General features: G+C 49.5%; 2 protein-coding genes across 5 annotated transcripts; one reads left to right on the forward strand and one right to left on the reverse strand.

The window, feature by feature from the left end:
• The first annotated feature begins 787 nt into the window (after window positions 1-787).
• Window positions 788-38,457, forward strand: SHD (Src homology 2 domain containing transforming protein D). 4 transcript variants are annotated; one of them, XM_028713453.2, is made up of 8 exons: window positions 802-1,502; window positions 3,064-3,563; window positions 14,955-15,084; window positions 17,714-17,941; window positions 20,969-21,052; window positions 26,097-26,274; window positions 31,717-31,836; window positions 35,341-38,457. In XM_028713453.2, exons 2-8 carry the CDS (start codon window positions 3,222-3,224, stop codon window positions 35,525-35,527), a joined length of 1,269 nt encoding a protein of 422 aa, XP_028569286.2. In that variant the 5' UTR covers window positions 802-1,502; window positions 3,064-3,221; the 3' UTR covers window positions 35,528-38,457. The 4 variants fall into 4 exon arrangements, with proteins under 4 accessions (XP_077777880.1, XP_028569288.2, XP_028569286.2 ...); XM_028713455.2 differs by lacking the exon at window positions 31,717-31,836 and having other exon boundaries at window positions 796-1,502; XM_028713454.2 differs by lacking the exon at window positions 20,969-21,052 and having other exon boundaries at window positions 806-1,502.
• Window positions 38,458-60,374: 21,917 nt separating this feature from the next.
• S1PR4 (sphingosine-1-phosphate receptor 4) lies at window positions 60,375-66,464 on the reverse strand. Its single transcript, XM_028714059.2, has 2 exons — window positions 66,369-66,464; window positions 60,375-63,305 (listed from the first exon to the last, which is right to left on the reverse strand). Exon 2 carries the CDS (start codon window positions 62,947-62,949, stop codon window positions 61,708-61,710), a length of 1,242 nt encoding a protein of 413 aa, XP_028569892.2. The 5' UTR covers window positions 62,950-63,305; window positions 66,369-66,464; the 3' UTR covers window positions 60,375-61,707.
• Window positions 66,465-70,148: the final 3,684 nt, after the last annotated feature.

Raw genomic sequence — 70,148 nt, forward strand, 5'->3', positions numbered from 1 at the left:
CCTTTCCAAAGCGTTTTCTCAAAAAAAAAAAAAAAAAACCACACCAAAAAATACCAGCAACCTGTTACCCCCCCCTTTGAAGCCTGCAATTTCCCAAGAAAGAGAGAAAAATGGGAGGAAAGAGAAAAGATCCCTCCTTTTCTTTTCTTCTTTTCCTTTCATTCCTTTTTCTCTGCTGCTTTGAGATCTGAGCTGCTGCTGTTTACATCCGGTAGCTTTGACTGGACTTGTGTGTGTGTTCGATTAATAATAATAATAATAATAATAATAATAATAATAACAACAACAACAACAACAACAATATATTTAAACACACAAACAAGCGGGAAATATCTCTGAATCATCCCCAGATCTTTCATTTTTTAGCGATATTTTCCAATATAAACCCAAAGCAGCAAGACCCAAAAAGTGAAAAAGAAGTTTGTGTGTGTGTTTTCATCATCATCATTATATTTAGACACACACACACACACACACACACACACACACACACACACACAGCAGGAAGGTTTACTAAGAAAAAGGTAAATGCAGGGTGTGTCTTGGCTTCTTGTTATTTTAGGGCTGGTTGAGGGTGATGCAGAGCATCTCTGCATAACCCCCAGCCGAGGACCCCCCCCCCATCTGGATAATCCCCGGCGGAGTAAGGCTCCCCCCTCCCCTTTAGAAAAAAGGCATCTCGAAATATTGCAACCCCCTGAGCAGCCCCCCCCCCCCCAGAGCAGCTCGCTCAGCCGAAAGTTTCTCCTTCTCCAGACCATCTTTTGCAGATCTCCCTCGGAAAAGGGGGTGGGGGGAGCCGGGAGCCTGCAAAGGGGTTTGGTTGGCTGAGGAGCATTTTTTAATTTCTTTTTCTTCCTCCCTCCTCCCTCCCCATCTTTTCTTCTTTTCCAAAGAAAGATCCCTGCTCTCTCTCTCTCTCTCTCTCTCGCTTTGTGTGTTTTGTTTTGGGCTCTCTTTGCAACAGATCAATGGAAGCGCCACCAGCCACAGAGTAGCAAAATTATGGGATGGCGTGTGCCTTGGCCCGCCTCTCCGCAGAGTGGTGGGACAATGTGGCTTTTGATTTGCAGCAGGAGGGTCTGCCCGGATTAGGAGCGGGCTGGATCCGTCTTCCTTTTCTCCCTCGGTGTTATCTCCCCCCCAAAGAATATTGCTAGCAGGGGACATAAATCAGGAAAGGAAGGTTTTTGTTTGCATTTTATTTTGGGGTGGTGGTGGTATAAAACTAGGAGAGCCGGACAAAGAAGGGGAAAGGAGACGGTCGTTTTGATCTCCTCTACAAATTTATTTTTAAAATAATAAGAATAACTCCTCAACTTTGTGTGACTGGACTTGGAGGAGGTGCCTGGACCCGCAGGAATAGGACTGGCTGGTCCCGGAAGGGGTTTTGGACGAGTTCCTAAATGGTGCGGCGTTTGTTTTCATTTTCGAATTATAAATATGTTTTCACCCCAGAAAATCACCTTTGGCTGAATTTCCCCTCGGATCAAAAGAAACTGGTAAATTGTCTTATTTCTCCCTCTCTTTCCCCCCATTCATTCTGAACAAAGTAAATACTTAAAAATTAAGGCTACAATCCTACAGATCCTTACTTGGGAGTAAACCCCAATTGAAATCCGTGGGACTTGATTCTGAGTAGGTCAGAACGACCTTAGTAAGACCTTCGTATCCTAAACCCATTTTAGGGCTTAAAAAATGGAATTTTGATTAAGGCTACAGTTTACTTGGGAGTAAAAGCCCTGAGTTCAACTGGGCTTACCTCTGAGTAGACGCGTCTAGAATTCTGCCTCGTGAAGAAGGTCCTGCTCAGAGTCTCCCCGTTGAAATTATGGCACGTGCGGGTCTACTCTGAGTATAATCCTAAGACTCTTTGGGGGAGGGAGCTACCTTTTGACCCAAACGAGACTGTCTATGGAGGTGCTCATCAATCTAGCAGGTCTACTCTGAAGTAAGCCGCCCTCAGTTCTAGGAAGCTTGCTACCAGCCTGGTTCTCTTGCATGCTTACTCAGGAGTAAGCCCCAGTGAGCTCACTGGAGTTTCTCTTCTGGTGTGTCCATTACGAACTGTGGTGTTTGGAAGGTTGGTTTGTGTGTGTGTTGTGGCTGGTCTGATATACAGTATTTTCAGTTAGAATCGAATGCATCTCAACGCTCCCCCCCACTTCAAAGCCCCTTCCCCAAATATAAAACTCATTCTTTGGACATTTTTGAGGAGAGGAGAAAAAAAACTTTGGCTGAGACAGGCAGCATAGAGATGTAACTTTATATTTTGCACAGCTTGAGAATGTGGGTCTCTGGGGAGGGGGTGTGGGGGGGTGCCTAGTGATTAATTTCCCAACTAAATAACCATTTAGTGTGTCTCCTCTGCCTCCATTTGGGCACTGATAACTAAAAGCCCAGAGGTGAGATCCATCAGAATCATTTTCCTGTGCAAGAAACCTTGGCTTGAAATGGATAGTGGATCGCAAAACTTCTAGTTCAGAGTGATTTGCATGCATCAGGTTCTGTGTATTTATTTTGGTGATCCTTGCAACAACATGCAGCAGGTCTGATGGTCCTCATATTTCCAAGCCGGAGGTTGAGAGTTTGCTTAAGGCAGGCCAGACCTGGGCAGAGATGAGGTCTGGCACCTGGGCCACATTTTGGAGCACCCCCCCCAGGTTGTCCAGAGTGATTTATGTCAGTCATATCCCCACAGCAACCCAGTGAGGTAGGTCATATTTAGGAGTGGGGGAGGTGGTGAGATAATGACCTGCCCAAATCTGCAATGAACACACAGTCTCCTGATTTGTAGGTCAGCCTCTTAAGCCACTAACCTCAGTTATGCTCCAGATATCTTATTTCCCCCCAGGACAGGAGTAATTCCTCCCTGAGCTGATGGCATGTGGGTTGAGGTTGCTTTCAGCCCCCCCCCCTCCCCGCCCTCACAACACCATCAGACACGCTCGGATTACAGAGAACACAGGATTACAGAAAGCCAGAATGTCTTTTTCAACTGGGCATATTTCAGATTGTAATAACACCAGAATTGCTGCTCTTTTCCTCTCCCATCTCTTAAAGGCAGGTGCAGACAAGGCGGACGACTCCTGATTTGGATTATGAATCACGTTGACCCATGAAGGATTAGCTGGGTGCCGTTTGAGACTCCTTTCTCCTTCCAGGCTTGGCGTCTTCTGCCAAGAGGGATCAGCGGCTTTGTCGTTGGGCAAGGGGGACAAATGGCCAAGTGGTTTAAGGATTACTTGAGTTTTGGGAGCAGGAGGTCTCCCCCACAGCCCCCCAAACCAGATTACACCGAAAGTGAGATCTTGAAAGCCTACCGAGCTCAGAAGAGCTTGGATTTTGAGGATCCCTACGAAGATGGCAACGGGAAACCGGATCCGGACTCAGAAGGGTCCCCAAACAAAGGGGTTGCTGCTGTTGCTGCTGCTGCTGCAGGAATCAGTGTGGAAGGGAAGTATGGCTCCCCCAAGCACAGACTCATCAAAGTGGAAGCTTCTGACCTGAACAGGAGCAAAGCCCTCTTGGCGGCTGAGGATGTGACGCCCCAGCCAGATCAGGTATGTGAAACACAAGGCCCCTTTTGCAAGCAACGCCCCCCCCCCCCCCGATCTGTGCCATTTTGCAGCACGGTTCTTAAATGCAATCTTGCACATCCTAATTTTTGCAAGTCTCTCTCCCTCCCCTCCCCCACCCCGCAAAATACTAAGTTTCTAGTCCTCATAACTACGGATCTGATTGGGTGTAAGAAATGGTGTGTTTATGGGAATGCCAAAGGGTGGACTGAAATCTACAAAGTTAACTTTTCCAATTCAAAGGGTGGCTTTGAAGCATTCATTCAAACACAGACAAGTAATCTTACTTGGTTCCCAGGCATTTGATGATTGGCACTTAACTCTTTCATGTATTGAAGCATTTTTATACCGCCTTCCTTGCAGTTCCCCAAGGTGGTGGTCAATAAAAAAAACCCATAAAACCCCCCCAATAAAAACCTGGGAACTGTAGTTTACCCCAAGCTACAATTCCCAGCACCCTTAACCAGTGTAAAAAAACTCAGATATATAAGCTAGGTTTCAGTAAGGAAATTGAACGTCTAGTTGCCATTTGGGGGCAAGACAACTCTAAAATCTTATTTTTCAAATGATGGACTGACTGTGATTGATTCTCAGTTAAACATCTGGCTAGTGCAGATGACAACCTTGAGCTAGGATAAGAGCTTTGAGAAGAAAACTCACTTTATCCAGTTCACATATCTATTGGCCTATTCCAACCTCTTTTTCTTAATGGTGACACGGACCATTCATAACGCAGGAATATGCTTCACACCTCTGAGCTGGGCGGGGGGGGGGGGGGAGCAAGTGACAACAATGAACCACAATGCTCTTCGCTGCTCCTGCTCAGGCTGCACAGAAAAAGCATTTTGGTTCCTGAAATTCATTCCGATTGTGCAAATAAAATATAATGGATAGAATTCTACAGGATGGGGTTCTAGTGTGTGAAAACAGTCCCGATCCAGGGATCCCCAGATGGGGGAGGGGTCAGGCGCCATCTTCACTTGGTCAGAAGTGGTTGAAAACCAGGTGCAAAATGCACCTGGCGCCTGGCTAATTTCAAACACTGCAAAACTATATTTTCCAGGATCCTTGGATTGTCTGTGTGCAAAGCATCAGTAAAAATCTACTGGGCAATAAAATATGCAGTGGTGACCCAGGGCAAATTAATGATGGATCCTTGTATACATGTACAAGTCAACTTATTTTTTAAACAACAAAAAAGGTATTTTAGGAGATGTGAAAAAGTTATGTCTGTGAAATTTGATTTGCGGCAAGTTATTTAGACGTGCAGGTCAACAACGCAGATGCTCCGGTCATCAAGAGCTGAGGCAGCCAATCTTAGGATGAGCTGTTATGCTGGTGACTTGTTTATGATTCTAGTCCTCAAGGAAAGCTTGAACTGAAAAGGTGGTGTAGCATCGCAGCTGCAAATCAGGAGGAGCTGGGTTCAAATCTTGCTTCTGCCAGGTGCTGTGCTGACCTGCGGTTTATAGCAGATGCAAATGTGAACCTTGAATAGACCACTTTCTGCCAGTCTGGAACCTTTTGCATGCAAAGTGTGCCACTGAGTGATGGCCCTTCCCCTGAAAGTAAGATCCTAGTCCTCATGGCTTTAAACCCAGGGTTGATTTAAACAGGAGCATAGGAAGCTGGTTTATGCCATTGCTTCAAGCGTTCTCTGCAAGCTCTTGGCCTTCACAGGAAGCTACAATTCCTAGCATCCCTTTTGGCTTTGAAGCCACAAAAAGTTCTGTAGGTTTGCAGCTGATTCAAGGTTGAGGCATAAGTGTGTGATAAAAAATCCTGCCATTATCTAGAAATAGGTGGGCCATTTTCCTTTTTGGTTTTTACTTTTTGGAATAGGAAAGATATCTTTGCTCTGCTAATGATTCAGCAGGAGGGAATATGCCATTTCCTTGGGAGATCTTCCTAACTGTGGTTCAAGGGCAGCCAAAAACACTACTGCTGCCAGATGATGCCTCTTAGAATAAGAGAAATGGGATGGGACCCCCCAAGGGTCATCTTGGACAGATGGTCATCTAAGCTCTGCTTTAAAACCTCCAGCAAAGAAAAGTCCACTACCTTCTGACGGTGTCTGTCAACTGTCAAATGGCTCTTACCAGCAGGAAATTCTTCCTAATGTTGAGTTGGAAGCTCTTTCTTTGTCATTTGAATCCATGGTTTCCCCCCCCCCCCGCCCCGAAGAAAAATTGTTCCATCTTCTATGCCAGGGGTTGGCAATTTTTTTCAGCAGGGGGCCGGTCCACTGTCCCTCAAACCTTGTGGGGGGCCGGACTATATTTTTTTTGGGGGGGGGAATGAACGAGGGACAGTGAGCGGCATGCGAAGGGGCTCCTGAGAGGGGCTGCTTTATATGGTGGGGGCTCGAGAGGGGCGCTCAGCCAGCCATGGCTCCTGTGTCTTGCAAGCAGCAGGGATGGTGGCAGAGGAGGGATGATGAGTGGCTTGCAAAAGGGCTCTGGAGAGGGGCTGGCACCAACAAAGCCCAGCCCCCTTCCTCCTCTAGGCAGGGCAGGGATAATCCAGGAGGAGGGAGGGAAGAGGCACCACCACGGGGTGTGGGGGTGGGTGGGGGAATGGCACAACCCGACTGATCAGAATCAGATCCATGCCGAGCCACACGGTGATTCCCGGACCGTCTGCGGGCCAGACCCAGAAGGCAATTGGGCTAGATCTGGCCCCCGGGCCTTAGTTTGCTGACCCATGTTCAGATACTTGAAGATGGCTTGCATGTCACCTCTCAGTTTTCTCTTCCCCACGGCTAAACTTCTATCAAGTCCCCTCTTACTTGCCTTTTCTCATAAATGAATGAATGAATGGAGACTGAATGGCCACAAATGGTCTCTTTCTGTTTCCCCCTTGTCACATGCGGCTGATGAGAGAGTTCCCTCAGCAAGGCTAGATGCCAGATTTTATCATATCAGTCATTCAGATCCATATATATTATTTATTTTGTTATTTGTCACATTTGTGTCCCTCTCTCCTCCCTCCAAGGAGCTTAAGATGGCGGGAATGGCTCTCTTCCTCATTCTATCCTCATGACAACCCTAGACTGGGAGACGGTGACTGTGGCCCAAAGTCGGCCATATGACCAAGTTAGGGGATTTGAACCCAGGTCTCTCCCAGCCTGTCCAGCTCTCTAGCCACTCCTCCCAGCTGGCTCTGTGTGAGATCCTTCCAGAACTCTGCTGGTGCTGCAGGCATGCAATGAGCTTCCTTGCCAGAAATGCAACGAAGTGCCCTTTTCCCTGGTGAAGTCTCTTGACCACGTCCAGTAATCCCAGGAGAGCTGTGTGCATGGCAATGTGTGAGGCAGGGGAAATAGACAATTAAAGCAAAGTTCTGGTTTCTCTCTCTCTTTTCTGCCAAGTGAACATTTTCAGCTAAGCTGCTGTGGGTTTTTTCTTCCTTTCTCTTTTTGAACAGCAGTGATTCACAGGAGGTGTTAATTGCCCTGGAGGGATTTCCTTCACCCCTCCTTATATCTCTCAGATAGGCAGAGGCAGGTGTTTGACAAATAACTTTGCACCCTAGGAAGAAGATCACAGGCTCCTCTTTGTACCTTTCCCCTGTGGACTTTGTGTCCTCATTAGCCTCACTGTCTGCAGCTAATTAAATTTGACTCAGAGTAGACCCATCTAAAGGGCTGTCACAGGAAGATGGAGCAAGCTTATTTTCTGCTGCTCCAGAGGCTGGGGCCCGAACTAAGAGATTCAAAGGACAGGAAAGGAGATTCTGAGCGACCATTCAGAAGGACTTCCTGATGGTGGCAGCCGCCTGACAGTGGAACAGACAACCTTCGGAGGTGGTGGACTCTCCTTTGTTGGAGGTTTTCAGGCAGCGGTTGGGTGGCCATTGGTCATGGATGCTTCCGTTGACATTCCTGCCTTGTGGGGGTTGGAGTAGAGGACTCTCGGGGCATTTTCCAGTTCTATATGTCTATGATTCCATGAGGAGGAAGCACACAAGCAAATTATTATCGTTATTTTAAAAATGTGTATACAGTCCTATACAGTCATACCTCGGGTTACAGACACTAAAGGTTGTGCGTTTTCGGGTTGCGCACCGCGCTGAACCTGGAAGTACCAGAACAGGTTACTTCCAGGTTTTGGTGCTCACACATGCACAGAAGTACTAAATCGTGCTATGCACAGAAGCGCTGAATCACGACCCTTGGGTGCGCAGACGCGGCGCTGCGGATTGCAAACGTGCCTCCCACAGATCTCAGGGTGGTCCACAACATAAAATTACAATATGAAAAACACAAAGTATATAAGGAAAATATGAACCAAAACAAACCAATAATTCCCCCTTCCACATCACATTCAAAAGGGCATTTGTTGTCAATCAGCCAAAGGCGAACCTCCTTTGGGAGATCATTCCACAAATGGGGAGCCATTGTGGAAAAGGCCCTGTTCTCTCCAGACAATTTGTGGAGGAGGCACATGGAAAAGGGCCTCAGAGGATGATGGCAGGGTCAGTTCATATCGGGAGAGGTGGTCCTTGAGATTCAAATCAGCACTTCAAATTGGGCCCGGAAACTAATTGGCAGCCACCGCAGTTGGGCCAGGATTGGCGCCCGCTTTGATCACCTTCTCAAACACCGGCCTTCTTAACTTGCAAGGAACATTACTGGCCCTGCCCTCCACTTTTAATTAAAATGTCAGTGGGGGCCTTGGGCCCTTCACTCACAACAGTTCCTTCATTGGTGATAATGCATATAAATGGCATTGAACCCATTATTGTTAGCAAAGGCAGGCAAGCACATCGTGAGCTGGGGTGGGGAGAGGGGCGGCTAGACCTTCAGGACTGACCTGGAGGCTCCAGTTTTGCCTGGCCCCCTCCAGATAGTGGTGGTCTGAATCTCCACATGATTGAGATTATCATTGTTATCATCATCAAGAAGGATGTATGTGCAGTTTGCAAGCTTCAGCCCAATAGGAACTGGCTGCAAATTATTGCATAGACCTGAGCTTTCCAAACTGTGTGTCACAACACCTTAGTGTGTTGGCTGCAGTGTGTTAGGTGTGTTGCACAAACGCTCCCTGCACTCCTCCTGGGGCTAGAAAGGGGTAGGTTTAACCTCCAGTTTGCTAGTAAAACGGAATTACTGTGTCGTGAAATGATGCACATCTCAAAAGTGTGTGACCAACATGAAAAGTTTGGAAAGCTCTCTGGTGGGGGGAACTCTCTTGTGGGGGTAGGAGGAGTCATAATGAGCCTCCGTCTCTGGAGCTTAGTAGTGGGAGGGAGCACAGGAAAAGAACTGGGCTGGGCTCCAGAGGAGGAGAGGCTTGCAAAGTGTGTGTAGACCTTCCCCCATGACGCCACCAGCAGTCTCCCCAGAGTCCCAGGTTTTGGCCCTGAAATCTCAGGGTCCTGGATGCTCCTGACCTGGCGATTCGAGTCCAAAAGAGAGAGGAGTGAGTTTGCAAGGCCTTCTCTGTCCACGCAGCCTTTCACCTTTTCTAAAGAGGCATGGAGTATTCTGCGAATTCTTACTCTAGAGCAGGGATGGGGAAACTTGTGGCCTTCCAGATGTCTGACTTCTTCCTTCCAGGTGTGTTGGGGCTGATGGGAATTGGGGCTCAGTCTGCCAACATCTGGAGAGTCTCCATACCTGGTCTGCATCCACACCACATGTGGATCCTGGGAACTGTAGTTTACCCCTCCGAGAGCTGCGGTTCCCAGCACCCTTGACAAACCACAGTTCCAGTATTCTTTGGGGGAAACAGGTTGTGCAGGTTTTGGGAAACAACAACACAAAAGCCTGCTGAACCTGTTTCTCTCCCCCCCCCCCCCCGAGACAGGAAGTTGGGTAAGTGCCACAAGACCTTACTTTTCCAGCCCTCTAAGGAAGAAAATCAATCTAGCACCTTTAGGCTGTGATCTACTCTTCTCCCTATGGCAATGGCAGCTCCTATTTTAGAAGCTGTGGTGTAGCAAGGACTGCAGCGTTTAGCTGATTAATTTAACTGGTTCAAAATCTATTGATCAGTTTTTAAAAGGCGCTCCAATGAACCTGGCAGCAGTGTTTGTTTTCTAAAACTTCTTTTTATTGTCTTTTCTATTTGTAAATAATTTTAACACAAAGGCAATTCACATAATCCGGCAGCCCCAAAAGCAAACATTATATAAGATGAAATGTGGACAGTAAGAAAAAGAAAATAAAAGAGCCCAATACATTTTGGGGGAAAGGAGGGAGCAAAATCTACAGCAGAGACAGGAAGGTTAAGTCCTTACAAATCCAGGGATGTCGGATGCCTCGCTCCTTAGGAAAGGGATCGAAAATAAAACTGCCAATATCGTAATTCCCTTAATACAAATCTGTGGCGCTGCTGCATTTGGAATACTGTGTCTTCAGTTCTGGCATTTGCTCCTCAAAAAAGAGATTGCAGAGCTGGAAAAGGTTCAGAAAAGGGCGGCCAGAATGATTTGGGGGGGGGGAGTGACTCCCCAGTGAGAAGAGGGGGCAACACTGGGGCCTTTTCGGTTTGGAAAAGAGGTGAGGAAGGAGGGGCCGAAAGAGGCAGGTAAAATCATTCAGGGCATCATGAAGGTGAATAAAGAGGCATTTCTCTCCCTTTCTTATCCTACTAGCACCCAGCGGGGTCATGCAGTGAAGTTTCAGGGCAAAATGACTTCTTTACCCAGTGCACAGACAGACGGTAGGATTCTCTTCCGCAAGATATACGGCCACCAGCCTGGATGGCTTTGAAAGGGGCTTAAGACAAATTCTTGGAGGAGAAAGCGAGTGATGGACAGGTAGTACCTCTAGTGCCAGGACGCGGATGACGCTGTGGTCTAAACCACTGAGGCTCATGGGCTTGCTGATCGGAAGGTGGGCGGTTCGAATCCCTGCGATGGGGTGAGCTCTCCTTGCTCTGCCCCAGCTCCTGCCAACATAGCAGTTTAAAAGCACGCCAGTGCAAGGAGATAAATAGGTACCACTGCGGTGGGAAGGTAAACGGCGTTTCCATGCTCTCTGGCACTCGTTGCGGTCCTCCGTGCGCCAGACGTGGTTTGGTCATGCTGGCCACATGACCCAGAAAGCTGTCTGTGGACAAATGGCAGCTCCCTTGGCCTGAAGCGAGATGAGCGCCGCAACCCCAGAGTCGCCTTTGACTGGACTTAACTGTCCAGGAGTCTTTTACCTTTACCTTTTTACCAGTGTGGTATAGTGGTTAAGAGCGGTAGTCTCGTAATCTGGTGAACCGGGTTTGCGTCTCCGCTCCTCCACCTGCAGCTGCTGGGTGACCTTGGGCTAGTCACACTTCTCTGAAGTCTCTCAGCCCCACTCACCCCACAGAGTGTTTGTTGTGGGGGAGGAAGGGAAAGGAGAATGTTAGCCGCTTGGAGACTCCTTCAGGTAGTGATAAAGCGGGATATCAAATCCAAACTCCTCCTCTTCTTCTTCTTCTTCTTCTTCTTCTTCTTCTTCTTCTTCTTCTTCTTCTTCTTCTTCTTCTTACCTCTAATGTCAGAGGTCACATACATCTCTCAAGACCAGTGGATGGAGACCATGAGTGGGAGGGGCTGGGGGTGGGAGAAGGGGATCAGCAGCTACTGGCCATAGTGACTGAGCTCTCCCTCTGCAGTCAGAAGCAGCAACAGTTCTGAATCCCAGTGGCTGGAAACTGCAGGAGGGGAGAGCGTTGCTCTCACGCTTCGTTCCTGCATGAGGACTCTGGCTGGCCCCAGATGGGCCATTGCCCTAACCCAGCAGGCTCTTGTCTTTCTATGTCCCTACTTGACACTCATGCTTTGCTTATGAGTTTCTCAAAGGCCACTGGCAGAAATGAGGTGCTGCCCTAGACAGGCTCCTCTTATCTCCCTAGGGAGGGTTACCAGGTTGACAAGCCCACTCCTAGCAGCAGGTGCAGGGCCTGAATTTCCAGGTGGACGAGAATGCTTTTTTTAAAAGGTATCAAGAAGACTGCATGATGCTGCAGCTTATTTCATAGACCCTCGGGGGCGTCCCCTCCCCCTCCCTGCTCCTCTCCTCGCCCAATTAACCTCCGTCTCCAAGGCTTAGTGGTTGGAGGGCACGCAGAGGAAGAAAAAATAGCTGGGCTGGGCTCAAAAGGAAGAGGCCATTATGGGTGTGCATTCGTTCGTTATGGGTGTGACATCACCAGACTCTGGTTTGGGCCCTGAAAGCTCAGATTCTGGTATGCTTCTGAAATGGAAAGGCTATTCTTAGGTTCTTTTAGAAGGCACACGTCACACTTTCCCACTCCCATGGGATGGTGGTCCTCTTCCCAGATGCTGTCTGTTGTGACTGGGGTGTGCATTGTCTAAAACTAAAGGTCTCCTTCAGAATATTGTTTTATTTATGCCATGGTGACCTAAACAATAACTAAATCATTTGACAATCATCGGACGATGACGATTCCTGGCAAATCTCCTTAAGGTCAGTGCGGGACCAAATCTTTGAACACCTTGCCTGCCTGCCTGCCAAACGTGTCTTGCCCCTTGAATATCGCTTTGGGAAATGCCAAAGCTCAGTGGCACAGCTTGTGTTTTGCACACATTCCCCCCCATCAACCCCCATGCATCAACCCCCCCCCCCAATCTCCAAACGGGGAATGTCCCTGCCTGAATCCCTGGAGAGTCGCTGCCGGTGAGCGTAGACGAGACTGAGCAAGACAGACCAATGGTCTGACTCAGTATCAGGCAGGATCTAATGTTCCTATGTTTGCTCCGGGGCTCTCACAGGGAGAAGTGAGTGGCAAAGGATAACCCCTGTCATTTTGCAGTCCAAACATTGCACATCATGCTCTGTGGCAGGCATGGAGGGGATGTTTCCCTTCTCCCCTCCCCACCATTCTCCCGTCAGTCGAGCACCTTTCTGCGCCACTCAATTGGCACGCACGAAAGGGTAGGAACAGGGTAATTGCTTTGAGGAGAGGCTGAGAGCTTATTTCCATACGCCTGTCTCATTTGCTTCCCTGCTGCTTCTCAAAACATTACCTCTCTGCGGGCTGTTTGAGCGCATCTAATGCAGTGGTGGGGACAACAGCAATTAGGACAAAAGGAGAAGAGTGCATCATCGTTGCAGGAGGGGGAGAGAGGGGGGGAGCCCTCCAGGGGGAAGGAGAAGGAGAAGGAGAAGGAGCAACCCTGTTATTCATCTATAAAGCCAAACTGGCTGCACTCAAGGGCATGAGAAGAGCCGTGCTGGATCAGGCCCATTGGGTGGCAGCATTCCGTTCTCACAGTGACCAATGCGCAAACGGGAGCTGAGCACAACCGCCACTGTCCCCAGTAACTGTGGGGAGATCCTGCCCAATGCCATGTTTGCCACAAGCGTGGCTGTAGGGCAAACCACTCGCCACCAACAGCATAACACAGGAAGGGCTCCTGTCCTTGCAGTGGCCGACTAGATGGCTTTGGGAAGCCCGCAAGCAGGACCCGGGTGCAAGAGCACTTGGCGACGGCCCTGTCTGCCATGAATTTATCCAGTTCTTTTTCAAAGGCACCGAAGATCATGGCCACCGCTGCCTCCTGTGGGAGTGAGTTCCATAGATTAACGGTGCTGCGTGAAGATGTCCTTCCTGTTGTCTGTCCTGAATCTTCCTCCATGCAGTTTCGTTGGATGTCCAGGAGTTCTCGTGTTATGAGAGACACAGAACCGCCCAGTATATAAATTCAGTAAATAATAAATAGAAACGTTTATTTATCCACTTTTTCCATGCCATGCCTAATTTTATAAACTTACACTTATAGAAGTGTAGAGTTGGAATGCAGGAATCCTAGCTGAAGAATCCCTGGGCCCCCACCCCTGCTTAGAAGCCTCCAGTGGGAGACTTCCGGGGTGGCGCCATTGGTAATGGCGGACTCCCTCTAATCTGGAGGGACTAGCTCCATGCGAAACTGGTCTTTTCCGCTACGGCGAAGCGGGGACCCTTTCAAAAATCACAGGCGGATGAAGCCTGTGACCATGGGACTTGGCGGGCACCCTTAGCATCCCCCCCAACCCGCAAAGGAACCCACTAACCAAATGGCTCAGAAATTCCTTTCCAAATGGCTCAGAAATTCCTTTCTTGTGATGTCATAGAATCATAGAATCATAGAGTTGGAAGAGACCACAAGGGCCATCGAGTCCAACCCCCTGCCAAGCAGGAAACACCATCAGAGCACTCCTGACATATGGTTGTCAAGCCTCTGCTTAAAGACCTCCAAAGAAGGAGACTCCACCACACTCCTTGGCAGCAAATTCCACTGTCGAACAGCTCTTACTGTCAGGAAGTTCTTCCTAATGTTTAGGTGGAATCTTCTTTCTTGTAGTTTGGATCCATTGCTCCGTGTCCGCTTCTCTGGAGCAGCAGAAAACAACCTTTCTCCCTCCTCTATGTGACATCCTTTTATATATTTGAACATGGCTATCATATCCCCCCTTAACCTCCTCTTCTCCAGGCTAAACATGCCCAGCTCCCTTAGCCGTTCCTCATAAGGCATCGTTTCCAGGCCTTTGACCATTTTGGTTGCCCTCCTCTGGACACGTTCCAGTTTGTCAGTGTCCTTCTTGAACTGTGGTGCCCAGAACTGGACACAGTACTCCAGGTGAGGTCTGACCAGAGCAGAATACAGTGCCACTATTACTTCCCTTGATCTAGATGCTATACTCCTATTGATGAGGCCCAGAATTGCATTGGCTTTTTTAGCTGCCGCGTCACACTGTTGGCTCATGTCAAGTTTGTGGTCAACCAAGACTCCTAGATCCTTTTCACATGTACTGCTCTCAAGCCAGGTGTCCCCCATCTTGTATTTGTGCCTCTCATTTTTTTTGCCCAAGTGCAATACTTTACATTTCTCCCTGTTAAAGTTCATCTTGTTTGTTTTGGCCCAGTTCTCTAATCTGTCAAGGTCGTTTTGAAGTGTGATCCTGTCCTCTGGGGTGTTAGCCACCCCTCCCAGTTTGGTGTCATCTGCAAATCTGATCAGGATGCCCTTGAGTCCATCATCCAAGTCGTTGATAAAGATGTTGAATAAGACCGGGCCCAAGACAGAACCCTGTGGCACCCCACTAGTCACTCTTCTGAATCTGTTGGTTCGAGACCAGCCCTCCAGAGCTGCAGAAGCTTGAGGTGTGTGTAGAAACCAGCCTATGGTACAAAAGCAAGATTTACATTTGTTCCTCCCCCCACTTTTTGCACCTGGACCTTCCCTCGCACCGGAGGTTGCCCCTTGGGTTGAAGAGGGGGTTGCACTGATTGGCCAGTGCCTGTGAAGTGGCCTCCTATGCCACCTCCCACGTCAGCAGCATTTTGCAAACTTTCTTTTGGTGAGGAGGTTACAAGACCAAAGAAAGGTTGGGAACCTTTGGTCTAAGAAACCAGGTGGTCTGTGCCATCCATGTTTCCTTCTCCGTAGGCCCCTGGGGAGAGTGAATACTCTGATCCCTTTGACGCCCACCGGGAGCCAAAAGAGGAGGAGGAGGAGGAGGCCGAGTCTGAGAACAACGGCTACATGGAACCTTACGATGCTCAGAAGGTGGTTGTTGGTGAGTCATTTACGCTGCAGTGCTGGGCCCCCTTTCCCGGAAGGAAGCCCCAGTGGAACCAGTGGGAGTCATTCCCAGGGCTGCCAGAGCTTCAGGGCTGACTGATGTCTCCAGGTTTGCAGAGGGAGGGTTTAATTTCCAGGTGAACAAGAGCACCTTTAAGATGATGGTGATGTGCATGGTGGTCGTGCGAGGAGCTTGCAAGCTTCAGCCCGGCTGCAGACTATCTGGGGCACCTGCCACCCCCCCCCTTCTCCTCCATCTCAAGGGCTTAGTGGTGGGAGGGAGTGCAGAGGAAGAAAAAGAACTGGAGGAGAAGTGCCATCGACTAGTTGGACACAGGAGTAGTGGGAGAAACCAGCTGGGGAACCCCCAGAGCCCAGGGACTGGTGGTGGGATGATGATGAGTGGTCAGAGGGAGAAAACCCCAGGAGGTGTCAGAAACTGAAGAGGTCACAGGGCTCAGTCAGCAGAGAGAGTCTTTGGCACAGAGAGGCCAAGTAGCAGAGGTGAGTCTGGCTGTTGCACAGTCTCCATTCTGCTGGGACAAGCTCCTCTCCCCACCAACTCCCAGAACCAGGAGAGACATAAACAGGGGGGAGCAGTGGCAGGCGGCAGGCGGGGGCCACTTTCAATAGCTTGGGGAAAGCCCTGGAGAGAAGGGGACTTAGGCAGCTGTGGGGGCTGTCATCTCTGCAACTGCTTCATGGGGGCAAGACCTGCTGGGGATTAGTTGCTGACACTCCTGTGCAGATCCTGCTAATAAAGTGTTAGCTCCCGCTTGCACAGTGTGATTTCCTGCTGGCCTGCTCCTGACAAGAAGGTTATGAGAGTGCACACTTATGGTGTGGGGCCTGCCTCACGTGGAATCTCAGGGTCTGGGAGATGGCTCCGAATTAGACTCTCTGGGGAAAGTGTGGGAGGTGTCTGCCCTCCTCCTCTCTCCCAATTTACCTCTGTCTCCAGGGCTCCAGGGCAGAAGAAGTGCAGAGGAAGCGTCACCAGGAACTGCCCCATTATACCACCCCAGGCCACCCCTAGGCCTCAAGTTAGGTTCCGCAATGCTCCTGACCTGCCAGCCCTGGTGTCAGGAGCTGGAGGCAGGCCTGGGTCAGCAATAAAACAACAAAGTACCCAATGCCAGAGAAGTCAACTCTTCATTCAAAGAAACAAAACAGTTCAGTAGGGCTGCCATATGTCCAGACTTTACTGAGATTTCAAAAACCATGGTTTTTTGTAAAAAAAACAACAACCTAAAACTCAGCAACTTTTGGGGTGCCCTGGTTTTTACTTTTTGAAATATGGCAACCCTAAGTTCAGTCCCAGTAGGTCTTGCCCCAATGAAGCAGTTGCGAGGACTCCCCATCTCCCTACCACTCTTTAAGTGTCCTCCTTCCCCAGCAGCCTAAGACTCCGTCATCTTGTCTCTCATTGCTCTGCCCTCTTCATATGTCTTCATGTTCTGGGAGATGAGGGGGGAGGGGAAGCTGGATACAGCAGAAGACCCCCTGATTTCTTCAGCAGCCGGACTCACCTCTGCCTCCTGGCCTCTCCTGCTTCAGCTTCTGCCTCTGATTCTGGACTGCTCTCTGCCACCGATTCTCCCCGCTCACTAAGGCCTGTTGCCTCTTCAGCTTCCACCACCTCCTCTTCCAAGTTTTCTCCCTCTGACCACCCATCATTGTGCCACCACCAGTCCCTGTGCTCTGAGCAGTCTTCCCTTGGGGTGTCCCCAGCTGGTTCCTCCCGCCATTCCTCTGCATCCAGGCCATCCATGATGCCTAGTTGTTCCTGAGCAGACATGCAGAGTGTTGTACTGTTAATGCGAGGGGGAGAAGACCACCCATAGCCAGCCGTGGAGGATGTGGTTCATGGTACTTGGTTTGGAAAGCATGGGGCTGGGACAGGATCTGCCTTAAGCAGGTTGATGTACTTGCTGCTCTTGTGTAGGAGTGGGGGATGTGACCTCCATTGCCCAGCTGGCCAATGCAAGTTCCTAGTCCTCATTGGAAAGAACCTTGAGATAGTGAGGGGGTTACAGAAACAGAAAGCTCAGGAGCAAGAGGAATATCATCATCATCATCCTATTTGAAAAGAGAATTTAAAAAGCTGGCAACTTCTTGCAGAGGAGTCCATCCACCATGTGAGGATGGACATGGCTGGCGAGGGAGGTGAGAATAGGGGGGGGGGGGAAATACCCCTCCCTCAAATTACATTATTGGCTTGTTTAGCTGGGATCAAAAATAAATGTAGTTGCGTGGAACAGTTTTAGGGCTGTGTGCACCTTGATCAAAAATCAATGGACCCATGTTGGTCATGTGCATTCATTTCAGTGGGTCTACTCTGAGCATGATGCAGTTGGAAATATAGAATAGTGGACTTGAAAGGGACCACGAGGGTCATCTAGTCCAACCCCTGAAGCAATGCAGGAATCTTTTGTCCCGTCTTGCTATTATTGGGTTGTAGGCAACGAAGTTCTACTCAGAGTAAACCCATTGAAGTGAATGGACCCACATTAGTCATGTCAACCATGCATCTCAATGGATCTACTCTGAGCAGGACTTGGCTGACTGCCATTTTATTGTGGTTGTTTCCATTCTCGTTGAATCCTGTGCGTCTCGGCTTCCAGATTTCCAGCGGAAAAGCGACCGGGATGAGCAAAGGGTGAAGAAATCCCGGATTGGGCTGCAGCTGTACGACACCCCCTATGAGGAGAAGGAGCCCGAGGCTGACCCGGAGGGCAGGCCCCCCAGCAAGCCCCGAGAGAGCCGGCTGCCCCAGGACGACGAGAGGCCGGCCGACGAGTATGACCAGCCATGGGAGTGGAAGAAGAACCACATCTCTCGGGCCTTCGCAGGTGAGAGAGAGCACACCCTCCAACCTCCCTCACGGGGAAATAGGGGCATTCCCCCCCCCACAAATAGCCCTCCTTTTCCGTCTCCCTCCTCCGCAGAGCATTTCCTACCAGAAGAATGGCAAGAGCCATTTCACCCACGGGACACAGCGCACACACATCCTGAGGCGGTGCTTCGTCCTGATTTTATTTTTATTCTTTACAGATTTACAAAAAGAAAAACGCATACCAATAAATGCATTTTAGAAAGAGGCAAGATTAGACGCTTTATTATGGTTTTATATATGTTGGAGGTTGCTCAGAGTGGCTGGGGCACAGATGGGTGGGGTACAAATAATAACATTCCTATCACAGTCATACCTCTTGTTACATTCGGTTCAGGTTATGTTCTTTTGGGATACATCCTGCGGCGACCCAGAAGTAGCGGAATGGGTTACTTCTGTGTTTTGTCGCTCACGCATGCGCAGATGCTCAAAATGGCGTCACGCGCATGCGCAGAAGTGGTGAATCACAACTCGCACATGCACAGACGCAGGTTGCGTTCTGCTCATGTTGCAAACAGGGCTCTGGAACGGATCCCGTTTGCATCCAGAGGTACCACTGTATTCTTAAAAAACCAAGGTTCCTTGCACTCCGTTCTGCTCCCCCTTTACTCCTCCTCACCACTCTCCAGCAGCCCCTACTAGCTGTCCAAAGGGGGAAGCTGGTCATGGAACCATGGAGGGGGGGCGTGGAGAGGCAACAAGATGCTCCCACACAGTCACACACACACACCCCATCACTTGGGAGAAGCATCGGCTCATCCTCCTCCCTAAACAGCAGCAGGTTTCCCTAAGAGAAATCAGGACCCTTGGAGAGCCCAACTCACAAGTATTGCTGAGCAGACCCAATCCGCCTCCAGCAGGTTTCCCTAAGAGAAGGGGAGCCAGAGGGGTGGAAGCAGGGCTGGATTTACGTACAAGCTAAACAAGCTCTAACTTAGGGCCCCGCTCTCTTGGGGGGCCCAAAAAACGTAAAGGGGGAAAAACTGGGTGTACATTTCCAAAATATAAGATAAAAAACAAATAAAATAAAACCTACATGCAGTGTGTTGTGTTGTGTAGGTTCTTATGATGCAAGTCATGGGCCCCGCCTGCTCCCTCAAATATCCCTGCTTTGCTCCTTTCTATATATAGGGTGCCTACATTCTGCGTGAACTAGTTGCAGGGCAGCATGCGCAAATGGCTTGAGATACCTATCAGGTCCATCAGTGACCATATAGCATATATTCAACACACAAAAAACAGTGACAGTTTGTTGTTGACAAAGGACAGCTGGACATATCAAGGGCCCCATTACCTTCGGGAGCTGAGGGCCTCATCAAACCTAAATCTGGCCCTTGGTGGAAGGGATGTAAATGGGGCCTCCCTATGTGCAGAATTCAACTTCCTGAGAATCCCATTTCTTCTTCTCTTTTTAAAGGCAAATTCCTAGCCATTATTCTAGATTCAGGTAGGAAGCCACGTTGGTCTGAGGCAGTCAAAGTAAATAAAAAAATTGTCCAGTAGCACCTTAGAGACCAACTAAGTTTGTTCTGGGTACAAGCTTTCGTGTGCATGCACTTCCTTAGTTGGTCTCTGGTGCTACCGGACATTTTATTTATTTATTCCTAGCCATTATAATTAATAGCGGTTGTCTCCCCAGCGAAGTCCTCCTCAGAGTAGACTCTGACTCCAGGTTTTTTGAGCTCCTCAGCCAATTTTCGCTGTCTTTTGGAAGCATCTTTGAGCCAGGAGATAGGGCCAACATTTTCTGTTGAATCCATTCCTTGAAATTCTTCCTCGTTCTTTGTCTTCCTTGCTCTTTTATTTTTGCCACCAGCTTCTTCCCAACTCCCAAGCCTCCCATTCCTGGGTCTTCTTTCAGGGGCAGAAATTTTGGGAGAAAAGGGAAAAATATGCTTTTTTTAAAGCACGCTTTAGAAATCAAATGTCACTTTGTTCCCTTTGGAACATAAAATGCATTGTGTATAACTGGGCTTAGCTTTTAAATTGTCACATTTGGCGTATAAAAATACAGATTAGTCAGTCAATTATTACAAACGTAAATTGCATTCTAAAAGTTTTAAAACTTTTGTTATGAATGGAGCTCCAAGTTGCTGAACTGTAAGGAACTTCTTTGGCTTTTGTTTTGTTTTGCCAGCTTGAGAGGAACAGGTTTTAAAAAAAATGAAAACAAGATAATCCATCAATATTATAGCTTTAAAAAGAACATTATTATATATTTTAAAAATATTATGTATCCTCCAGTCCTCTGCAGTGTCAAGCAGAAATAAAGCACTTATCTCATTAAAAAGAGCTGAGGAAACAGCGGGGGCAAGACTCAGAGAATGGCTGTTGTGAAGGGAGGGGGCTGAGGGGGCAATTGCCCGTCTCCCCTTGTCTCTCCGTCATTAGATCTTTTCTTTTTTATCATGTCTGTTTTGTCTCTTTCCTCCCTTCCTCTTTCTCATCTCAACACTCTTCTCTCCCTCCTCACCATGTTTTACTGCTCCTCTTCCTTCTCCTCCTGCTTTATTTTCTCCCCTTTCCTCCAAATTTCTCCTCCTGTCTCCATGAATTCCCCTGCTCCTTCTTTTCCCCTGTTATCATGTTCTTCCATTTCTTCTCCTCTCTCCTCTTCCCCCTTATGCTCCTCACCCCATCATTTCTCCCCTCTCCTCCTTTCCTTCTTGCATTCCTTTCCTCTTCTCCCTTCTCCTGGTCTTCTCTCCTTCCCCTTCTCTCTTGCCATGCTGCTCCTCCCCCTCCTCCTCCTCCTCCTTCTTCCTCCTCCTCCTCCTCCTCTTCTCTGTCTGCTCACTTGCACTCCTCCCTTTCTATCCCCTTCCTCTCCTTCTCCCTTCCCATCATCTCTCCTCCCTTCTTCGCCTGGCCTTCCTCCCGACCACCTCCCTTCTCTCTCTCTCTCTCTCTCTCTCTCTCTCTCTCTCTCTCTCTCTCTCTCCCTCTCCCTCTCTCCTCTCCTCCATGATGCCCTCTCCCATTGCAGTAGACATTAAGGAGAATAAAGTCTTGCCCTGGCCACCTCCGGTAGGACAACTCACGGGCACAGAGGAATCCCTAGATCCAGAAGGTGACCGTCTTTTTTTAACCTCTTACCCACCTCAGCCTCTCTCCCCTGGGTTGGAAACATCTCTTCCCCTGCACACCTCTCTTGCCTTCTCTGGCTGGCGCTGTGTTTATTTTTGGCTCCAGCTTAGAGTGGCACTGGGGTTGCTGTCTGTTACATAGACAGAAGATTCCACGGGGCAGGCAAATGTTCAACGGGTGCAGCTTCCCCAGCAGACAAGCTGCACCTGCTGAATTTCTGCCTTCCACTCACATATGAAAAGGCATGGAGCCTTCACCTGCGAAAAGGGTGTTGGCAACAGGGACAGGGCGCCCCTGGCTGGCTTGGAGCTGCCTTCTCACAAGGGGACTGAAAAGTCTGCATGAGATTTGGCCCCTGGAAAACTCCAGCATTTGCTTCTCTGGGTCCCTCCAGACAGTGCGCTTATTGCACATTCAAGATGATTTGTGCTCCTGATGCTCCCCCCCCCCCACTTCCAGACCGGTTTGTGCCTGGAAGGTTTTGGGGCAGCCCCACGGCTTTGTCTCCAGTCAGTGCATCCTCCTGAAATCCCATAACTTTTCACACTACAAATCCTCTGCTTTCTTTCTCCTTTTTTGCCCCACTCTTGTTGCACTGGGGAAGCATCACAGAACAACAACGGACGCAGAATAAACCCGTCACTCCTGCAGTATTTCTGGCTTATTTATTTTATAAGATTGCATTTCTGACCCACTTTCTTTCCCCCAAAGGAGGTCAAAGTGGGGCACGTGGTTCTCTTCCTCATTTAATCCTCACAGCAACCCTGTGAGGTGGTTACAGATAGGTAGCCGTGTTGGTCTGCCATAGTCAAAACAAAAAAAATTCCTTCCAGTAGCACCTTAAAGACCAACTAAGTTAGTTCTTGGTATGAGCTTTCGTGTGCATGCACACTTCTTCAGATACACACATACACACAGATACGCTGTGAGGTGGGTTAGGCTGAGAGGCAGGGATTGGCCCCCAATGAGCTTAATGGCGGAGGGGGGATTTGAACCCTGGTCTCTCCCAGGCCCTAGTCTGACATTCTCACCACTAGGCCACACTGGCTCCTATGAGACAAGAACATGCCACAGAATACACCTGTCCTCCTGGAGGTATTCTTAAAGGCCCTAGTCCCTATGGTTCCAGAGGGGGGTGCCCAATGAATGCCCCCCTCCTCGCTTTTCTGTATTCTGTGTCTGTTTCCTCGTCTCCAGGGTCTTCCCTCTTGTTCTTCCTCTTCTGATTCCTCTCTCTTCCATCCCTCTTCCCTGCTGTTCCTGCGCTTGCCACATTCATGACAGCTGGTTTGCACATGGATGTGTGGCGTGTCCCATGTGCAACTGGCCCCCCCACCTGCATTTTCCACATCCTGTCACAAGCCCACCCCAAGATTAACCTTGTGAAGAAGGTCAGGCTCTGTATTAATTCAAAAAAAATGACCGAAGGATTAAAAACAGTGATAAATTAGGGTTATTCTTCTTCTATTATAATTTTTATTCCGCCTTTTCCTCAGATTGGGACTCAAGGCCGCTTACACAAAATGACGCAGATAAAATGGAAGTGACACCATTCCAGGTGCCACACAATCCCTGTTCTGCATTTGTAAGAGCTCCACCATTGCGGGTGGCAGGGCCTGCCCTTTGGAACTCCCTGCCCATTGAGATCAAGCGGGTGCCTTCTAAAAACAAACACGCCTTCCCAGTGAAGACAAACCCCTAAGTGACGCTTAGAAAGTTAATCATAGAATCATAGAATCATAGAATCATAGAGTTGGAAGAGACCACAAGGGCCATCGAGTCCAACCCCCTGCCAAGCAGGAAACACCATCAGAGCACTCCTGACATATGGTTGTCAAGCCTCTGCTTAAAGACCTCCAAAGAAGGAGACTCCACCACACTCCTTGGCAGCAAATTCCACTGTCGAACAGCTCTTACTGTCAGGAAGTTCTTCCTAATGTTTAGGTGGAATCTTCTTTCTTGTAGTTTGGATCCATTGCTCCGTGTCCGCTTCTCTGGAGCAGCAGAAAACAGCCTTTCTCCCTCCTCTATGTGACATCCTTTTATATATTTGAACATGGCTATCATATCACCCCTTAACCTCCTCTTCTCCAGGCTAAACATGCCCAGCTCCCTTAGCCGTTCCTCATAAGGCATCATTTCCAGGCCTTTGACCATTTTGGTTGCCCTCCTCTGGACACGTTCCAGTTTGTCAGTGTCCTTCTTGAACTGTGGTGCCCAGAACTGGACACAGTACTCCAGGTGAGGTCTGACCAGAGCAGAATACAGTGGCACTATTACTTCCCTTGATCTAGATGCTATACTCCTATTGATGAGGCCCAGAATTGCATTGGCTTTTTTAGCTGCCGCGTCACACTGTTGGCTCATGTCAAGTTTGTGGTCAACCAAGACTCCTAGATCCTTTTCACATGTACTGCTCTCAAGCCAGGTGTCCCCCATCTTGTATTTGTGCCTCTCATTTTTTTTGCCCAAGTGCAATACTTTACATTTCTCCCTGTTAAAATTCATCTTGTTTGTTTTGGCCCAGTTCTCTAACGTGTCAAGGTCGTTTTGAAGTGTGATCCTGTCCTCTGGGGTGTTAGCCACCCCTCCCAGTTTGGTGTCATCTGCAAATTTGATCAGGATGCCCTTGAGTCCATCATCCAAGTCGTTGATAAAGATGTTGAATAAGACCGGGCCCAAGACAGAACCCTGTGGCACCCCACTAGTCACTCTTCTCCAGGATGAAGAGGAACCATTGATGAGCACCCTTTGGGTTCGGTCAGTCAGCCAGTTACAAATCCACTGAGTGGTAGCATAGTCAAGACCGCATTTTACCAGCTTCTTTACAAGAATATCATGGGGCACCTTGTCAAATGCCTTGCTGAAATCAAGGTAGACTACATCCACTGCGTTCCCTTCATCTACCAGGCTTGTAATTCTGTCAAAAAATGAGATCAGGTTAGTCTGACATGACTTATTTTTCAGAAATCCATGCTGACTATTGGTGATCACAGCATTCCTTTCTAGGTGCTCACAGACTGTTTGCTTAATGATCTGCTCCAGAATCTTCCCTGGTATTGATGTCAGACTGACTGGGCGGTAATTATTTGGGTCCTCTCTTTTCCCCTTTTTGAAAATAGGGACAACATTTGCCCTCCTCCAGTCTGCCGGGACTTCGCCTGTTCTCCAGGAATTCTCAAAGATGACTGCCAGTGGTTCTGAAATCACATCTGCCAGTTCTTTTAATACTCTTGGATGCAGTTCATCTGGCCCTGGAGACTTGAATACATCTAGACTAGCCAAGTATTCTTGTACTATCTCCTTAGTTATTCTGGGCTGTGTTTCCTCTGCTGAATCATTTGCTCCAAATTCTTCAGGTCGGGCATTGTTTTCTTTATCGGAGAAGACTGAGGCAAAGAAGGCATTGAGGAGTTCAGCCCTTTCTGTGTCCCCTGTTTGCATTTCACCATCTTCTCCTCTGAGTGACCCCACGGTTTCTTTGTTCTTCCTTTTGCTACGAACATACCCATAAAAGCCTTTTTTGTTGCTTTTAACCTCTCTAGCAAGCCTGAGTTCATTTTGTGCTTTAGCTTTTCTGACTTTGTGTCTACACGTGCTGGCTATTTGTTTGAATTCCTCTTTGGTGGTTTCCCCCCTTTTCCATTTTTTGTACACATCCTTTTTTAATCTTAACTCAGTTAAAAGTTCTTTAGATAGCCACCCTGGCTTCTTTAGGCACCTTCCATGTTTCCGTCTCATTGGTATTGCCTGAAGTTGTGCTTTTACTATCTCCCTCTTAACAAACTCCCAGCCATCTTGAACTCCCTTTCCTTTTAGTATTACTGTCCATGGGATCTCACCCAGCACTTCCCTAAGCTTTATGAAGTCGGCTTTCTTAAAGTCGAGAAATTGAGTCCTAGTATGCTTGGCTGCTCCTTTCCGCTGTATAGTAAACTTCAGAAGAGCATGATCACTCACGCCTAATGATCCTTCCACTTCTACCCCACTAACCAGGTCATCAACATTGGTTAGGACCAGATCTAGTTGGCATGATTTTAATCTGTTTTAGTGCTTTTTAACTTTTGTATGCTTCAAAGCAGGGTTGTAAAATTTCCTCGATCTTATCGTTTTCTTTTGTGAACTTCAGTGTGTTTTGTTTTTACAGTCAAGCGTGGTTATCAGTGCTGTGAAAAAACCAAATAATAAATGCAAACAGCTAAATACATATAAGAGATCGTCATTGAAAAGTAATTGAACTGGAATAGAATTAAAGCAATATAAAAGTCATCAGATTGGTTAAAATACAGAAAATGAAAACAGTGCTGTGCTATTCGAAGGCCTTTTCTGAACAAATACTGCACTGACTACGGGGAGGCCTGAAAGGCGCCAGAGCCCAACGACAGCCTAGATGGCTTAAAAAAAAGGGACAAATTCTTTGTGCCTCCACTGAAAGCCACAGGAAGGGAGAGTGCCATTGTGGACTAGTTGGGCCCTTGGCCTGATCCAGCAGCCTCTTCTGATGTTACCTTGGCATGCTTTTGACTGTGAACTGTAGTTAGGAAATCATTCACACGAAAGAATCATGGATAGCACAGGTATCCTGACATTGGTAAGCTCATAAACACTCTGCAGTGTGATGAAAAGAAACCCTGTGTCTGTATTCAACCACCACATCACACTTGCTCCATAACATTTGCTTAATTCCTATAGAGTGGGAAGGGGCATGAGGGCTGTCTAGCCCAACCCCCTGCAAGGGAGGAATCTTTTACCCAAGGTGGGGCTCAAACCCACCACCCTGAGATCAAGAGTCTCATGCGCTGCTCCAGGCAATGCAATGCGTGCAGTGCAAAGCAAGTTGTGATAGTGGACAACAATTCAATGCTTATGTTTTTGCTTTGTGAAAAATCAGTAAAACAAGTTTGAAGATTTACTTTATCTGTTTACCACCTGGGGGGGGGGGGGCATTTTAATTTTTTTAAAAAAACCATCCATTGGGCAGCAGCTGAACCCCCCAGTCTAACAGGTCCTTTCCACTCCCCACACAGTGCAGTTTGAGACCCCAGACTGGGAATGGACGTCCCTCGCCGCTGCCTCTTCCACGCACAAAGAACATTGGCGCCCACACCTGACGGGGAGCTCCAAGTTTGTCCGGTCGCAGAGCCCTGAGCACAGCCTTCCTGCTGCGGAGCGCATCGACCCCTCGCTGCCCTTGGAAAATCAGGCGTAAGTGATGGGAGGTGCCAGCAAGCCACGACACCCGCGTAAAAATGCATTTGTGGGCCAGCACCAATCTTTCTTCTTTTGTGCAAGGAGAGTTGCAGGTAGCAAAGGACTGTGAGAGATCTGTGGGGCCTTGGAGGGGAGTGCCAGGTGTAAGGGGAAGCAAGGGGGTTAGGCTAGATGACCCTTGAGGGCTTCATCCAACTCTCCACTTCTATGATTCTATGAGTCATTTATGCTACATAAGGGAGATTTTGGCTGTGTATACTGCTTTTTTGTTTAATTTTTAGTTATTGCAATTATTTAAATAGCAACATATCAAAAGCTCATTGGGATCCTTCCTGCATGATGGTGTGTGTGTGTACAGGCAAACCCCCCCATTTAAGTGGGGGTTATGTTCTGAGGCACGTATATTTGAAACACCATTGGGGAAGCCTGCAAACACCCTGTTCCACCTCACCCCATTACGACACTTTTGGTGACGTTTTTGGGTCACTTCCAGGTTTGGTGTGGTCTGCATGTGTGCAGTCATGCACGTATTAAATGCGCATAGATGGGGGATTGCCATACACACATACACATGTGTGTCTGCATGCAAGTTAGTGTAATACTGCTATGCAAAAAAGATAGAGTGATTTACAATCATTGTGCCTCATGTTGTGCAATGAAAACCATGCAGAAATGTTAAAACCAGAAATTAACAAACTGTGATGGACAGATGCATTCCTAAGTAGACCGGGCGGAACAGAAACGTTTTCAGCGGGTATTTAAAAGTTGAGATGGAAGATTCCTGCTGAATCTCTAGTGGCAGTGAGTTCCAGAGGACTGAGCCAATGAGAATAAAGACTCCGTTTATTGTGTTGTCAGTTGAGCCTTGCCAGTTGAACGGGAACGGCCAACAGTGCTCCTGCAGATGAACTCATGATCCCAGAATCAGAGCACTGTGGAGTTGGAAGGGACCCCAACCACCATCTAGCCCAGCCCCCAGCAATGCAGGAATATTTTGCCCAGCCTGGGGCTCAAACCCACGACTCTGAGATTAAGGGTCTCACGCTCTACTGACTGAGGTACCCTTGACCTAAGTTGTTCAGGTCGAAGGTACTTCACTCAGCGGTGGGTGGTCCTGAGGTGATCTTCATCTAACCCCTACCCCCCCCCCATGGAAATCATCCCATGGGGGGTCAGCACTCTGGTTTCTTGGCTTCAAGGGGAGTCTGACTCCATGCATATGCAAGGAAAACTCTTGGCTCCCTCCAAAAAATCCTGGAAATGGGGGTTTGTTAAAGGGGCTGGGAATCACAGCTCCTGGGAGAGGTAAATTCCTGTTCCCAGTATCTTCCCCCCCCCCCCCAACTTGTAAACATCCAATGAAGCTGAACGTGGGCAGATTCAGGACAAAGGAAAGTCCTTCATGCCGGGGGGGGGGCGGGCACCAAACTAAATCAAGCTTACCAGAGGTTCCCGGGTCCCCGGATTTGCAAATCAGTCCCCTGACAAAATCCATCCATTTAGTAGGAAGTTGAAAAGTGTCTCCAGATCCATTGAGAAAAATCTGTTAACCTAAATGGCTTCAAAAGATGTTTGTGGAGAAGGGGTCTCTCCGTGGCTGGAGGGGACAGTGGCTCTGCTCTTCATCCGCAGGCAGAGGCAGCAATGGGGCTGAGCTCCAAGGAGGGAGGGTTGGGGGCATCTGGTCGGCCATGGAGAGAGCAGGAGGCTGGCCTGATCCAGAAGGGCTTGTTCCACCTTGTGAGTTAGAACTCAAACGGAATCCTCCTCGGAGCAGACCCATTGGAATTAATGGACCCAAGTATGTTATCCCAGCAGGATTACCGTCAGAGACAAGGCACGGAGCAGGAGGCTTTGAATAATCAGAGTGCAAATCTACATATGTGCAGGGGATTATCCCATAGGCCTGGTGGTGGGAGGTCTTTGCTGCTGCTGTTCAGCAATGCAGTCGGACCAATGGACACCCCTGTGCCTGGCAAAGATTATGCAAAGCGATGCCCAGTGGCTTGATTTGCATAATTCATGCTGTTTCATTTGACCCAAGCCTGTTTGATAAAACAAGCTTTCCCAAAAGGAAAGTTCCCCAGCAAAGTCAAGGCACTGATTGGCCTCTGCAAGAAGAATATCTGTCTTTGAGCGAGAGAATTACAGGCCTAAAGACTCTGTAGGGGGAGGATCTCTTTTGGAATTTCCTCAAGCATCCCCCCCCCCCGGCACACAGCTGCATACATCCTTATGGACTAGGAACTTTATTTTTAAATTTGTTTTTTAGGGAGTGGAATTCTCCAGGCTACACTTAATTCTGTGGCTTTTTGCCATTCCGACAGAACAGTTTCAAAAGCAGTTTGGGATATTTCATTTGGGGTGGGGGGAGGGGTGTCTGATGTTGCTCAACAAGAGTAAGGCAAAAATAAAATAATCATGCTGGGTTCAGTTAAATCTCTCAGGCTCTGCAAAACTAGCTTTGAAGATCAAGGTTGTGTTACGTAAAAGAAGTCCCTGTCTCCCTTGCGCACAATTTCCGTCAGAGTCTGAATGGGACATTATTATCCTCTGAGTGCTATTGACTAATCATAAAGAATTATCATCATTGCCTTTCTTGTCATGTTTCTTAGATATTGTTGATGTTTTAATTTATTTTTCTCTGGGTAATTTTTCTTGTTAGCCGCTATTGACCAAATTATTGAAAATGTCCTTCCAGTAAATTGTCCTTCTACAGCCATGGGGAAACGGAAGGTGGGGCTGAAACCTCCAATCACGCCCCCCCCCATGTGCCTTAATTAGGGGCACAAAGGACCAGGGCATCTGGCTGTTAAACAGGAGTTTGGTGGTTTGAGCCCCCACCCCCCAGGGATGGTTGTGGGCGGGATTCCTGCATTGCAGGGGGTTGGACTAGATGACCATCTGTGTCCCCTCCAACTCTGCAATTCTATGATTTTGTTAGGAGTCTCGTGTCATAGAATCATAGAATCATAGAGTTGGAAGAGACCACAAGGGCCATCGAGTCCAACCCCCTGCCAAGCAGGAAACACCATCAGAGCACTCCTGACATATGGTTGTCAAGCCTCTGCTTAAAGACCTCCAAAGACGGAGACTCCACCACACTCCTTGGCAGCAAATTCCACTGTCGAACAGCTCTTACTGTCAGGAAGTTCTTCCTAATGTTTAGGTGGAATCTTCTTTCTTGTAGTTTGGATCCATTGCTCCGTGTCCGCTTCTCTGGAGCAGCAGAAAACAACCTTTCTCCCTCCTCTATGTGACATCCTTTTATATACCGGTATTTGAACATGGCTATCATATCACCCCTTAACCTCCTCTTCTCCAGGCGAGAGAACCTTCACTAGGAATTACCTGGACGCCCTTCTTTCATTTTGCAACTGTCCAGAGAGTGACGCTTCTCTTGCAATTTCACAGAGAGAGAGGTGCTTGTAGAGCAGGGATCAGCAAACTTTTTCAGCAGGGGGCCGGTCCACCGTCCCTCAGATCATGTGGGGGGCCGGATTATATTTTGAAAAATAAAATAAAAAATGAACAAATTCCTATGCCCCACAAATAACCCAGAGATGCATTTTAAATAGAAGGACACATTTATCCACGGGCTGGATTGAGAAGGCGACTGGGCTGGATCCGGCCCCCAGGCCTTAGTTTGCCTACCCATGTTGTAGAGTAAGAACACAATCACAATGTTTATTGTAGGAAGTGCCCAACTTGGATTGAAAAAGGATTCTAGTTCTAAGCCAAGTGTTCCAGAGAAGAACAAGGCAGTCAGGCTGCTGGTTGCTTTGTCCTCAGAGAAGAGAATCAAGGCGACCTCTCATCTTAGAATCATAGAGTTGGAGGGGACCCCAAGGGTCATCCAGTCCAACCCCTGCAGTGGCTTTCTCCTCCTCCATGACTTGGTCCAATCCTCATTTAGAGCTGCCCATGGTGGTGCCCATCTGCCTCTTTCGGGGTGGAGGTCCATCATTAAACAATATGCTGCCTGAAGGAGGACTTTGCTGTCTCCGTCCTGAATCTTCCACCATCCCATTTCACTGCATGTCTCCAAGTTCTTGCATTAGGTGAGGGGGGAGAAAGGTATTCTCATACTGACACCTGATAGAGACGCGTGAGGAGGAGGGAGCTGGAAAGAGGATGCAACTCGAGAGAATCAGTCCAAGCATTAAAGGACAGGGAGGTCAGCACAGAATCCAGCAGCCAGGCTGCTCTCCAGGGCAAGATGGTTGGAGCATCGAGTGCCAGGCTGCACTGCTGCGCATTAGTTTCTAGGCAGGCCCAATTCAAAGTGCTGGCCTGGACCTATGAAGCATCAAGGACCACCTCTCCCCTTCTGAACCTACCCATACTCAGTGGCAGACTTTGGGCTCTCAAGTTCCAGCGTTGCCCTGTGTGCCACTAAAATGTGCCCCCCCCCCCCGCTCCTCATGCCCTATTCTACAGCATTGTTGCAGCAACCCCTGACGCGCAGCGCTCAGTGTGGCTGATCTAGTCGGGCTACTCTAAAACTGCCTCTGCTGGACCCTGGATAATCCTCTGGTCATCCTTTGTGTGCCTCCTCTATGAGAGGTCCAGAGGGTGGCAACACGAGAACAGGGCCTTTTCTGCAGTGGCTCCCTGCTTGTGGGATGCTCTCTCCAGGGAGGCTCGCCTGGGGCCTTCACTACCTATCTTTAGGTGCCAAGCAAAAACGTTCCTCTTCCGCCAGGCCTTGGGCTGATTAACAGCCCATATCCTTTTAAAAGTGTTGGGGGGGGATTATGGGTTTGGGGGGGGTTGGGTTATGTATTTTGTGTTTTCATCTTCTATTTTTATGTTGTGAACTGCCCTGAGACAGTGGGTGGGTAGTATACAAGTTTAATAAAATAATAAAAAAGAATGAGGTGGAGGCAGTCTTGGGGTGGTGGGGTGGTACCCCGTTTTCCCAAAGAGACCATCTGCCGCTGGCTGAGGCCACTGACCTCCAAGGTCCCTCCTTGGGGCCTGCCCAAGATATTTTGGCGAGGGTGCTCCCTGCGCCAGGGAAGACGGGGTGAATGAAGATCTCCATCAGGAACATGGGGGAATCAGGTCAACCTTACCTGATAGTGAAAGTGAATCAAAGGCCATGGCGAGTGGAGACCTCAGAGTGCAGCTATCACCTACCTAAAGATGAGAGGAGACCGACAGTGGCTCTTATCTGCCTGGAGACCACTGTGGGGGTGTTGCTGAGAAGGATCCAGCCCCCAATGGTCCCCATGCAGGAGCAGCAGCAGCAAGCTACGCACCCGCTGGCCCTGGGAGTCCTGCCGCCCAAGGCAGTTGCCTCACGTTGCCACACGGGTGAGCCGGCCCTGGAAAGGATGCTAAGAGAAGCAAAGGTAGAGGAAGGGGAGTCTGGGCAAAGGGTTGAGGATTTGCAAGCCGTGACCCTGCTGGGCTCCCCCCCCCCCCCCCCAGGTGGTTTCACGGCACCATCAGCCGAGCCGACGCAGAATCCCTCCTGACCCTCTGCAAGGAAGGCAGCTACCTGGTCCGGAACAGCGAGACCAGCCGCAACGACTACTCTCTCTCCCTCAGGTAAGCGGCATCTTCTTCCCTGCCTGCACTTTCCAAACCGGGATCTTAAGGACATTCCAGGAGTTGGGCATGTTGACTTTTCCAGCTTTCAAATTCCAAAAACGAGGTTTGCAAAAAAAAGTTGCAACACAACTTGGGGATCTGAAATATATGCTGGTTAAATTAATCTAATTTAGTTTTGCTTGGCAAGAGGTATGTAAAATCACATCAAAATCCTTAAAGAATGACTGCCAAGTAATTGCAGGTACATTATATATTAATATTATTTTCTTATGATGATGATTTAGCATTTCCTGACATTTGCAGAAGGTACAATGGAGATACTTTGGTTTTTCAAAAGCAGTTTATGCACTTTTTCATCAAACATAGACTTAACAAGCTAAATGTTGTCGGGGGGGGGGGGGCGGAGAAATATGAAAAATGGGAGTTTTGCCTCCCAAAATGGCAGGATGTGCAAATAAAGCAACTAAAATTTCATGAAAATTAAAAGCTGCAATAAACTAGAAACATACAAGCTGTTGATTTTACAAAAATTATATGCTGCTTGATAATAATAATAATGATAATAATAATAATGATAATAATAATAATAATAATAATAATAATAATAATAATAATAATAATAATAAAAAACCTTGAAGCCTTGCAAAAAGACTAAAGCAACAAATCTATTTGCTGCTGCCTGAGTGCTGGAAGAAAGGCCTGCTCTCTGCTGCAAGGCTCGTTTCCACCTGGCCTGGGGGCCCCAGACTCCCCCTGGACAGCTCAGATGGGCCCCTGGGAGGCCACTGGGACGCGGCTGGACCAGCGCTTAGGTGGGGCAACTGGCTAAATTGTTGTAAAATGTTTTAGACAGTTCTGATTTTGATTCCTCTGTTTCATTTTTGTTGGGCTGGTGTTGGTTAAATGTTTACCTGGGGGTGGCAGTTACTTTAATATGGGTATAACTGCAAACTGTTGTTTGTTGTTGTTGATGCTGATGTTGGTTTTAATGATTTATTGGTTTGTTTGTTGCTTGTATAGGATATCTTGTTTTTTAATGTTTGATGTTTTGTTGTGTTTTATATGTTGTAAGCTGTGCAGAGTGGCTGGGGAAACCCAGCCAGATGGGTGGGATATAAATTATTATTATTATTATTAAAGCAACCAAAATATTCAAGGAATGAAAAAACAGCCCCAAGCCAAAAAGACACCAGACATTTAATCCCTGAAATTCATACACCCAAACCACAGGCGCTGTCTGTCCAGAGGCGACACTTTTACTTTTCCGCCCCACTGGGCCAGTGATATTGGGACACACAAGGTGGAGAGGGCAAAAAGGGGCTGCCCTGCTACTATGGGATGCTCCGGAGGCACCCAGCGGAGAGCGAGGGAGCCTTTTTCCTCCCCTCTCCCTTGCACCAGGATAAATATTTGATAGCCAGCCCTGTTGTTCAGACAGCAAAGAACATCTGTCCCTCTGATCTGTGCATGAATACGATGAAGCACTCATCGCTTGGGGCCTCCACGTGCGAGCGCATGGGCTCAGCGTGCGCCAAGAGGCTCTTCCATGCGTGTGGCGTTGGTTGATTCTGAAGAGGCCACCCTTTCTCTTAAGATCCATGTTCTTTAAATGCTTTTTGATGCTTGCTTTTTAAACCGATGAGCAGTGCAGTGGTTAGAGGGAGGGCCTGGGAGAGGCCAGGGTACAAATCTCCACTTGGCCACGACGCTGGCCAGGCGACTTTGGGGCCCAGTCGCTCTTTCCTCTCAAGGGTCGTTGTGGAGATTAAATGAGGCACCTGACCTTGAGCTCCTTGGAGGAAGAGGAAGGGATATACAAATGCAAAAATAGTAAATAAACGAGAAGGTTGAAATCTCTGCGCATCCCTAAAGCTGGGCTTCATTCTGGGCAGACCCAGGACCCTGCTCAGCCCCTCTGCCAAGCTTCCCACCCCCTTCCTCTGACGTGATTATGCAGCGTCTTAATCCATCAGGATTTATCCCTTGCCTGCAACGGAAGGGAAAGAGGAAAAGCAAAGTGACAGATGAGTTATAATCTGCGGCAAAAAGTCAGAGCTTGCGTTCCAGGCTTCCTCGACCCCCCTCTCCTCCCGAGTCCTTTGGTGCTTTGATCACACCCAGCCATGTCAACTGCGGTGGACGTGGCCTTTCATCTCCTTCCCTGCTCTGTCAAACCCCTAACATTAAAACGGCCTCTCTCCCTCCAGCACCAATTCCCTCCCCACCTCATGATCTGTGGACGGCTTGCTGCAGAAATGTCATTCGCCATGTTCCTGAAATTCACTCTTGCAGTCTGCTCTTTTCCACCAGCACCCTCTGCCTTCTGTTAGGGAACATTCACGTCCTCCAGCTTTGTCTTTTGCAGCCCAAGACTTGAGACCTGGGTCTCCTTTATGGGAAAGTCTGTTGAGCAGGTGCTTTTTATGTAAAGGAGTTCAGTCCTGACACCTCTGAGTAGGGCAGGATAAAATCCCAGCGAGCCTTTGCCTGTCAGTGCCCACCCTCCAGTATTTCTCAGATGAAAATAGGGACAATCCTATTCCACACCAGGAAGCTTCTCCTGTGTTTCATCTCGCCACGCGCATAGACGTCATATGCACACATACACCTTGAGCCAAGGGCAACCTCTCTGCCCAACCAGCCTTGCAGGGTTGTTGTAAAGGAAAAATGTGCCAGGGAAGGGATTGTGCACAACAGCTTCTACAGATAAATGGAATTAAATAAAATTTTAGTGGTAAGCTGACTTGAGTCCCTGTCAGGGAATAGGAGAGTAAATCCTTTTGAACTCGGTGCGAATGAGTAAAAATACTTTGGACTGGAGTGTACGGTTGCACAGTCTTGATCCTGTTACCTTGGAGTAAGCTCCATTGAATGCAGTGGGACTTACCTCTGATAGACAATTTATAATAAAGGGATAAACACGCCACATGTTTCCTAATAAATGGTTGGTTGCTGACGCGTTGCCATTTAAGAATTTAAAGTGGATTGGAGACATTTTCCTTCAGAATTATAGGAAAGGCCTTGTGTGCCAACTTCACCATTTCTTTCATTTCGTGTAGGTGCCTTATTTTCCTTGTAAACAGGACTCTTGTTTTTGCGCATGCACACACACACAAAACACTTTTAATTGTTCTCCAAGACGTGGAGGGGAGGAAAAAGGAAAAGCGGGACATTCTGGGATCAAATCAGAAACTGGGATGGCGCCTGTAGTTCCAGGACTGTCTCTGGAAAATCAGGACCCCTGGAGGGTATTTTCAGTTCGACATGGGGGGGGGGGGAGTGGTCTGAGCAAAGCAGCTTCCTTTGTGAATGAAAGCAGGACAGCTCTGGAAACACCTTGGCTGTGTTTTCTTTCTTAGCTTCCAAAGCCATGAGGACCAGCACCTCCTCCAACCCCCCCAGTGAAATTAAACCCAAGACCCTCAGCTGCTGGGCGCTGTGAACACAGAGTGTGGGGTGCAGACTCTGACTTCTCTCTCTCTCTCTCTCTCTCTCTGGCAGGAGCAGCCAAGGCTTCATGCACATGAAATTCACCCGGACGAAGGAGAGCAAGTATGTCTTGGGCCAGAACAGCGCCCCCTTCGACAGCATCCCCGAAGTCATCCATTTCTACACGGCTCAAGAGCTGCCCGTCAAAGGTGCTGAGCACCTCTCCTTGCTGTATCCAGTTGCCGTTCAGACTCTGTGAAAAGGACTCTGGCTGCTGTGGGAGCAAAGGGGATGCTGTTATATTCTTTATTTTTCATTTGATCCAAAGAGACTTGGCATGTTGAATGTCTGGAGTGCAGAACATCGGGAGGAGAGGCACCCCTTCGAGTCCTCCTGATCCTAAGCAAGAACAATGGACAGTCTACCGCCCGGCCACCTGCCCTCCAGCAGTGGGGAAGGGTGCCCTGGGGGGACCTGCTCTTCCCCACTTGCTGGGTACCCTGACACCTCTGCCCTTGCTTATCTCTGTCTCAATTTGCTGGGTTCTGAGCCAGGAGGCCCCCTTTTGAGGCTGCCCCCAGAGCCTGCTCTCCGTTTTGTTTCCCATTTCAGCCTCACAGCAAAGTCCACCCTGCTGATCCTGCCTTCATGGGGAGGGGAGAATGAGCCTTCTGAGATCTCAGAATGTATCTTGCTTTCCAGAGGCTCCCTGCTGTAGAAAATCGCAGCTCATGTTTTTCTGAATTACTCAAAGCAGCCAGAATTGGGGGGGGGGGGGGTTCCTGCACCCAGGGCTTGTTATTTGCCTCCACCTGGTAGCAGGCTCAGACTCCTGCAATATTTCCAATTTGTTTGATTGTCCCACCCAAAAAGCAACGCCCTCTTATCCTGCAACGTTTAGTGTGCCCAATTGTTGTTGGCACTCCCAGTGCATCACATGGATTGATTGATTTGGGAAGGACATCAGAAGCCGTCTCATTTAGCCCCCAGCAATGCAGGAAATGGGTGGCTGCAGCAACCCTGGCAGGTCGGCCTCTGCTTCAAAACCTTTTTGAGAAGGAGCGTCTTTCTTGTCCTGTTGGTTCAGGATCTCCCTCAAGGACCAGAGTCGCTCCATCCTCTCTCTGCAACAAGCTCTTGCAGCAAAAGCAAAACACAGAGTCTGGTGGCACCTTAGGCGGCTGACAAATTTATCATGGCACAAAGCTTTCTCTTTGTCAGATGCATTAAGGGGGATCTTACTTGGCAGGCAGATAAAGGCGGAAATTCAATTCAATTCAATATAAGTTTATTGTTCTTGCCAAAGGCCATGACAAACCCACAGCAAGAGTACCAATAAAAGAACACGGATCATGCGCCCATAATATCAGAGACAGGTTACCAGAGACACCAACAAACTCAAATCCAGCTTGTGTTCAAATTAAACCTCTGAATCACCATAATTTATAGCCTTTATATCTCTTTTTCCTGATTCCCGCCCTCCCCCCCCCCCCCCAGTCTGTACATAGAGGGGCGGTCTCTGTGTTATGAGGCTAGTATTGTCACTCAGAAGAAACCAGACCATGTCTGCCTGGGTGTGTCTGCTTTTGTGAAGAAAGGTTTCAGAAAGTCATGATCACCATCAGACCTTTTATTGGCATCACATCCAAACATCCAAAACAAATCAATACAGAATTACCACTTCCCCAGTGGCACAAAACATTTGCTAAAAGAAAGGAGGCAGAGCAGTCTATCGTCACATCTCCAGGTCTCCAGGGAGATCAGACGTCTGCAGAGTATTTCAACGACAAAAAAACAAATAGAGATATTTCGCCACTAAATTTGATGAGCTCCTGATCGTTCCCCAGTAATAGAAAATGTATGACCTCTGACTCTGGTTTCCATTTGGGGATGCAGAGTTGATCTAGAAATTGCTGGCGGAGATCAGCATATAGTTTACAATTGAGAACCATATGTGTGAGGGTTTCCACCAGGTGGTCTTCACATGGGCACGTTCTTTCTCCTTCCACCCTGCCTGAGAACCTTCCCCAAAGGAGGTCTGATGGATTTGAATTAAACCTGGCCAGCGAAAATGCCCTTCTTTCTTGAAAATGCCCTTCTTTCTTTCTCTGCAGAAAGTGATCTCTTGGGTCTCTATATAAGGGACAGGCTAGCAGATGGGGAGGGATGCCTTCCACCTGAGGCTGACTGCAAACACAGGGTCTGTCTGCATATGGGACCGGTTGTAGCAGCCATCCCAGACTGCAGTGGTCATCATTTGGAAATTCTCAAGGAAGTTGGCAAGAGTTTGATCACATAACCAGCTCCAAAATGCTCTCTTCTCGAGGGGTGTGTGTGTGTGTGTGTGTGTGTGTGTTTCTAATTCCTTGTGAGTTGGGCAAGGAAACATCCCCAAGAAACAGTCACCGATAGCACAGGTAGTGTGGCATTGGTAAGCTAATGGACACCATTTGCTAATTAACACAAAATGCTAATCAACGTTTTTATTTAACTCAAAGTCATGGCATGCTATATGGTTCCTTTAATGTTCCTTTGTTCTATATAATGGGCCACCTTGAGGGCAGTTTCAGAGTCTTCTCTGCTTGATGGATCTTGCCAGGTCTTTTTGTACCAACTTTTCCCCTAGAGTAAGAGCACTGGCTGTTGCCATTCCTGCTGCCAGATCCCGGGCCATTTGCTCTTTTGCATAGGGACTGACCCGTCTTGCCCACGGAGAAGGCAGAAGGGCATCTGACAAAGTGGGTTTGTGCCATGATGCCCTTCTTGTTAGCCGTCCAGGTGCCGCAAGACCCTTTGGTCGCTTTTGCTTCAAAGAGAGGAAGAGGGTGATTGGATGGCCTCGTAATTGTTGCTCCTCCAGGCTAAATGGAGCAGGAAGCTTTCAATGACGCCTTTCCTCTTTCTTATGGGGCAGGGGAGATGTGGGGGCTGCTGCGTTGGACGCTGGTCATGCAGGCAGCACAAGAGCTATTTGTGGCCCAGGACTGAGGCTTCTCCCGTCCCAGGCTGGGTCCTTTGTCGTCTCCCTCCCTTCCAAGCTCTTTTTGCCATCTTTGTTCCATGTTTCCTCGGGCATCTCGTGGGGGGGGGGGGGTCTGTTCCCTCTGTTTGTCCTGTGTTCTGGTGCAATATATTTCCTCCCTCTTTGCCACGATGGTGTTGCCTTTGCATTAAACTCCTCCACCCGCACGGCCCTGTCTGTCCCTTCTTTCCCCGTGAGGAGGGGAATGGAGCCCAGGGTGGGGGCAGCCACTTTCCATGCAGAGGGTCCCCAGGTGAGCCTCTGGTCTTTCCAGCTAACAAGGATCCGTTGGCAGGGGGTGTGGAAGTCCTCCTCTCTGCTTGAGATCCTGGGGAGCTGCTGCCAGTCAGAGCAGGCAGGACTGAGGGGTGCACAAATTGTTGCCCTGGGGTGAGGCATAGATAGCTCAGCAGTTTGTGCATTCAGACTGTACATCTGCACTGTGCATTGAAAGCACTTTAAACAGTCCTGGCTTCGCTCAAAGAATCCTGGGAACCAGAGTTTGCTAAAAGTGTTGAGAATGGTTAGGAGACCTCTTCCCAGAGCTACAGTTCCCAGAGCTCCCTGGGAAGAGAGACTGGCTGTTAAACCACACTGGGAATTGTAGTAGTGCCTTTAACAAACTGCAGTTCAAAGCAACTAGCAGTTGTAAAATTAAAGCAAGCAAGCAAGCAAACAAACCCAGAGACATACTGTACATTCATGCTCCATGCAGCATTGCTATCTGGTGCTTCAGTGACCCTGGGCAGACCCAGTGCACATTTAAAGCACATGACGTCCCCCGAAGCATCCCAGGAGCTGTAGTTTAGACCTCACAGAGCTCTAATTCTCAGAGCCTGTAACAAACTACAGTTCCCCAGATTATTTGGGAGAGATGACAAGTGCATTGGGTGTGCTTTAAATGTGTGGTGGGTTTTTTTGGCATCAATCCTCTGCCTGCCTACCAGATGCTGGGGATTTCAGAGTGAGGTGGGGATATTCCCATCATGCCTTGGTCTTTCTGGGTAAGTTCTATTCAGAGCTAAGTGGACTTCTGAGCCAATGCTTAAAAAGAAACAGTCATTTTGATGTCTCTGGCTCTGGCTTTTTATGTTTAGAAAACCTCTTTCTTTCAGCATTTTAAGGAGGAACCGGGTTGGTTGGTTGGTTGGTTGGTTGGTTGGTTGGGTTGATTTTACTTATATTCTGCTTTTCCAGAATGAGCTAAGCCCAAAGAGGCTCACAGCAAACATTCGAAACATCCAAGTTGAGAGCACTGGAAATACAAATGTACAAAATGCAGAGCCTGCCAGTGAATCTACAAACAACAAAAACCAACGATTTAGCAAACGCAGAACAAATTCAGTATTACAAAAATAAAAGGTACACCAATGCAAAGCAAAAATGACAATAAAGTCAGTTCATCCCAGCTTCAGGAACCACAGATTTAACTGCAGTTGGTGCAGCGGGGGGGGGGGGGGGGAGTGAAAGCATGTACAATAATTTCTACGCCGTCTGCAGCTCCCTTTTGGCATCTGAAACAGGTGCTGCATTACTGGAACAAATCCCTGACTGCAGTTGGCAAAACAAAAAGGAGGATAATGTGCCAGCTGTGCCAAGCGCACCCCACTTTTACCCAAGACCAGCTGTTTGCCTCACCTCCACGTCTCTCCCCCTCCCCTGCAATTCAGCCAGGCTCCATCCCATCGCCTGGAGGACCCTCGTCTCCATAGAAACCAGAGCATTGCGCCAAGAAGGCTTCCTGTCACTTCAAGGTGAAAAGAGGCAGAGATCAGAATTATGGCCCCCTGGATGGCCCTTCGGTGGCTGCAACTGCAAAAGCGGCCTTCTTGCTTATGGGGGGAGTTATGGGGGGGCTGCCTGGGCACCCAGACTTTCCTTTCACCTCACCCCACCCTTCACCCCAAAACCCCTTTTGCAAAATGTGGTGTGTGCCCCCCCCCCCGCAAGCAACAAAATTATGCCACTTCCTACTAGCCTCTAGGTTGGGAGAAAGGCGCTGTCACTGGGCAGAGCCAAGGCCTAGTCTTAGTTATTGCATTTAGAGAATCACAGAATTGTGAGTTGAAAGAGTTCCCCAAGGGTCATCTAGCCCAACCCGCAGACAGGCTGCCAGCAGAGATCTGTTTAAAAACCTCTGCCTCACCCTTTTCTCTGAGGAGCTCAAGGTAACATGTGAGGCAGATCTCCCCTTCCTCATTTAATCCCCAAAGCAAAGGTGGTCAGAAAGGCATCCCGGCGACATTGCTATAACCTTTTGGACTCCACGTGGGTTCCAGCACTCGCAACTTACAATAGTGCAGTATTGTTTATTTTATTTTATTTATTGCATTTATTCCCCATCTTTGTCTCAAGGTGGGATACGCTGGTTCTCATTTAACCCTCACAACAACCCTGCGAGGGCGGTGAGGCTGAGAGGCAGGGGTCAGTCCCACACTGGCTCTGTATTATGACTGTATTTTATATCTTTATATCCCAATTTTTTCTCCCCGAAGCTCAAAGTGGTGTTCAGGGTTCTCTCCCTCCTCACCAGATATCAGAGCCTCTCTCATGACGCCACTTGTACAAAAAGGACCAGAGAGGATGGAGGAATAGCGTTTAAGTGACCTCCTGTCTGACCGGAATCCCCAGGTCACCAGAAATGTCAAAGAAAGCAAAAAGTGACCCTGCTCCCCAAATAGTCATAATTTGACATAGCTCACAGTCAAATTCTTCTATTTTTAAAGAACTTTTAATGGAGTTTATATTTCCTCGGATACATATTTTAAATCTATTTAAATTAGTATATTGATTTTAAATTTCACCGTTTTAATGTTTTTGTAAAAATTATGCTGAATTTTACTATGCTGGCTGTTTAGCCGTCATAATAAACATGCATTCATTCTCCCTCCTCACTTAATCCCCACAACAACCCTGCGAACTGGACAGGATTTGAACCCTGGTCCCTCTCAGGTCCTAATCCGTCCCTCTCTGCACACTGACGAGAGTGCCATTAGGCATGTGCAGAGTGCATCCTGCCCACTCCCAGCGCTAAACACAGCTCTCTGCCCTAGAACGGAGGGTAAGAAGAAATGCCTCTTAAAATATGAAATAAGCGGTAACCAGCTGCAGGCACCAGACCGAGACGGGGAGAGTCAGCAGAAGAAAAGGCCAGGCCAAGTTTACGTCTCTCCCGAGACTCAGCTAAGTGAGGGGCAGCGAGGGAGAAGCGCCAGAGGCAGCCCCATTGATCTGCTAGGGCAAGAAAAACACTTTCCATAAGTCCAGGCAGCCTGACTCAGGACTTTTCCGTCGACTGTAAGGGAGACCTGGGGGTGGGTGGGCAGGTCGGGGCTGTGGGAGGAAACCCAGGGGAGAGGCAGCGTGGCGCAGTGGTTGGAGTGTTGGACTGGGACCTGGGAGACCAAGGTTCAGAGTCCCACTCAAGCTCACGGGTGAAGCTCAGCCAAACCTACACCATAGGGCTGTTGTTTTTGTTACTCTCATAGTTAATACTGTTGCTATTATTATTATTATTATTATTATTATTATTAAATTAGTACACTGCCCTACACCTGTAGATCTCAGGGCAGTGCACAACGTAAAATTGTGGTTGTTGGTACTGTGAGGATTACGAGAGAGCGAGAACCTTTGAGCTCCCTGGAGAAAAAGTTGAGCTGCAAATGCAGTAAATAAGCAATAATAAACCAAAGAGGTGAAGCCCAAACTTCTAGCTGGAGGAAGAGGAATGTGCTCGGTTGTATTGTATTTCTCACATAAAAATAATGGCATCGACAAGAACACCAAATAGTAATCATAACAGTAATGATTAATTGAATAATTACTTACTGGCCCTTCACCAGCAGGTCCCAGGGCAGGTTGTGATGATTTAAAATTCAGAATTAAAAACAGTTAAGACAGAGAACACTCACAGGAATTGGGTGAGACCTGAAGACACACAAACCTACTTTTACCCATTGTGCCAGGTTCCTTGCAGAGAGCTAAACCCCACGTGATCAAATACTCTCCTCCATGATATGGCTGATCGATCGATCGATCAATCAATCAATCACATTGATTTTCCGGGAGGGGAGGGGGCAGGGTTCGCCCCAATCCGCCTCATTTATTCCCCACAATACCCTGCAAGGCAGGTGAAGGCCGAGAGGCAAGGAGCAGGGTTGCAAAAGCCATTTTTATTTACTTTAAGCCTTGGTGAGAGCGAAAGGAAGATGGTCCTTGCCCTCCAATTTAAATCTTTAAAAAGACTTGGCACAAAAGGAGGGCAGAGGAGGAGGGAGGAGAAAATAATCAAACTTGGGCAGCAGGTTTTTGACTCGGGGGGGGGGGCAGACTTTGGTAATATGGTGCCCTGAGCGAGGACAAAATTTGGTTCCCCCGCCCCTCAATATTTATTATTTTCACATTAATTCCTTTTGGTGCAGTCACTGTTTTTCCTGACCAGGACCTAACTTTGAGTAGGTACCCGTATAAATATAGGTGGTGGTGTTATTTTGCACCCCCTCAGCTCGGTGACCCGTGCAGAAGAACCCCCCCCCCCACCGCCCTAAATCCAGTGCTGCTTGACTCCCAAGTTCCTCCCCCTGCTGGCACCTTGCAGCACTCTGAGCTAAGAACCGGCCCCCGAGTTTGCTTCTTTCCTCCTCCCTCCTGCTCCGTTTTCCTTTAGCGCTGTGCCTTTTTGGTTCTAAGCCTGAGGACAGGGACGCAGCGAGTGTCCCGCATCCTTTCCCTTCTTTCATTATGGTGGGCTTTGGGGGGAAGATTTCCCCACTGCCCAATTCAGGAGGCAGGGAAGCGGGGGCTGCAGAGCGACCACCACCTCTTCCTCCTCCTTCTGCTGCCATCAAGGAGGCATCTGTTAGCCCCCTGCGCCCCCCCCCCACCTGCTCACCTCCCTTGGCCACCCCAAGGTGCCCCCCCGTCACCTCCCTCCGGTCGCCTCGGGTCGGCTAATTGGAGCTGAAAAGGCACCCGCAGGCCCCAGCGCCAGGACACAGGGCTCAGGCCCAGCGAGGCGGCGGCCGAGGGCCCCAGCTGCCTGATCCATTATTAATCCAACATGCTCCAGCACTTCTCTGGGCTGAATTATTGATAGGCTGGGGGGGCTCATCTGTCTGTAACAATTAGCCTTTTTCGGCTCACAAGCCTTGCAGGGGGGGTCTCCTAGGGCTCTTCCCCCTCCCCTCCCCTCCCCTCCCTTTCCTCCCCTCCATCGCAGAATCCTCGCCAATCTTCTCTCTCTCTTATTCTGGTACCTAAAATTTCTTCTCGTCTTTGCAAATTTATTTATTTGCTTATTTCACCCAGCAATCGCATACGGAGCAGAGGGAACAAGTATAATAAACGATGAAAACAGGAAGGTGGAAAACAATGGCGCCTAAATTTCTGATCCAAAAAGCAAGTTAACCAGCAAGCAACCCAAGAATGCCATCTGGCCTTTTAAAAATCCCTTTGCACGTGGGGCCAGATCTCTGTGTCACTTGTTTTTTTTAAAATAGCAATTATGGTCAGATGTAGATTTACTGTTCAAACCAATCACAGTGTTGCAACGAGGCCAGCTCTGAGATTTATCTTATTTTTTTTGCTGTGCATTTTCTTATTTTTAAATATCCTGCTTGATCGTTAAAAACCTCTCAGTGGTTTATGGGGTGGGGGTAGAAAATGGAAACAACCGGCGATAAAAGACAAAGTTAAAAAGAGGTTTGTTGGGGGGGGGTGTAATTTTTTTAAAAGCCAAATATGAATGGTCTTCCAGGGGCCAACTGGGCAGGATCAGAAGCAAAAGGGGGCAGGAAAATGACTGTGTGGTTCCATTTTTGCAGCAGCCTGTTTCTGCACCCACCCACAGCTCTGTCCTCCACCAAGGACACATTTCACCCAGGTGAAAATATTTGGGGTGTGATGCAGCCTGGAGAGAGTCCTGTGCTGCTAGTGAAAAGTGCCTCTGAGCATGTAAGAACAGAAAGAGAGGCTGGATGTCAGCAGCGGGACAGCAATAAATCACACGGAGTAAGTTAACTCTTTACTAGAAGAAATGGTATGCACACAAGTGTGAGGCCTAGCGAGCACAGGAACTCTTTTTGGCAGTTGTGGAGACTGAAGGCCTCATCACAATGGTCCAAATAATTTGCTGACCAAATAATTTGCCCGTCTGTGTACACAGAAAATAGTAGATCCAATCAAAAGGAAAAAACAGGGAGATCTACACTGATTGTTGCAATGCACTCCTGATTAGTATAGCTCTATAACAACAACAACAGCAACAACAATTTAATTATACTCGCTCAGGGCGGCTAACACCAATAAAATCACAGTAAAAACATAATAGGGGGAAAGAGGGGGGAAACAAAAACAAACTTAAAATACAGGTTAAAATGCCATTTAAAATGCAGCCTCATTTTAAAATAGCCGATAAATCAAGACCATAAGGGAAGGGAAAAAGAATGATCAGACCGAATCCAAACCGAAGGCCAGGTGGAACAGCTCCGTCTTGCAGGCCCTGCGGAAAGTTGTCAAGTCCCGCAGGGCCCTGGTCTCTTGTGACAGAGAGTTCCGCCACATCGGGGCCAGTACTGAAAAGGCCCTGGCCCTAGTTGAGACCAATCTAACCTCCTTGAGGCTCGGGACCTCCAAAGTGTTGTTATTTGTGGACCTTAAGGTCCTCCGCGGGGCATAACAGAAGATACCGATGGACTCCAACTCCCTTCATCCCTCTGGGTGGTCCCATAGGTACGTGGGTCCAAGGATTCTTAGCATCATAGGATTGTAGAATCAAAGATTTGGAAGGGACCCCAACCCCCCGCAATGCAAGAATCTCAGCTAAAGTATCCATGGCAGACAGCCATCCAAACTCTGCTTAAAAACCTCAACGTCCTTTTATTGCGGCACCCAAAACTGGACTCAGTATAATCTTAGAAGTTTAGTACTTTGAATACTTAAGCTGAGAAGGGGGTGTGCCTGTGAGGGCATGAAGGAACTCTTGCCTCTGACGATGTGCCAACCTCAGCAATCCCAAGTTGAATTCTTCATAACGTGTTTGGGAGTTCAGTGCAAAGGACCCCTGGAATGGAAGCGGAGACCCCCTCCAACACTTCTTCGTTGCTTTTCAAAAGAGAAAAGGATGTGATGTGAGCAGACTGGGCTGGTGAGAGCCTGCTCCCGGCTTGCCAATTCCCATCTCGGAGGGTTCTGCTCAGGCATGCCTTAAAACTGCCACCTCCTTTGGTGGAGAAGATGGTGTCAGAGCCCAGCAGGAGGTGTGGGGAAGGAGGATGGGATGGCAGAGAGATTTGTTGGAGAGAGAGAAGAGCGAAAAGAATTAATCATGCAAAAACTGGCATCTGTTTGGGGCCTCTGTGGGAGACTGTGAGGAAATGTCTCTGCAGGGGGCCTTTGAAAGCAATTCATTAACTGGGAAGCCAAAGTCCCCTTTTGCTCAGATTTCATTTTTTAAGGGAAGGGGGGGAGAGAAGGGACCCCTCCTCCACTGCCCCAACTTTCCCATTCCGATCTGTTAGCAAATCAAAGGGATGGGGCTGTACTCATCTGATGTAGGAACCGCAATGAAGGATAAAGGGGTGGGGGGGTTTGGCATTGTCAGAAACACAAAACGCCATCCGACCCCTCCTGGGACTCAATCTGCTATTGAGCAGCTGGTCTAATCAAAATTGTCATGAAAGTGGCATTTGAAGCTGATATATACGTTTCTTTCTGAAGGCAACGGCCCTTCAGAGTCTTTGATGGCTGGTCGGGTCTGGAAACAATTTTTGCAACTGACTGTGTGCTGCTTAATTTGTTCCAAACCTTATCAAGCCTCTGAGAGGGAACCCTTTACAGAATTCAGGCGGGGAGTGTGTGCCTTTGTGCAGATTTGTGGGAGAGCAAGATTCTCCGCAAAGGTGCAGAAGGAGGAGCCTGACCACCTTCTCTCAAGGCAGCTGTGGAAAAGGCAAATTCCATACAATTAGGAAAGGAATGGAAAATAAAGCTGTCAGTGCCGTTAATGCTGTTATACAAATCTCCAGTGAGACTGCATTTGGAATGCTGCGTACAGTTCTGGGGGCCTCACCTCAAAAGGGATATTTTCGTGCTGGAAAGGGGTCAGAAAAGGGTGACCAGGAAGGTCCGGGGGGGGGGGAGCGACTCCCTTAGGAGGAAAGGCTGCAGCAGTTGGGACTTCATGGAAATGGTGTGAAAGAGGCAACATGATAGGAGTTTATAAAACTCTGCACAGCATGGGGAAAGCGAAGAGAGAAGGGGGTTTCTTGGGCATCCAAGGACCTGAATGTTGGAAGGGACAGGGCAGATAAAATAAATTCCTTCTTCACACAGTGCATAGTCAAACGATGACATTTGCTCCCTCAGGAGACAGTGATGGCCCCCAACTTGGAGGGCCTAAAAAGAGGATTGGCTCAATCTTTGGTCCTCTTGGCTGCTGGCAGGAGGGGGGAGTCCTGCTCTGGGGCTCAAATCTGCCTGGGGGCTCCCAATGAAGCATCTGGCTGCCCCCTGGGAGAACAGGATGCTGGACTAGATGGGCCATTGGCCGGATTCAGCACAGCTTTCTCTATGTACTTACGCAACCCTTGAACCCAAGGAGGAGGTTCACCCATTGATATTAATCAGGACTTGGTTCTGGCGATGACTGCAGCGCCCCGTCCCCAAATGACCTCCTTTGCACAACCTCAGATTAACATATGAAACCAACAGCCACCAGGTGCGGTGGGAACCAGACGCTCAGGTGTCTACAAAAGGGCATAAGCAGCAAGAAGGCAGGGGCAGCTCACAGGTGCACAGCAGGGACACTCAGCTTGGGAGAACAATCCTGGAAGTTTGGGAGCTGGAAATCCTCAGACCATGCATATCTCTGGGGGGTATTCTTTGGAGAGAGATGCCTCATTTTATTTCGTTTTATTTAGAGCATTTGCACTTTCCTCTTCAGCAGCTTAAGTCAATTGTATCCCTACTTTCAGGTTTACAATCTGAGAGAGAGAGAGAGAGACTCAAGGAAAAGGAGACAAGGAGGGAAGAGGGGAAAAGCAAATTCAGACCTCAATTCCTAAATAGTTCTAACAATGACCAGCTGTCTTAGAAACAGTTTGGGGTCAGGAGGTGCCTGATGGAGCTGGTCTGTTGGCAAATCTGGTGGCATGAGCCGCCTCCTTCTCATTTCTCCCACTGCAGAGCCTGATGGAATAGCAGTTGAGGCAGAGCCTGGTGGAGCTGCGGGTTGCGCTGCCCTTTAAACGCCTTGAGCCCAGCAGGGCAGAACTTTACCATCGGAGGAGGAGTGCTTTTGCATACTTGCCTTTGTTCTGCAAGGTGCTTTCTTAAAGTAAAAAACCACCTACCATTCCACTTCCAGGCTTAGTTGGGCCTCAGTCGGCTCTGACAGCTGAGCGCCCTCCCAAACCAAGACCTTGAGAAACACAGGGAGCTCCCTTGCACCAAGCCAGGCCATTGGGCCATTGGGCTTAGTATTGCCCACACTGACTGGCAGCAGGTATCTGGGATTTCAGGCCATTCTCTCTGCCAGCTCCAACAGGAGATGCTATCAGAGATTGAATGTGGGATCTTCTCCATGGATAACATGTTCTCAAGCTCTAGGGCTGCCAAGATAAGAGCATCCCAGACCTTGAAGTTTTAGGGCCCAAACCTGAGACCTAGGTGTGGCCCCTGGTGATGTCCCTGGGGGGTGCTCCACCAGAGATGGGCACTTGCAACCCTCTCCTCCTCTTGAGCCCAGCCCAAATCTTTTTCTTCCTCTGCACTCCTTCCTGCCACAAAGCCCGAGAGATGGAGGTTAATTGGGAGGAGGAAAGCTGCGGCAGAGCAAGCCGATTGGGTGCCTGGGGTGGGGGTGGGGGGCCAGCTGGCCATGGGGCAGGGCCAGCCGGGGCAGGACACTCCATGGGGCCTCCGAGGAGTCTGCCAGCCTTCTCCTCCTCAGCCGCCCCACAGCTGAGGGGGAGGTGGCAGGTGGACCCTTTGGACAGCACAGAGCGTGTGCACACGCAAGCCACCGCCTCTCTCCCAGGAGAGACACGTGGCTGGGGTGCCCTGCAGGCCCCACGGTGAGTGCCACCCGGCATTTTGTCGTCGTCCCCCCCAGTGGTGACACCCAGGGCGGCCTGCCCCCTACCACACGCCCCTTCCTCCACCACTGAAGGCCAGAGGGGAGGAGGGCCCCTGAGAGTCTATGAAATAATTTGCAGCTGGATCCTGCAAAGATGAAGCTTGTAAGCTGTGTACACAGTCTTCCTAATCATAATAATACACTTTTTTTGAAGGCACTCTCTCACCCACCTGGAGATTCAATTCCACCATCACCTGAGAGGAGCCAGGTAAACCTAGAGACTTCAGGTCAGCCCTGGAGGTCAGCTGTTCCCTTAAAAATTCTAGTCCCTATAGCTCTGAATTAAACAACCTATTTAAAGGGAGACCAAGAGGGGTCCAACCGTCAAGAAGGTGGTTTCTGCATGTGCCGTAGAGGGAAATGAGGGGCAGGTGAGGCTCATCCACCTGGGAAGGGAGTCCATCAGCCAGGAGCAAAACTCTGGTCCTCAACCTCCACTGCCTTGCAGGACAAGAAAAGGCTCAGGAGTAGCACCTACACAAACCCACAAGTCTCTGAGGCACTTGAGTGGTGCCTTGCACACCTCCTTCCAGCAACTCCTGCAGCCAAGCTTGGACCACCTCGGTGAGGCTGAGAAGGGGGTCTTGTCCTCTGGGCAGCTCAGGACCTCCAGACACGCTGCCCAGGCTTGCGCCCTGGAGAGGTCACTTTGGTGCTGCAAACGCAGCGCCTTCACCGCCAGAGGTGCACTCTATTTTCTCTCAAGACAGACAGGTGCCAACATTTAATGCCTGAAGGAGCGTCTCCACCTCCATCGTTCTCTCCGGACACTGAGGTCCAGCTCCGAGGGCCTTCTGGCAGTTCCCTCATTGCAAGAAGCAAAGCTACAGGGAACCAGGCAGAGGGCCTTCTCGGTGGTGGCGCCTGCCCTGTGGAATGCCCTCCCACCAGATGTCAAAGAGAACAACAAGGACCAGACTTTCAGAAGACATCTGAAGGCAGCCCTGTTTAGGGAAGCTTTGAATGTTTAATAGACTATTGTATTTTAATATTTTGTTGGAAGCCACCCAGAGTGGCTGGGGAAACCCAGCCAGATGGGTGGGATATAAATAAATTGTTGTTGTTGTTGTTGTTAATAAATAGGAAGTTGCCATATATCCCATCAGATATCTTGTTCCATCTAGCTCAGTACTGTCTACACGGACTGGCAGCAGCTCTCCAGGGTTTCAGTAGAGGGCTCATGCTGGGGATTGAACCTGTGACCTTCTGCACACAAAGCAGATGTTCTGATCCCTGATCCCTATCACTTCTCAGTCCTTTTCTGGGTTTGCCAACTTCACTTGGGCCAGGGCGGTGGGATCTCTGCAGCAAGACAGCACTGGATCTCTCTCTCTCTCTCTCTCTCTCTCTCTCTCTCTCTCTCTCTCTCTGACAGCAGAGAGGGTAAGCTGCTAACTCCACCGGGGCCCCTGAGACCCTCTCTCTGGAGTCGGAGTGTTGCAGCCCAGATGTAACAAATGGCATTTATGAAAAGCCAGAAGACGCCCAGTGCAGGGAAGAGAAGAGTCCCCTGCATTCCCTGTTCATCAGAGATAACAGCAAAGTCTGCAAATCCCTTTGTCATTTGAGTTTCAGTTTCTCTCCTTGTCTGTCTCCCTGCCTGGAAACCTCCTCTCCTCTGACCTCACAGCCCTCCCCCCAAACCCTGAAGCTAGATGTCACGCAAGCTCATAATGAAGTTTCCCCATTAATTACCACCATTAAGCATCCAATTAGTGTTTTAGAACCACTGGCAGGCAAGAGAAATGGGGGGGGGGTGTTGGCACAGAAAAGGGGAAGGGGGGGCACCACGGAAAAAAGCGTCTTTCATTCTGCAGCTCAATGCGCCAGCTTCTCATATCGCTCATCCCACAGCCCCCAAACACAGCTGGCGGGTTTTCAGCACAAGGAACCAGAAATTGATTGACATCCAAGGAGACGGAAGCAGGACTTCTGTGGACCTCCCTGTGGCTGGCTAGAGAACTTTTCTTCCCAGGCTCTCCCTTGGAGCAGGTGCGGCAAATTAAAAGCAATGCACCCTGAGCATGTGCAGAGTGCTGCTTCTGGCACATTGCCACTTGTGAATTGCCACAAACCTCCGACTCGTCTGGGTTTAGGAGACCCTTTCCAAGGGTCCGAAGACACCTTCAAGAGAGTGAGCCTGAAGACAAACTTGGAATTGTTCAAAGCTCAAACTGAAACCAACTTAAATCGTGTTCAGTTAATTGGGCAGCCCTGGGAGCTACATTCAGGTGTAGTTCAGAAGAGCCTGGCTGCTGGATCAGGCCTGGGCCCCTCTAGTCCAGCCAACCAGATGCCCCAATGGGAAGCCCTAATGGGAAGGATCCGAGCCCCAGAGCCTCAAGCAACTGGGATTCAGAAGCCACTGAGACACGAAGACAAGGCAGGAAAAGACGCTCAATGACTTATTATGCCCATGACTCTAGATCCCAATAAGAGTCACGGGGCCATGGAGACAGTGCGCATGACCTTAACAGGGCTTTTAAAAAAGCTGCTATTTTGTTAATGTTAATATGACTTTTGCTGTAATTGTGACGTTCAGCTTAGTTTTGGTTGTCGTTTTGTTAATAGTGATTTATAGGTTGTGATAGTTTTATTGATGATTTGTTAATTATTTTATACGAGTTATGCTGTATTGCGTTGTTCTGGTATGTTTTATGATGCTACTGTTATTCACTGCTTGTAAGACGCCTGAGGTTCCTCTGAATGAAAAGCAGCATAGAAATGGAATCAATCAATGTAGTCATAGAATTGGAAGGGACCCCAAGGGTCATCTAGTCCAACCCCCTGCAATGCAGGGGTCTTTTGCTCGAACCCACAATTCTGAGATTAAGAATCTCATGCTCTAACAACTGAGATACCCATCACCCCAGATGTCCCAGTGAAAAACCCACAAGCAGGAACTAAAGAGCAACACACTCCCCTCCTGTGGTTTCCAGCAACGGATATTCAGAATTCAGAAGCATCGCTGCCTCCAATTGTGGAGGCTGGGAGCCTTCTCCACCCCCATCATTCAGCCCGGACACTGAGGTCCAGCGCCAAGGGCCTTCTGGTGGTTCCCTCATTGCGAGAAGCAATGCTAGGGGGAACCAGGCACAGGGCCTTCTTGGTAGTGGCGCCCACCCTGTGGAAGGCCCTCCCACCAGATGTCAAAGAGATAAACAAGTACCTGACATTCAGAAGACATCTTAAGGCAGCCCTGTTTAGGGAAGTTTTTAATGTGTGACATTTTAGTGTATTTTGGTCTCTGTGGAAGCCGCCCAGAGTGGCTGGGGAAACCCAGCCAGATGGGCGGGGTACAAATAAATTATTATTATTATTATTATTATTATTATTATTATTATTATTCTCTGAATTTGTCTAATCCTCTTTTAAAGCCATCTCTGCCTCTTGCAGGAGTGAGTTCCATAGTTAAACTATGCACTGCTTGAAGAAGTCCTTTCATTTTTCTGCCCTAAATCTTTTCTTAATACATTTTTATTAGTTTTTTAAACATATCATTTCCAACAATCATATAACTTCTTATCTTTTACAATATTATAGACTTCCGTCAACACCTCTGATGATTTTCCATTCTTTATCACTTATTCTGCATTTCTCTATTACTCTTAATTATCATTAACTAATAATTCTCCTCATAGTCTTTCTTGCAATATTTCAAATAGTCCTCCTTACAGAACTTCTTGCAGTCCTACTAGCGTAATCTGTTGCCCTAAATCTTATTTTTGAAGCAATTCGCTGAAAAACTGAACTGATTTGCTCCAAGCACTACACTCGGCCAACAGCTTTCTCTGCAGCTCAGATGCCAGTCCTCTCGCCAGCCCCTCAACCAGTTCTGCAATCGATTGGAGAGGTTTGAAAAATGAACGCCAAATGGTCCGCTAATCAAGATAAATGAAGCCTGAAGGCAGCCACTGTCTCTTCTGGTTACACAGAGAAGCAAGAGTTCCCCTCTGGCTTGCAGAAGGAGGCTTGGGCGACCTTGGCGTGGAACGTCCTTTGGCATGAAAAACCCTGCACCACAGGCAGTGGAAGCAGACAGGCACTGCGGAAATGGCTCTGAACCACAGAGACCTGGGGATCCAGGTTTGTTTATTCATCATAGAATTGTAGGGGGACCCCCAGGGCCATCTAGTCCACCCCCTGCAATGCAGGAATCTCAGCTAAAGCATCCCTGACAGACACCATCCAACCTCTGCATAAAAACCTCCAAGGAAGGAGATTCCGCCGCCTCTTGTGGGAGTCTGTTCCACAGTCTAACAGCTCTCACTGCCAGAAAGTTTAGTTGGAATTTTGAAGCCATTGATTCAGGTCCTGCCCTCCGGAGCAGGAGAAACAAGCTTGCTTGTGACAGCCCTTTAGATATCTGAAGATGGCTATCATATTCCCCCTCAGCCTCCTCTTCTCCAGGCAAAACATACCCAGCTCCTTCAACCATTCCTCATAAGGCTTGCTTTCCACGCCCTTGACCATCCTGGTCACCTTGTTCCAGTTTGTCAATATCCACCTTAAACTATGGCACCCAGAACTGGACACAGTATTCCAGGTGTGGTCTGACCAAGGCAGAATAGAGAAGAGGTGCCTGGCATGCTCTGGTCCATGGGGTCACGAAGAGTCGGACACGACTAAACGACTAAACAACAACAATTACAGCAGGAATAGCATTGGCTTGTCTGCTGCTGCATCACACTGTTGACTGGTGGTTTGCCTGTGGTATTTATATGACACCCAGGTATTTATATGACACTTAGGAGGCGTCAAAATCACCACGAAAGCCATTTGAAAATAGTGCAGTTTGAAAGAGCTTAAAAAATCCAGTTTTTGCAAATTCTGACCCAATTGGCCCCTCCTGGCCTGACATAGGAGGCTGCTTTCTACTGAGCTAGACAACTGGCGACCATTGGCCCATCAAGTTCAGTGTTGTCAACACGGACTGGCAGCAGCTTTTCAGGATTTACAAACAGGATCCCGCCCTGCCCTATCCATGGATGTCAGGAATTGGACTGGGAGCTCCAGCATGCAAGGCAGATGTTCTGCTGTTGAGCTTTGGCCCTCCCCACTCCACACAGCTGCCTGCAGTCCATCCCTGACACCCTCCCAGGATCTCCCTCTTTATGATATCATGCATTTCTATCCCACCTTTTCCTCCAAGGAGCCCATGGCCCTCCCTGCTCCCAACTCAGCCCCCACAACAACCCTGTGAGGTAGGTCAGGCTGAGAGCTGGTGACTGGTCCAAGGTCACCCAGGGAGCTTCAGGGCTGAGTGGGAATTTGAACTGAGTCTTTCCCGGGTCCTAGTCCAACACTCCAACCACTACACCACACTGCCTCCATGCCTCATCTGGGAATGGGACAGCCGTGTTAGCCAGGATGACTCCTCTGCCTCAGCTGACTATAATCAGCCTCTTACCTTGAGCCTGGCAGTTGCATTAGTCAGTAGAGCATGAGATTCGTGAGTCTGAGCCCCATGTGGGCAAACGATCCCTGCATTGCAGGGGGTTGGGCTAGATGACCCTCGTGGTCCCTTCCAGCTCTACAATTATTTAACTCTGTCTGTGGCGCTGTGGGTTAAACCACAGAGCCTAGGACTTGCCGATCAGAAGGTCAGCGGTTCGAATCCCCGCAACGGGGTGAGCTCCCGTTGCTCAGTCCCTGCTCCTGCCAACCTAGCAGTTCGAAAGCATGTCAAAGTGCAAGTAGATAAATAGGTACCGCTCCAGCGGGAAGGTAAACGGCGTTTCTGTGCGCTGCTCTGGTTCGCCAGAAGCGGCTTAGTCATGCTGGCCACATGACCTGTACGCCAGCTCCCTCGGCCAATAAAGCGAGATGAGCGTCGCAACCCCAGAGTCGGCCACGACTGGACCTAATGGTCAGGGGTCCTTTTTCCTTTACTGTGGTTCAGCGGCGTAGCGTGGGTTGTCAGCACCCGGGGCAAGGCAAGTAATTTGCGCCCCCTAACCCATGGATTTGTGCCCCCTAACCTGTGGATTTGCGCCCCCTAACCCGTGGATTTGCCCTAACCCCAGATGTTGCGCCCGGCCCCCCCTGCACCCCCCACGCTACGCCACTGCTGTGGTTTGTTTGGAAAGATGGATTTGCTTGCTTTTCAAGACAGACCTGGGGAGTGGGCAGCCAGCTCTCCCCGCAAACGACAGAAGTGCCTTTTTTGTGGCTGGGTGAGCCGAGTGCGACGCCGCCCTGCCAGTATGAGCTCAGGATGCTTCCTGCATGGGCGAGTTTAAAGCGCCCCCCTGTGGCCAAACGAGGGCTTGCAAGTAAGCAAAGATGCACACGGGCTGATTCCGTGCGAACATTTCCCTCGGAGTAAATCCATAGCAAATTCGTTCGCCAAATGTGGAGGGATACAATAGGGTGTATCAATTTAAGGCAATCCAACTAGGAAGCTGATTTATACTGAGTCCACCTGGCTGAATATTGTCTGCACTGAAGTGGTACAGAAATACCTTTAAACCATTTTAAAAATAAAAACATTTAAAACCATGTGTGCCTCTTTCCATGAAGATGATCCCCAACAACCAACCACAAGCTTGCAAACAGCAGCTATGGAGAAATTAGAGTAATGCTTTAGACCAGTGTTTCCCAACCTTTTTTGGGCAAAGGCACACTTGTTTCATGAAAAAAATCTCGAGGCACACCACCATTACAGCCCCGTGACGTCAGTGCGCAGCGTCACGCCGGGAGGGACGCACGAAAGTGTAAGTTTCAATTTTTCCCCCTCCCCCTTGCCTTCCTTCTGTGCCAACCGCCAAAAAGCCAAGAAAAAAGCCAAGACTTTAGGGCAGCAGGTCGACACGGAAGAAGCTCCTACCTAAGGACAGGTGCGACGGCCGTGTCCTCTTCTGCCACACTTGGCAGCCCTGCCTCACGGTCGTGACTCCCACCCTGATTTCTCCCCGCAGGTCGAGCGGCACAGGCAGCCCAATGTGTCCAGCCCAGACACAAGCCCCGCTTCCCCACTCTAGATCCTGAATGCGACCAAGTGCTCTGGACTCCCGAGCAGGGTGGGAAAGAGGACTTGCATCTGGTAGCCTCCAGGCTCCTCGCCTGCTCGAGGGATGGCATTGCAGGCAAGCTGCCGGCCGTCGCCATCGCCGCCCCCTCATGCGAGTGGACCTGCCCGGAGTGGTGGGCCGGGGGAGGCTCGCTCTCTGTGGGGATGTGGCCCGCACGCGCGGCCCCGCTTCCTCCTGCCCAGGGCTGAGCTCCTTACCCGCGATCTCAGTCTCGCGCACGCGGATCCCACTTATTCCGAAGCTCGCGCCACTAGCCGGGGCTCTCACACCGTGCCAGGGCGAGGCGGCGTGGCCCACTGACGTCATCGCGGCTCGCCGCCGCCCTTGACTTCCCTGTTCCCTCCCCTCCCTCGGGTCGCCGTGGTTACCGAGGACTGCAAGCTGCTCGGGCGAGCGTGGGGCATTAAGTGGGAGAAGGAAAATTAAAATTAAAACTCGCCTGAAGGCCGCCTCTCCGGATACAGTGGTGCCTTGCAAGACGAAATTAATTCGTTCCGCAAGTCTCTTCGTCTTGCGAGTTTTTCGTCTTGCGATGCACGGTTTCCCATAGGAATGCATTGAAAATCAATTAATGCGTTCCTAGGGAAACCGCCTTCAGACCAGGTCTGGGGACAGTCTGTCCCCTGACCTCTTCTGAAGGCTGGGGGGGGGGGACAAGGGCTTTTCTTCCCACCCCCAGCATTTTAAAAAACCCCGGGACAGCGGAGGACTTCTCCGCTGTCCGGGGCAATCTTAAAATGCTAGTGGGCGGCATTTTAAAATCGCCCGGGACAGCAGAGGACTTCTCCGCTGTCCGGGGCGATTTAAAAGCCCCTGGGAAGGCAGGCAGGGGGGACAAAGATTTTCGCCCCCCGCCCGCCTTCAGAAGAGGTCCTGGACCTCTTCTGAAGGCCGGCGGGGGTCAAAAGTCTTTGCTCCCCCCTGCCTGCCTTCCTGGGAGAGCGGAGAAAGGCAGTGCATTTCTCCGCTCTCCCGGGAAGGCAGGCAGGGGTGAAAGTCTTTGCTCCCCCCCCCGCCTGCCTTCCCGGGAGAACAGAGAAAGGCAGCGCGTTTCTCCGCTGTCCCGGACGGCTTTTGAAGGCAGGCTTTTGAAAGCCATCCGGGACAGCGGAGAAACCCAGCGCGCCCTTCCCGCTGCCCCCCGACTTGGCTGGAAGGCTGGCGGGGGGAGAAGCCTGCTCCTCCCCATCGCCAGCCCTGCAAACTCGGGGGACAGCGGGAGAGGCGCAGCGCGCCCTTGCCGCTGCCCCCCAACTTGGCTGGAAGGCTGGCGGGGGGAGAAGCCTGCTCCTCCCCATCGCCAGCCCCGCAAACTCGGGGGACAGCGGGAGAGGCGCAGCGCGCCCTTGCCGCTGCCCCCCGACTTGGCTGGAAGGCTGGCGGGGGGAGAAGCCTGCTCCTCCCCATCGCCAGCCCTGCAAACTCGGGGGACAGCGGGAGAGGCGCAGCGCGCCCTTGCCGCTGCCCCCCGACTTGGCTGGAAGGCTGGCGGGGGGAGAAGCCTGCTCCTCCCCATCGCCAGCCCTGCAAACTCGGGGGACAGCGGGAGAGGCGCAGCGCGCCCTTGCCGCTGCCCCCTGACTTGGCTGGAAGGCTGGCGGGGGGAGAAGCCTGCTCCTCCCCATCGCCAGCCCTGCAAACTCGGGGGACAGCGGGAGAGGCGCAGCGCGCCATCCCGCTGTCTCCCGACATGGTTTGGAGGCTGGCGGAGGGCTTCCTCCTCCCCCAGCCCCGCAAGCTCCCAGAGCGATGCCAAAGCTGCGCGCAGCTTCGGCATGGCTCTGGGTCCCGTTCTGGGGGAGGGGGAAGCTCGGGCTTCCCCCGCCCCAGCCCCACGCCTGGCGGTGGGGGAATAATTTTTTTCCCCTTTATTCCCCCCCCCCCCCGCCAATTTTTCCCGCGGCACATCAGGCAACGTATCGCGGCACACTAGTGTGCCGCGGAACACCGGTTAGGAAACACTGCTTTAGACTGAAGTAGACCCTGTGGATGTGAGCTGTATCTGTAATGCAAGGGTTTTTCAAGGTTTGTTTTGACGCCACGCGGACAACTGCGCACAAGGCTTAGCATCTATACATGCTTTTGTCTTGGAAGAGAATGCTTTTAGTTTGGTTATTGTTATTAAATTCTTCAATAAAGTCTGTGAAGAAAGAGTAGAGAGCTTGGAAGCAGCCGTTGCTAACCCTAGTGGGAGTGTCCATCATGCAAAATCTGTGGATAATTGCTGCAATGATCTATGCCTGTTTGTGCTCATATTTTGGAGAAAGCAATATCCTGTGGTTTGGGGACTTGTACTGTCAATGAAGCTCCCAGCCTGCTTTGGTGACAGGTTGTGATGGAGGAGAGAGAGAGAGAAAGGACCACTTTGAAATTTTATTAGGTGGGGCCTGGGTCAGTTAATTTCAGTCTGATTGGTCTGGGTAGACGGAGAGCAGACTCTGATTGGCTGGAGGTTCCAGTCAGTCAGTTGGCAGCGAAGTGTCAGGGAGAATAGTTTGGATTTCAGAATCATAGAACTGTAAAGTTGGAAGGGACCCCAAGGGCCATCTAGTCCAACCCCCTGCAATGCCTACCTGGGATGTCTCACTGAACTATGATAATGCCTTTTGCTGGCCTGGATGGCAGGGGTTGTGTAAGTGTCATGTGGTTGGAACGTAGCCAATCACAGGAGCCAACTTCTGGGGACCAGGATCCCTTTGCCCCCCCTAAAATAGTTGAGGGGTGCAGCCCCCCCCAGGCGATTGGCATTGCCATTCAAATGGTGTGCATATGCCACATCTTGTGATCCATTATGGGGGGCAGGGCTTACCTGGGTTGGACCAATATTTTATTCAAATTGGCACCCCTGTAGCCAAACTTACTGCCTCTGGGTCTCACCCAAAGCCCAAGCATGCACTCGCCCCCCCCCCCGGGGGTTGTAATAGCCCCCTGTTCCTTCCTTACAGGGAGCCTGTCTCCATTTTCTGACTCTTAAAGGAGAGCAGGGAGAAGTGACTTTTGTCAAACACCCCCTTCTTCCTCATGCAGCTCCCCACTCATATCTGCTCCAGATATGAGGAACCCTAATGTCATGGACTGGCTGGACAGAGGAGTGGTAGGAGGTGCACCCATCCCCCCCCCCCGAAAACCCCAGAGGAAGGCTCAGAGCCAGAGGGCTGGCGGTGGGACACCAAGGAGAGGTCAGAGGGGAGGAGCAACAGGGCTTAGTGAGCAGGAGGATTCTACGACAGGGAGCAGTTCAGACTCTGAGGCTGACGCAGAGGAGGGAGGGGTCAAGAGGCTGCTGAAGAAGCAAGGGAGTCTCCCCTTCTTGGTGCGACAAGCTCCCCTGTGCCCTGGTCTCCTGGAAGGCTCAGAATAATGTGGAGGGCAGAACAGAGGCCAGAGGTGCGCAGGCGCAGTTTGAGACTGCTTGGGAAACCCCTGGGAGAGGAGAAGCCTTAGAGAGGGACCTTCACTCCTGGCAATGGCTCCATGGGGGCAAGAGTTGTGCGCTGTTTCCTTGAACTTCACTGACAACTGAGCCTTGCATCTTTCCTGCTGACCTGTATCTGATTCCAGCCCTGACACTCCATTAAAAACAAAACAAAACGTGGAATCCCTGTGACTGGTGCAGCAATAAAACTACTCACACATTTGCAAAGCTAAGCAGGTCTGGTATGGTTTCACACTGGACCGGGGACCACATGTGCCTTGCAGGGGGTTAGATTGACCCTCCAGGGTCCTTTCAATTCTGTGGGGACCTGTGAAAATTGCCCCCCCATCCAGTCGCAGAATCTCCCCCCCCCCCCATCAATGGCATTTCTTCGAAAGGAAGGATTATTCCTCCTTGCCTGAAGAAAAAGAATCCTGGATCGGAGCCCTCTTTGGGTGTGCTGCTGGTATGTGTGTAAATGCTACACGTGAGTAGGGACGGTCATGCTAAGCTCCTGTGCTACAATACCTGTTGCCTTCCCTGAGTTGGAGAGCAAAGCGTCATGTTGCACAGTTCGGGTGCTCCTGCCTCCATTAGATTTGAGCAGCATCGTGTTAGATCTTTACCCAGTTCATTTATTTTTTGGGTGGTGGGGAAGTCCTTATCCTAAATTCTGGGGCTCAGTGCAAAGCACCCCGCCAAACCTTAGAAAGTTGCCTTATAACAAACCAACGTGCTCCTTCTGGCTTCCTCCTCTCCCAGCTTTCAGGTGAGGGTCTTCCCCAGCCCTGGCCTGAGTAGCTCAGTCGGTTAGAGCTGGTGCTGAGAACGCCCACGGTCTGAGCCCTGTATGGGGCAGCTGCCTGTTCCTACATTGCAGGAGGTTGGACTAGATGATGCTCAGGGTCTCTTCCCACTCTACCTGTCTGGGGTTGAACCTGGGATCTGTTTATTGGGAAAGAGGAACTTTGCCACGGAGCTACAGCCCTGAAATGTAATGTTAATCGTAATTCAGAACCCAAGAGATGGTTTAAGCATCCAAGCACACAGACAAACCATGCTGTTAAGGCTGCCTTTGTTCCCCCTTTGTTCAGCCCCCCTGTCCTGAGGGTGAGGGGCCTCAGCAGCTGCAGCATTGCTGACCACCATGGTTTGCCCATCCAGACAAGCCTGGCAAACCATAGTGGGCACAATCAGTGGCTAACAGCCTCTGTTCAGAACCTCTGCATTCCAAAGCAGCTCAGCAGTGCCCCCTAGAGGGTCTTGGGTTTCTTGCCCCTGCAGTTTAACTAAGCTTTTCTATAAAATGGCTCAGGGCTGAGAAATTCAGCTGGACTGTCCACTAAAGAGTGTCAGGAGGTTCATCCTGCCTGGTGGCCGATTGCAATAATATTCAAGGGGGCCCTGTCAGTCCATCCCACAAACCCCATCACAGCATAGGGTTTGTATGCCACCAAGGTATACTCAGAGTAGACCCATTTAAATTAAGTATAAGTAAAGTATAAGTATACTAAGTCCTTTAATTTCAATGGGTAGGGTTAAAATGGAAATAGCCCACCTTTTCTGATTGGCTGATTGCAAAGAAGAATTAGCAATTCACACATCAATCCAAAGGTGTTAAAAATTCCACCTTGGTGGAAAAATCTGGATCAAATAGTTTTCTTGTTCAGACTTGCATATATGTAATTTTAAAAATATACAACAGTGAGACAAAATACAGACCAGGGACTACATTGCAGCAATAGGAATGGTGCTGTCGTTGTAGTGAAGTTGGGAGAGCTTGGTATGTTAACGCTGGTTCGTGCTGGAGTGAGGCTTTGTGGGAGAGTTAAAACTGTGGCCCTGTGGGGAATGGATGTCTGGTCTTTTTAAATATAAAACTCCCTGTCTCTAGAAGTGTGAGTTAAATTGCATCCTGACTCTGGGCAGGTTGAGATGTTATCTGATTTGCAGATCCGGGCAGCTGGAGGCTTGAATGTGGATTGGGTGTGAAAAGGTGCAGGAGGCTAGCCAGTAATTTGCAACTCAAGAGGCTGGTACATGTCAGAGAAGGAAGGAAGGGAGAGCCTTTTGACCTCAAGGCCCCTGAGCATAAACAAAGTTCAGCTGTGCTGGACTCCCAACAATCAGGAGATATAGTCTCATCATACAGCCATTGGCAAATTGGTAATTAACCTAAAGAAATGATCCTCCTAGTGGGGTGTTCAAGGATAAAGGGTTTGGGGAATTCAGATGCAGATTGCAGAACATCTTGCCCTGGTGTTTCGCCTGAGGGCGTTTGACCAGTAAAGGGACTTTGACTATTTGCTGTGCTCTGAATGGTTATTGCATGAGTATGGTTTTTAGTTAGCTATATTTTATAACGTTTTTATTTTCTGTTTATAAACTTTCAAGGACTGTGCCAACTTTTTGAGTGGCCTTTTCAATAAACTTGGAAAAGGACTTTTGCCTTTCGTATTCTGTGCCTTTTGCCCGGAGAAGCTAAACTGGTGCCTGGCTGTTTAGGACACCTACCTGTTGAATTTCTGTCTGTGTCACGGTATAGTGACACAGGGCTGGCCAACCTGGTAAATATGGAAGGAGGGTTCTCCTCCTTGAGCCCCATTTGAGGGTGGCCCAGGAAAGGAGGTGGTGGCAGCTTTACCGTTTGGCTTGTGACTTGCAAACCTAGCGACCTCTCCCTCTTCCTGCCAGGTCGGGGGGGGGGGGGATAGTCCCTGCTATTACTACAGTCGTCTTTGAGGTTTCTGGTCTTCCTCTGAACCACCTGAAGACATGCACAACAGAATCTTTTAGACAAGTTCTGAGGGTTCTCCTCCTCAGAGTGGAGATTCTAGTCCTGGGTGTGGTGCAGCCCTGAAGTGTCATTGCTCAGCACACTTGAATTGCTGGAGAGAGGTTCTCTGGCTCTCCTGCTGAAGGCTACTGGGCTACGGAAGCTGCCACGCCCTCTCAAGGAGCCTGTGGAAGAGCTGGCATGGATATCGCTGGCCACGAGGCAGTTTCGGGGGCCGCGCACCCCAGCCCAGATGCAGCAGCAGCAGAGAAGCTCCACGACAGCCCTCCTCACCTCCTTGCTCCCCAAGGCGTAGACGATGGGATTGATGAATGAGTTGGTCACGGCCAAGGTCAAGATCCAGCCAAAGAGCTTAGGGGGAGCCCAGGCTGTGTTCCCCCAAAAGGTATCTATCAGGAGGAGGATGAAGAGAGGCGTCCAGCAGATGAGGAAGGTGCAGAGGATGACCAGCACCGTCTTCAGCAGCCGCAGAGACCTCTTCCGGCTGCCCCGAGAGAAGGTCTGCTGGGCGCTTTTCTGGACCCAGCAGTAGATGGAGGCGTAGAGGCCCACGACGCCCACCAGGATGATGCTGAAGACGATCACAGTGAAGAGGATGTAGTTCTTGTCGTAGAGGGGCAGGAGCGTGGAGCAGCGGGAGACGTGGCAGATGCAGTTCCAGCCCAGCAAGGGGAGGAGGCCAATGAGGATGGCCAGGCTCCAGCAGAAGGCGAAGAGGGCCCTCAGGCGGGTGGTCTTGCTGGACGCCTTCTCGGCGATGGGCTTCACCATGGCGCTGTAGCGCTCCACGGCTGTCACCAGCAGGCTGAAGGTGGAGGCCGCCAGGGCAACAAAGAGGACCCCCTCGCGGAGGAACCACATGGTGGGCGACAGCTGGAAGGTCCGGCTCCCCGACAACCAGAGGTTGATCAAGTAGGCCGTGCCGGCTAAGAGGTCGCTGAGGGTGATGCTGGCCAGGCAAGAGTAGACCCACCGGCGGGTGCGCACTTTGCGGATGATGGCCAGCAGCACCACCAGGTTCTCCAGGATGATGAGGCAGCTGGCAGCAATAATGACCATCTTCAGGACGCTCATCTGGTCTTCCTGGGGACGGCGATTCTGCATCCTCCCTGTGAAGTTGTAATGGTACAGGATGATGTTGACGTGGTTTGTGTCCGTCGTTGGGTAACAGAGTTCTGGGCGATGGGCCGAAGCAAGTCGGGGGTCTGGGACAGACGTGGGGAGGGCCATCCAAGGAGAGGGCGAGGAGGTGGAGTTGAAGAGCTCCATGTCAGTCATCTTCTAGATTGCTTGCTGGATCAGTACGGAAACAAAACTGGGCCTCTTCTTGGGAAGACTTGTTTGAGGCAACACAAGAGCACTCGGCCTTTGATGGAGGCAAAGCGATGTCCACTGCTTAGGATCTCGCAATAATGGACACAAGGTGTGGTGCTGGTGAAAGTCAGAAGTCTGTGCGTCTTCTTGAGCTGATGGTTGTCAAACAAGGTCTCAAAAATGAGAAGAACCAGCAGCTCACTCAGTCTCTGCTCCCAGTTGGGAAGCAAGCAGGGGTGACCTCACTATGGCTGCCACAATTTCACCAGAGCCCCACCCGTGGTCCATGGCCGGTCCAGAGTTCCATCTTGGCCAAATTTCTGCAAAATTAAGAGAAGAAAGGAGAGTCAACAAGGAGAGGTTATGGAAATGAGAAAGAGGTCACCTGAGGTCATGTTTCCTGTTTTTTAAGGATGTGCTCCCTCTTTTTAGCAGTTCCTGGTATTGCCCTTTTTTTTGGTGGGGGGTGTTCCGGTGGCATCATTTCAGAGCAGAGCACAACACGTTTTCTGTTCTTACTCATCCGTCAATCAGTGCATGACGCTGGATGAAGAGGAATAAGTATTGAGGAACCGCAAGTTCCTTTGCTGCTGCGGAAGGGGTGTGGGGGAAAGGATATTGCTTTGCTGAGAGGAGTGCATACCCAAAAAACAGCTGTAGAGAAACAGCAACGGCTCACCTGACCTCTCGTTCCCCATGCATTTTGATATTTTATTGATTTGCGGAGCAAGATCTATCTATTAATCAAATAAATCTCAAAGTGGCTTACATAAAATGGTATACAATATTCATTTTTTTACTTATTTCCTTGACGTAGGTTTACATGGCTTTTGTTGCTTTAAGTAGATCCATTCAGCTAAGTCTTGCTCAGAGTATACCTACTGAAATGAATAGAACTAACATGGTCACATTCATTAATGGGCAGACTAAGTGAAAGGCGGTCAAGTACCACCTGTGGTGTGTAAGGAGATGCCACGCGCTGCAACATTTCTCTGCAGAGGCCACTCGCATTATTGTTCCTGCCTTATATTGTTCTCTTGGTGCTGCAGTTATTTCCTCAATGCAGTTGCTTAAATGGTAAATTCAGACTGAAAGGCAGCCTGGTCTATTTTTTTATGTCCAAATTGTTTAATTAAAACAAAGCCCCACCCACAGAAAGAGAGTGTGTTTGAGTGTGCATGAGAGACCAGGCGGAAGTGAGACCAGGCAGCTTCCTGCGTCCTTAATCTGCCCTCACAAACACCCAGAAGAGAGAACTGCGGAGGCACGTGCCTCTTTCCGCTCCTGGGTTACGGTCGCCACAGGAGACTGTCTAGGCACCGTATTCTTCACAGTGAATATTATTATTCATTTCAGAATAATTGGAGGGGGCCATGGGCTCAAAGCTTGCTGGGTGACCGTGGGCCAGTAGCGCCCTTGGCCTGGCCTGCCCCACAGGGTTCTTGCGGAGATAAAAGCAAAGGGAAGGAATCACGGCACGCACATGCTCTATACGCCGCCCTAAGCTCCTAGAGAAATTGCAGGATTTTATTTGTTAAAGAAGAAGTCATGTCCTGTTTCTCAACATCTGCAGAGGCTTGCGTTGCAATGTTCTTTATGATTTGCGCATTGCAACTTTTGCAAGTCTTAATTGAGGCTCTAGGTGCCGGGAAGGAAAAAACACCACAGCAGCAACCCCCGTGCGTCACCCCAGTTCTCGGATCAAAGTGTTGAAATGAAGAAGAAAAGGCATTAAGCAAAGTAAGGCATCGCAGGTGGATGTGGAAAGCCTGGAACCCCAGCAGAGAGACAGAGAGACGTGGGCACGTGAAGAGGGAGATAGATCTGAATAGACCACAGAAGGAGGGAGATGAATGCAGGCGAGGAGCCCTGGAATATAGGGAACTGCCTTGCAGTGGGTCAGACTGAGCGATGCTTCTTCTCCTGAAGGAGCGGCTCTCAAACTTCTCCAGGCTTCCTTGGTCCCATAAACTCACCTCCAGCGCCCACAACCCCTCCATATATAAGAGCAGTCAACACAACCCACGAAGGAGCATAATCTCATAGAATGGTAGAGTTGGAAGGGACCCTGAGGGTCATCTAGCCCAACCCCCTGCAATGCAGGAATATGCAGCGGTCTCTTCCAAGGATCAAACCGGCAACCTTGCCTTTGCCCGCACCATGCTGTAGCCAACTGAGCTAACACAATGACATTCGGAACAGTTACAATTAAGTGCACATTGATTCAAAACCCAATTAGAATTACTTGGTTTCATTAATTCGACAAAGCTGATTCAGAGACCAGCTTTTCAAAGTCAGATAGACATTTATTAAAACTTCCAACCCTCCATGCTGCTCCCCCTCCCCCGGACAGTACCACCCTCCTTGGGCACCTCTGCCCTAAAGTAAGACTCTAATCCTCGTGATTCTAGAAGAAGGACGGTTTCAGATTGAAACACAGGAAGCTGCCCTGTTCTGAGTCCACCACTGGACCATTCACTCAGTGTTGTCTGCAGCGGCTGCTGTGTCTCTGCAGAGCTTCAGGCAGGGGGCATTCCCAGCCCTCCCTGGAGATGACCAGGATTGAACCTGGGACCTTCTGCATGCAAAGCAGATGCTCGGCTCAGTGCAAGAGCAGGTGTCCTGCATGCAGAAGGTCCCAGGTTCTCCCTTTATCAAAGAATCACTTAGCAGGCGATGGCAAAGAAGCAGTCAGTGGAGATAAGACAGAAGGGTATTATCTGAGCCATTGTAAAGCAGCTTTCTATATTTCCTATTTTAATAGGACCATGAGGACTAGGATCCCTATTTTTTCAGGGAAAGGAATCAAAGAATTGTAGAGTTGGGAGGGACCCCAAGGATAATCTCGTCCAACATCCTGCAAACTAGGAACATTTCCCCCAGTGTGGGGCTCAAACCCGCATTCTACCTACTGAGCTGTAGCCCTTCCATAAATCCACCCCCCACATCCCATCCCTGGCAACTCCAGGATCAAACAGCAAACAAACCTCCTCAACCAGAGGTCACCCTGGAGAGCCACTGCCAGTCAGAGTAAGCAATACTGGTCTAGATGCAGAATCTGTCGTGAAAGAGGGCATCCTCTGAAGTCACCAGGACTGCAGATGCAGAAGGCAAGAGAGGGACTGCAGAATCACCATGCATTCAAAGCACGCCCCCCCCCCCCCGGGAAGAATCCTGGGAACTGTTGTTTGGTTAAGAGTGTTGGGAACGGTAACTCCGTGAAGGCGAGGCTGCAGTTCTTGGCTGGGTGGAATGTGCTTTAAATGCATGATGTGTGCAATTCTGAAAGCAGGAGCTTATGTGGACAGGTGGATAATTATGAGTGGAAAGATGGACAGGAGGAAAGTTAAATAGCTGCCAGCTCCCCTCTCTTCCAGGCTCACCTGCTCTGATGGATTGGGCCCCCAAGCGCCGGTGGCTGCAGCATCCAATTCTCTCCCGGCACAAGTGAGGTGACCAAATTGTTGTGGTTGCTTTTTGTATTTTTGCTGAAAAAAACATGGTGGCCTGTGCCCTACCCAGCAAAACAAGAGGAAGGGGATGTTGCTACACACCCAGAACCGAGAAACCACATTTTGGCTGCTGCAGGATGGACCCACCCTAGCGAGAAACAGGGCGGTGGTTGCTGGAACTGTCACAAAAACCTTTAGGTCTGATCAACCTCCCTTTGCTCAAGAAGGTGTTGAGCTTGGAGACTGTTGATTCACAGGAATGGCTAAGCAATTACTCCTAAAGAACAATTTTAAAGCCCCAGAAGATTGGGGCCTTATAATAGCTGAGGCTTACAGAATTTAATGGAGGTTCCTTGGAGCAGGGAGCTGTCACCTGGCCTACTCTGTACTTAGGAAGGTTGCCTGTCTGTTTGTCCGCTCTTCGTTTGGAGACCTCTTAAGATACCAGATTTTGCATGGTGGTTCCTGAGATCAAAGAGAGGCTTTCGTCTACTTTTTGAATGTGATCGGATGCCATAACGCTCTTCTAAATAGCACTGATGTTTTTAGTTTAGCTAGGCATACATCGTGCAATAATCACAGATGACCCCCCTCCCAAACTCACTCTCCCCAGGAGGTGATGCGGGTCCTTTCCCCCTCTTGAACAGTACACAGAGCTGAAGAAGAATGTTGAAAGAGTGGTGCTCCTTCCCATTTTGGCTGCACGCATCAGAAGACCCTTCTGGATCAGGCCAGTGGCTCCTCCAGCCCAGCATCCTGTTCCCACAGTGGCCAAACAGACGACCCCAATGGGAAGCCAGCAGGGAGAGTTCAAGCACAAGGCTCCCAGTACATTTCCAGCACAATTCAAAGTGCTGGTGTTGACCTTTAAAGCCCTAAACGGCCTCAGCCCAGTATACCTGAAGGAGCGTCTCCACCCCCATCATTCTACCTGGACACTGAGGTCCAGCTCTGAAGGCCTTCTGGCGGTTCCCTCGCTGCAAGAAGTGAAGTTACAGGGAACCAGGCAGAGGGCCTTCTCGGTAGTGGCTCCCGCCCTGTGGTACGCCCTCCCATCAGATGTCAAGGAAATAAACAACTACCTGACATTTAGAAGACATCTAAAGGCAGCCCTGTTTAGGGAAGCTTTAAATGTGTGACATTTTGGTGTACGGTATTTTTAATCTTTGTTGTGACTGGGGAAACCCAGCCAGATGGGCAGGGTACAAATAATTAATAATAATAATAATAATAATAATAATAATAATAATAATAATAGTCCTCCCTGCTGCCTCTGGCCGTGGAGGTGCAGCACAGCGACTGTGGCTACCGGCCTTTGGTAGCCTTATCCCTTATGGCAGGTTTGCAGCCTCTCTCCTTCAACTCTGATTTTCAAGGATTGGATTAATTCCACTGGACCAAATTTCTACCTGAACCCCCTTGGAAAATCTCTCACTTTCTTTGTGGATTTGTGCTAGTGGGGGGGTGTGTGCTCCAGGGGGGTGGGATGGGGGAAGAGAAGTGACCAGAGGGGGTGGCACCCAGGACACTAAGCAAGATTCTAGCACTGCAAGAGCTTCAGGTTTCTATTTACAAACACACACACACACACACACAAGCACGAGACATGGATGGAGATGAAGGACACCCACCAGCCAGGCAAAAGCTCTTGAGAAAGGCCACTGATAGGTGTGATCTGTGGAGAGTCCTGAGGACAAGATGAAGATGTCTGGAGAGCTGCATTTGGCCCCCAAGTGTCATGCACTGGTTGGATGCAGAGGAAGGGGGGGGGGAGGAACTATCTGGGGAACCCCCCAAGTGAAGAAGACTCAAAGCCTGGGGACTGATGGATTGCGGGACAATGATGAGTGATCAGAGGGAGAAGACTGAGAAGCGTCAGAAGCTGGAGAGGCAAGAGTGAGCAGGGAGAGTCTGGGGCAGAGAGCAGTCCAGAACCAGAGGCAGAAGCTGATGCAGGAGGCTGCCAGGAGGGAGAGGAGTCTGGCTGGTCTCCCCCTCCTGCTGCGACAAGCTCCCCTCTCATCTCGCAGAAGCAGAAAGAGCAAGTCTCAGAGCTCTTGTAAAAAGTCCTGGAGAGGAGGGGGCATAGATGGTTGTGGGGAGGTTGGGACTCTCTCTCGGAGACTTCATGGGGCCAGACTCACCTTGCCAAGTCCACGGAGATTGTGTCTTTGCTAATAAATGGTTAACGCCAAGTTTGAACAGTGTGATTTGCTGCCGGCTGGCTTTTTGGCTCCCTGCCTCCACTTCCCTATGTCCTCAGGCAGCCCCTCCTCCCCTGGAGGTGCGATGATGTCACAAAAGGCAGGTGAGGAAAGGGCCAGTTGGCTCCTTGTGTCAATCCTCCTGACTGACAGCTGAGATCAGTGGCTTCATCTCACTCTCTCTTTCTGCCTTGGCTTCTTTTCGAATCCTGGCAAGTGGAGTTGTTGCTGCAGAGATCTCTGGCTTGGTGAGTTGGCATTCCCAAAGAGGACAAACGGAGAGGAGGAGCCACTCAGAAGCTCTCCTCCAACCCCCTTCTCCCTCTCTTCCCGTCACTGGGAAGTTTGTGTCTCCTGCCCCCTTTCCACCTGGATGAAGCCTTTGGGGGTGTTATCCTTCCACTGTCAGAGGCAGCGAGGCGACTGGGATCCCAAGAGGGACAGCTGCTGTTATGCTCAGGTCCTCCTTGTGAGGTTCCCAATGGTGTCATCGAGTTGACCTCTGGGAAAACAGGAGGTTGGGTAGTTTTAAACTGTTTTTAATATTGTGTTTTAATAGTTGCAACCCACACTGGGACCTTTGAGTGAAGGGCGAGTAATGCATTTTAATAGCAGGAGTAGAATCATAGAATTGTAGAGTTGGAAGGGAACAGGGTGGTCATCTAGCCCAACCCCCTGCAAGGCAGGAATCCTGTACATTTTTGCTTGCTGTGTTCAGTATGATATGCATCTGTAGGCACACTTTACCCCAGTCCATGCATTTTTGTTCACATTACTTAGGTGGAGAAAAAGACACCAAAGTTCAGAGAGGTGCAAATTTCAAAGGATAGCTTTGTTTCATTCTTTCCGAAAGTGCAAATTAGGTCAGGTTTACCATTCCATGCAAACCAAATCAGGTTGCTCCCCCACCCCCAGTCCCTAGTGACTGATGCCAGAAGAAATAAATACAACGTTTTGCGTGTGTGGCTCAGAACACAGACACCTCTCAGCCTTCCTTCTCCTTTTGCAGGATCCCCAAGGCGTCTCTCTCATTGTGCTCTTGGGGTCCTTGCAAAAGTCCCGTGCTTGGGCCAGGACACAGGTGCTGCTGCTAACGCAACAGACTAATGCTGTTATTGTACCAGGGGAAGGAGCAGAGGGGTGGTGGCACATGATCTCTAGCAGATAAAGATGCTTCTTTCTCAGAAGACCTGCAATTGATGACGCAGGCTTTGTCCCACAGGCTGAGAGCCTTAGATCTTTCTTCAGAAAAAGGAAGTCAACATGTGCCAGCAGTCAAACAGGTGTACGTTGCAGATATTGTGAGCCATATGTTTCACCGAGCATCAGTCTGGTTCACTGGGCTTCAGTTTTATTTAGAAGGAACCAAGGACGGGGGTGGGGGGGGGTGAGAAAGTGAATTCAATGTGCATTTCAAGGCCAATCCATTTAACTGGCACTTTCCGTAACAATGCGGGAACCAAAACACAGTCCTCTGAAATTCACACTCATCTGAAAGTTGCAATGC

The sequence above is a fragment of the Podarcis muralis genome, chromosome 18 (assembly GCF_964188315.1).
Source record: "Podarcis muralis chromosome 18, rPodMur119.hap1.1, whole genome shotgun sequence".
In the NCBI taxonomy this organism is placed as follows: domain Eukaryota; kingdom Metazoa; phylum Chordata; class Lepidosauria; order Squamata; family Lacertidae; genus Podarcis; species Podarcis muralis.

Excerpts from the sequence above, each read along its gene's own strand:
- S1PR4 (XM_028714059.2), bottom strand. The coding sequence starts at position 62,949 with ATGACTGACATGGAGCTCTTCAACTCCACCTCCTCGCCCTCTCCTTGG.
- SHD (XM_077921754.1), top strand. The coding sequence starts at position 3,222 with ATGGCCAAGTGGTTTAAGGATTACTTGAGTTTTGGGAGCAGGAGGTCT. Across the intron at positions 3,564-14,954 it reads TGACGCCCCAGCCAGATCAG|GCCCCTGGGGAGAGTGAATA; the intron begins GTATGTGAAACA and ends CCTTCTCCGTAG. Across the intron at positions 15,085-17,713 it reads TGCTCAGAAGGTGGTTGTTG|ATTTCCAGCGGAAAAGCGAC; the intron begins GTGAGTCATTTA and ends CTCGGCTTCCAG.